At 35.2% G+C, this 72,089-nt stretch overlaps 1 protein-coding gene and 1 pseudogene across 1 annotated transcript; both read left to right on the forward strand.

Moving 5' to 3' along the window:
• The first annotated feature begins 19,550 nt into the window (after window positions 1-19,550).
• LOC149215464 (pectin acetylesterase 8-like) lies at window positions 19,551-41,020 on the forward strand (annotated as a pseudogene).
• A 3,276-nt stretch (window positions 41,021-44,296) lies between these two features.
• Window positions 44,297-45,842, forward strand: LOC149215465 (pectin acetylesterase 5-like). Its single transcript, XM_089389725.1, has 4 exons — window positions 44,297-44,426; window positions 45,184-45,329; window positions 45,614-45,695; window positions 45,838-45,842. The coding sequence occupies exons 1-4, from the start codon at window positions 44,297-44,299 to the stop codon at window positions 45,840-45,842; spliced, it is 363 nt and encodes a 120-aa protein (XP_089245851.1).
• The last annotated feature ends 26,247 nt before the right edge of the window (window positions 45,843-72,089 follow it).

Genomic DNA, 72,089 nt, shown 5'->3' on the forward strand with positions numbered 1-72,089 from the left:
CTGAATAAACTCTTATTGTCGGTCATGTGGAATGAGGCTCCACTGTCCAGGTACCAAACACAACCCACCATCGATGAAACCAAGCATGCGATGAGAGTAAAATCCAATTCAAATTGTGAGGCCAGTGCCTCACCATCTGATCCTTTTGAGGATCCCTTCTTGGATTTCTTCTGTGGACAATTTGTTGCATAATGGCCCACCTCATGACAATTAAAGCATCGCACTTTAGATTTGTCAATCTTCTTCCCACCATGGAAAGAACTCGATTTGGAATGGGAAACCTTCCCTTTCCCTTTCCTCGCCTTACTTGCTAAGGCTAGATTTTCTTCATCATCATGCTTTGATGAAGAACCATCTTTGGTGCTTCTCCTGATCTCCTCCTGCATTAGACCGACCACAGTCGTTCCCAATCTAGCAGTTTCTCTCTTCCATTCACTGAGACTTGGTAGCTATGCCAACTCTTAGGAAGACCGAGGAGAGCAAGACTCACCATGTCATCATCGACTATTGTGATTCCTACACTTCCAAGCTCATCTCTGCAGGTGGTGAGCTTGTTCAAATATGTAGAGATAGTGTCGCCCTTTTCACACTTGATTTTCCGAAGCTTTTCTTTCAGCACCAGCTTCCTCTGATCGTTGATGTTCTAATATAGATCCTTCAATGTCTTCCACATTGAAAATGGTGTCTCCTTCCCATGGAGACTCGAGACATATGGTCTTGAACTCCCTCCAGAAGAATCCTCCTTGCTCTCGCCACACATTTATTCCATTCCGCCAATTCTTGGGCATTAGTTGCTACTGGCTTGGGGACTTCTTGATCAATGAAGTCCTTCAACCCGTTGTCCTCTAATATCGCTTCCATGCGATCCTTCCAGGCTATGTAATTCGAGCTTCCATCGAGGGCATATTCGAGTCTCAAGCCATTGAATGCCATTGGTGAATTTTGAGATGTGATAAGAAATCGATTCTGTACCTACAATCAAGAACTTCAAAACTTCGAACTTCTCCCTTCTTTGTATACTATTCTCCGCTTTGATTACCTTTGCTCTGATACCATGTAGAAATTATCACTGTAGATCACCTGATAATGCAATGTAACTAAAGCAAAATACTTGATCTACTTCTACAAACAAACTTGCGGAAGCTTAATCGATTTTGAGCAAGAGAAAATAGAACACATATAACAAATGAAGAAGAAATCAATCACACATGAACACAGAAGAATACTTTGGGGAAAGCCTCAGCGAAAAACCCCACTATCTGTATTATCATACAAGTGGAAATATCTCAGGATTACACAAAGCTTTAGCTCACAAGCTATCCAGCTCTCAGTACAATCCCCCACTGCTGCTCATAGACAGAATAGACAAGGAATTCCTAGGTGGAGTCCTGATGCAAGAAGGACATGTAATTTTCTATGAATAAAGGAGACTAAATGAGAATTAGAAGATCTACGTCACTTATGACTTGGATATAGTAGCAATTGTGCATGCAATACTTGCTTGGGAGAAGGTTTGTGTTGATGTCAGATCATGGAGGACAAAGATACTTCTATGAATAACCAAGGTTAAACACTAGACAAGAGAGATGGTTGGATTTGATTAGCGAATCTGATTTTGAAATCAAGCATATTAAGGGCAAGAAAAACTAGATAGTATATGCACTTCGTATAAGTCTACAAGTAGCTCACTTGGAATCAATGAGCACTTGTGAAATTGACATCAAAGAAAATATCAAAGAGGCATTGCTACATGATGAACATTTCAAGTATGTGAAGGAATGCTAAAAGAAAGAAACAAAGGAAAAAATAAGAAAAAATTAAAAGCTAACTGATGATGGTATGTTGTTATTCAAATCTAGACGACATGTACCTTATGCGACTGACTTGATGAAAGTAATAATGGATGAGTTCCACAAATACCTTATATAGGCCATCCTAGTTACTAGGAAATTATAATAGCCATAATGAAATTATATTATTGGTGAGGAATGAAGAAGGAAATAATTGAATATACTGACATTTCCTAGAATTCCAACAAGTCAAAGTAGAATGTAGACATCCAGTGTGATTACTATAGCCAATTCCAATACCTGAGTGGAAAGGTGAAGCCATATCCATGGAATTCATCATGGGATTGTTGAAGACATCAAACAAAATGATGTCATTATGGTGGTAGTTGAAAAATTGAGCAAGGAAGTTGGCTTTATAGCTACCACCCACAAAGCTATTGAAATGGATCAAGTTTTTATGAAATAAATATTCAGATTACATGGCATGCCCAATAATCTCATTTTAGATTGGGATGCCCAGTTCACTTGGGGTTTTTGTTTCAAGGATCCATTTTCCTACCTGCACTAACACTTCATCATTGATCATGAGCCTACTTTCAATTTTGGTCTCCTTGTTTGATTTCTCAATCTCTTGCTGAGAAGATAAAGGAGTGGAACTATAATATATGTAGGCTGAGTTTTGTGTAGCTCATTTAGCTTGGGATGTAGAGGCCCCTAGACCCTCCCATCGACCACGCCAACATCAATCTCGTCATCCTCTCTCCATGACGAGGTTGAGGAACCTAAAAATGAAAGGCCAATCAAGAGATATCTACAAGGACTATCTTGGAGACCCAACTAACACAAAAACACTTGAATGCCCAGGAGTGAGAACTAGTGAAAGTAAAGGGGTGGTACTCCTTTGCAGATACCCTGAAGAACATAACTAATAGAGGGCTTATATTTAGCCATTGATATCCTTCTAGGAAGAGAATATCCAACTAGAGAGGATTTTGAAAATAAACTAATGTTTGGACAATGCAAGTTAAAGCAAAGGAAAGAGCCCTCCTAGGATTAGGGGGAGCCCAAAAATATTAGCGAGAATGGGGGACGAGTTTGGACTAGTGTCTACCCCCAGAAGGATGGTGAAAAGGAACCTATAAGGAGCTGAGACAAAAGAGGGTGTGCCCAGTTTCCGTATATGCACACATCTTCTGTATATGCCCAGTTTCCGTATATGCACACATCTTCCGTATATGCCCAGTTTCCGTATATGCGCACATCTTCCGTATATGCCCAGTTTCCGTATATGCACAGTTTCCGTATATGCGCACATCTTCCGTATATGCCCAGTTTCCGTATATGCGCACATCTTCCGTATATGCCCAGTTTCCGTGAAGGAAAATTTTAAGGATGGAAAATTTTCATGAAGTTTCAAACATTGGCGAATCTCACTAATCCCTAATATGCAAATTATAAATGTTTATTGATATATTTGTAAAATTAATCAAATTTATAATTATTTTATATATAGTCTCTCTATAATGTTGGCGATTTTTAAGGTAAAATAATTTTATATTCTAAAATTTGGGCGAATCGTCTTTTATAAAATTGGAAATTGGTGAATCTTTTTTTTGGAAAAATCATGGAAAATTAGCCCACTGGGCGAACATTAGCCCCTAAAATTTTCCATGGTTTCCGTATATGCGCACATCTTCCGTATATGCCAACTTTCGGTATATGCACAGTTTCCGTATATGCGCACATCTTCCATATATGCGCACATCTTCTGTATATGCACACATCTTGCGTATATGCACAGTTTCTGTATATGCGCACATCTTCCGTATATGCCCAGTTTCCGTATATGCACACATCCTCCGTATATGCCCAGTTTCCGTATATGCACACATCTTCCGTATATGCCCAGTTTCCGTATATGCCCAGTTTCCGTATATGCACACATCTTCCGTATATGCCCAGTTTCCGTATATGCGCACATCTTCCGTATATGCTCAGTTTCCGTATATGCGCACATCTTCCGTATATGCACACATCTTCCGTATATGCCCAGTTTCCGTATATGCACAGTTTCCGTATATACGCACATCTTCCATATATGCCCAGTTTCCGTATATACGCACATCTTCCATATATGCCCAGTTTCCGTATATGCGCACATCTTCCGTATATGCCCAGTTTCCGTATATGCGCAGTTTTTGTATATGCACACATCTTCCGTATATGCCCAGTTTCCGTATATGCACAGTTTCTGTATATGCGCACATCCTCCGTATTTTCCCAGTTTTCGTATATGTGCACATCTTCCGTATATGCCCAGTTTCCGTATATGCACAGTTTTCGTATATGCGCACATCTTCCGTATATGCACACATCTTCCGTATATGCCCAGTTTCCGTATATGCGCACATCTTCCGTATATGCCCAGTTTCCGTATATGCACACATCTTCCGTATATGCCCAGTTTCCGTATATGCACACATCTTCCGTATATGCCCAATTTCCGTATATGCGCACATATTCCGTATATGCCCAATTTCCGTATATGCGCACAACTTCCGTATATGCCCAGTTTCCGTATATGCGCACATCTTCCGTATATGCACACATCTTCCGTATATGCACATCTTCCGTATATGCCCAGTTTCCGTATATGCGCACATCTTCCGTATATCCCCAGTTTCCGTATATGCGCACATCTTCCGTATATGCCCAGTTTCCATATATGTGCACATCTTCCGTAGATGCCCAGTTTCCGTATATGCACACATCTTCCGTATATGCCCAGTTTCCATATATGCGCAGTTTTTGTATATGCACACATCTTCCGTATATGCCCAGTTTCCGTATATGCACAGTTTCCGTATATGCGCACATCTTCCATATTTGCCCAGTTAGTATATGCGCACATCTTCCGTATATGCCCAGTTTCCGTATATGCGCAGTTTTTGTATATGCGCACAGTTTCCGTATATACCCAGTTTCCGTATATGCCCAGTTTCCGTATATGCACACATCTTCCGTATATGCCCAGTTTCCGTATATGCGCACATCTTCCGTATATGCCCAGTTTCCATATACGCACACATCTTCCGTATATGCCCAGTTTCCGTATATGCACACATCTTCCGTATATGCCCAGTTTCCGTATATGCCCAGTTTCCGTATATGCACACATCTTCCGTATATGCCCAGTTTCCGTATATGCGCACATCTTCCGTATATGCCCAGTTTCCGTATATGCGCACATCTTCCGTATATGCACACATCTTCCGTATATGCACATCTTCCGTATATGCCCAGTTTCCGTATATGCGCACATCTTCCGTATATGCCCAGTTTCCGTATATGCGCACATCTTCCGTATATGCCCAGTTTCCGTATATGCGCACATCTTCCGTAGATGCCCAGTTTCCGTATATGCACACATCTTCCGTATATGCCCAGTTTCCGTATATGCGCAGTTTTTGTATATGCACACATCTTCCGTATATGCCCAGTTTCCGTATATGCATAGTTTCCGTATATGCGCACATCTTCCGTATTTGCCCAGTTTCCGTATATGCGCACATCTTCCGTATATGCCCAGTTTCCGTATATGCGCAGTTTTTGTATATGCGCACAGTTTCCGTATATGCCCAGTTTCCGTATATGCACACATCTTCCGTATATGCCCAGTTTCCGTATATGCGCACATCTTCCGTATATGCCCAGTTTCCGTATCTGCACACATCTTCCGTATATGCCCAGTTTCCGTATATGCGCACATCTTCCGTATATGCCCAGTTTCCGTATATGCGCACATCTTCCGTATATGCATAGTTTCCGTCTATGCCCAGTTTCCGTACATGCGCACATCTTCCGTATATGCCCAGTTTCCGTATATGCACACATCTTCCGTATATGCACAGTTTCCGTATATGCGCAGTTTTTGTATATGCACAGTTTCCGTATATGCGTACATCTTCCGTATATGCCCAGTTTCCGTATATGCCCAGTTTCCGTATATGCGCACATCTTCCGTATATGCCCAGTTTCCGTATATGCGCACATCTTCCGTATATGCCCAGTTTCCGTATATGCGTACATCTTCCGTATATGCCCAGTTTCCGTATATGCGCAGTTTTTGTATATGCACACATCTTCCGTATATGCCCAGTTTCCGTATATGCACAGTTTCCGTATATGCGCACATCTTCCGTATTTGCCCAGTTTCCGTATATGCGCACATCTTCCGTATATGCCCAGTTTCCGTATATGCGCAGTTTTTGTATATGCGCACATCTTCCGTATATACACAGTTTCCGTATATGCCCAGTTTCTGTATATACGCACATCTTCCATATATGCCCAGTTTCCGTATATGCACACATCTTCCGTATATGCCCAGTTTCTGTATATGCGCACATCTTCCATATATGCCCAGTTTCCGTATATGCACACATCTTCCGTATATGCCCAGTTTCCGTATATGCACACATCTTCCGTATATGCCCAGTTTCCGTATATGCGCACATCTTCCGTATATGCACACATCTTGCGTATATGCACAGTTTCCGTATATGCGCACATCTTCCGTATATGCCCAGTTTCCGTATATGCACACATCTTCCGTATATGCCCAGTTTCTGTATATGCACAGTTTCCTTATATGCGCACATCTTCCGTATATGCCCAGTTTCCGTATATGCGCACATCTTCCGTATATGCCCAGTTTCCGTATATGCGCACATCTTCCGTATATGCCCAGTTTCCGTATATGCACAGTTTCCGTATATGCGCACATCTTCCGTATATGCGCACATCTTCCGTATATGCACACATCTTGCGTATATGCGTATAAATGGGACAATAAGTTGGAGTTGAGAAAACAAAGTAGTATCCTAAAATTTCTTTGTAGCGAATTTTAAGAGGATGTGCTGAGAAGTCATCATGGAACTATACTCTGATACCTACACTGATAGGCTTATTGGTGATCGATGAAATGAATTGTGTCACACATTATGCTACCCATCAAATTTCGTTCAACACTGATAGGCCAGTTGGAGTTCAATGAAATATTTTGGGTGACATATTTTGCTAGTCATCAAATTTCTCCAGTTATTGATAGAGGTGTCAAAAATCGATGAAATATGTTATGTTGCACATTATGTTTCTCATTTATTTTTTCCTAATGTTGATAGGCTTGTCAGTGGTTGGTGAAATATTTCGGTTAGCACATTATTCTACTCATCAAATTTCATTCATTATCGGTAGGTTTGTTGGTGATTAGATAAATATGTTGGTCACTTGCTATGTTATGCATCAAATTTTGCTAATAGCCAATGAACTTGGGTGATTTTAAGAAATCATTAAAGGGATATTTCTAGAGTCGATGAAGAGGGGATATAGGGATGACTGAGCAAAGAAAATCACAAGCAGTGTATCTTCTAAAAAGGACTAGATCAAGGGGTGGCTTGCATGACTGAGGATATCAGGATCCACTAAAACATGATTTTCAAAGAAAAGTGTGCCATCGATGAATCCATTATTTCCTAGCCACTAGGGGGGTTATTTCTTACCTCGAGGACTGGTTGTTGGTGAGGTGAAAATGGTTTTACCCTCTAGAGGGTCCTCCAAGTAATCGCCTAGTGTTTCTTCCATAGTAAAATATTTACCATAAAATGCATGTAGCATTGACTCTTGTATTGTGTGGTCATTACGAGGGAGCTTAAACTTTGTCTGTTAATCATACTATGTGGTTAGATTTGGTTAATTATTCATTGATTGGGAGGGTTATACTTAACCCATGCTTCCCTCGAAATGAGAACCAAAACATGGATGTATGTTAGGTAGGGGCTTGCGTTGAAACATGGAAGAAAGTGGCAGTACTGAGACCTATAAGATCAAGTTAGTGGGTGCCATCAGAGGCCATTGTTGGAGCAGAAGCCACCTACTATCCCTCCTCTCCTATCATTCTTCATTTATATAATAAAATCTTTATTGAATAAAAACATAACTCAATTATTTATTAAATGAAGTTAGTGTTCCTCGTCAAAATCCTATGAGATAGTTCACTAGCTAAAATTATTAACATGGTAAATATTAAAAAATTGCAAAACTCATCAATTATATCAGTAAAAAGAGCTCCTAAAATCTCAACTATTACTTGAAACACTTAAGTTTTAGTTTTCTAAGACTTCATTTTCTACATTTAACCTCCATGCTTCAAATTATTTTGGAATAGGTATTCCATAATTTCATTTTAATTATCAGTAATTGTTAGGTAAATGATAATTATTTAACCCCCATGAAACATTCTAGAATATTCTTAGCAGTGTTCACAAATCAAAATTTGAAATTGATCTTCAAAGAAATTATTGCATTTTTGTCATTTTAATCGAATTGATTAATTAAATAAAAATGTCACGTGAACAAGTGTCATGAAATGAGTTATGGTTTTTGGGATATGATATTGATGAACCATGGTATTGGTCCATAGTATTCTAACAAAATCTATTTACAAATTAAAAATCTTCATGATAAAGTGAGGTTTAATCCTTAAAAGTTTTTGTTACCTGTTTATTTAAATGCATATATATTTAAGTTATATGTTAATTCCTTTAATAATAATAATAATAATAATAGAATCATTTTTATGATTTTTGTGCCAAGATGAACAATTGTATAATTCCCTTAGTGCTCAATCTAGAGTTGGCACATGTTCCTTTTAAAATAAAAATAAAATATTCTCCAAATGAAAAAACAAAAATTAAAATAGATTTGATTAGTTTTAATTAAAAGTATTATAAAACATCAATGCTAGGTTGATATTACAATGAAGTGTGAATTCCAAGAAAGATTTATTGGCATTTCATGTTTAAATTGGGTGCTCTAAAAGAGGTTTGGGCCTCATGAGATTTGATCCTTCTAGCCTACTTACTAGATGTTTAGTTAAAATGAATTTACACCATGATATGTATTATAAAATCTTTAAATACTTATTATGGATTGATGTTCAAATACAATAAGAGTGTTGTGTGACCCCAAACTTCAAATCTAAATTATATACATTTCATTTATATCTTCTTGTCTTGATATATAAATATATTTTCACATTCTTATTTATATTATTAAAATATGAGAATTTAATCTAAAATCACTAAGTAAAATAATAAATCTCAAAATTATGAAAGAATTTAATTAATGATATTTATTTTTACTTTTAATTATAAATATATTTCTCTCTTTCTTTTTCCGCATTTTTATTTACATTATTAAAAAATTAAAATTTAATCTAAAATTACTAAGTAAAATAATAAATTTGAAAAGTAGAAAAGAATCCCATCAATAATATTTATAAGATAATAATTCATTTTGCAAGATGACCCAGGAATATGAATATGAAGTGAAGTTAAAGGCCGAAAAGCTCAAATTACTTATTAATTGTAAGATATAGAAAGTCGAGATTGAGAGTTATCTTGAATATTTGAATATAGACCATGTTGTTTGTGGGTGTACTTCGATGGTGTTTGTTAAGGATATACCATTTTTAAAGCAAAATTTGTTTAATCCAGATGAGAGATCTTCATGCGAGAGGAACTAACAACTAACAGTAAGTGGAAATTTCGGGTCTTTGGTCATTATTAGATGTAGTGAAAGAAAAAAGAAAAGATATTAGGTAAGTCTAGATTTTTGGTGACTTTCAACTAATAACGAAATGGACTATCTTTCAAATCAATATTGAGAGCATTTGACTTAGACTTCTTTTACAAATCTTTCAGATACTCTGTTTTTTGGAGCTCCCTATTGGAACATTCAGTTATTGAGAAATTTGTGATGGCTCTATAATGGAAGTTTTTGACATCAAGATATAGATTTTGGTTATGTCTATGTTGTTTGATGTCTATTAATATTTATCAATCATTTAATTTATAAGACTATATTAATATATGTTTTTAACAAAATATGATAGTTTTTCCAAATACACAGGTGAAAACTACAATTTCATTTGGACTAAATATCATTTCCAATCTTTCAATTTTAAATGGAATTGTCAAATACAATAATAGAGTCCTGTGGGAGGCCAAACTTCAAATCTAAATTATATACATTTCATTTTTATTTCTTTCACTCTTAAATATAAATATATTTCTTTCTTGATATATAAATATATTTGCATATTCATACTTACATTAGTCATTACAAAAAATAATAAATCTGAAAAATAAGAAAGAATTTGATTAATGGTATTTTTTTGACTCTTATTTATAAATACCAATATTTTCTTATTTACATTATTAAACTATTAAAATTTAATCTAAAATTGGCACGTGAAATAATAAATTTGCAAAATAGAAAAAAATTCCATCAATAATATTTATAACTACAAGATAATAATTGGTTTTGAAAAATTCTAAGGAATGTGAAGTGAACTTAAAGGCCAAAAACTTGAAATTGCTTATTAACTCTAAGATAATAGTAAGGTGAAAATTTTGGGTCTTTGGTCATTACTGGAGGCAGGGAGTGAAAAAAATATTAGGGAAGTCCACCTTTTTTGTGACTCTAAACTAATAACCAAATAGACTATCTTTCAAATTAGTATTGAGAGCATTTGACTTAAACTATTACAAATCATTTAGAATCTATGCATTGTTTTGATTTACTGTCTTTTAAATCCATTGTCAAAGAACTCAACCCACGATAGTTAAACTATCCAAAGAAGTTTCAGAGTTATCTGTTGGAACATTCGGAAATTTATGATGGCTCCATAACCCAAGCTTTGACATGAAGATGTAGATTTTGGTTATATCTATGCTGTTTGTATTGGAGGATTGTCTATCTTAATTTCTTGATCTTGGTGTAATTTCTCACTGTAATTTTCATGAAGGCACAGTCATATCTAATTTTTTATGTTATTTTTTTTATCATCAAATAATATCGGATATATTTAACTTAATTTTCTGATCTTGGTGTAATTTATCAACATAAGTTTTATGAAGGCACAATCATATCTAATTTTTTCTGTGATCTTTTTTTTTTTATCATCAAATAATATCGGATATGTCTATCTTAATTTTCTGATCTTGATGTAATTTCTCAAAGTAATTTTTATGAATGCGCAGTTATATCTAATTTTTTTTATTATCTTTTTTATCATCGAATAATATCTCTGTCTTAAAAAAATAATAATAATAAATAAATAAATAAAATAAATGACTCTAGTTGAACCTAACCAAACATGTATATTAAAAAAAAAAAAACTTTTTCATTCCTTGAAAAAAAACTCTACAATAACCATTTAAATTTAAAAATTATCCCCTCATTGCAAAATATATATATATATATATAACGTAGTGAGTTTGAAAGCTAGATATGTTAAAGAAATCGAGAAGATTTGAATGTATTGATTGGCGAGCGAGTTTGCACTACAAACACACCGAATGAAATTTGTCATTAATCAATATAAGTCGATGCTTCAATACCAAAAAATTCCAATATAAAATCAGGCATCAATGATGAACACGTCTAAGACCATTCTAGCTGTATTCAAAACTACTTCTGGACCCCAGTTTTTTCATGCGATTGAGCTTTCATATTCCGGCCAACAAAAGCACTTTGTTCACCTTTCTCAAATACTAACTAGCATATCTTTATAGTTTAACTAAAATTAATTCGAATACAAAAAACAAAATCTGCCTCTGTAGTACGTCTTGCACATGGAAAATGATCTTGCAGTGGCAAGCCAATGGCGGGTATACTATTACTAAAACATAAAACACGAGTCAGTTTGAATGCATGCGGATGAGCGCACTGAGAACATCTTCACTCTGTCTGCGAAACACAATAATGCATGCCTCCCTTGCCTGGTCTGATGCAATTCGTGCATTAATTGCTTCATTTTCATCCGCCATCCAACGCCAAAAATTCTTTAACTTCCCTGCTGCCATGGCCATATTTAGTACGATGCTATGAATAGCCTCCATAAGTTTCTCACTGGAAGGAAATAAACCTCTCAACATTGTGGATAGGAGTTATGCAGACGAAAATGATGCAAGAATCCAGAGCTTCTCTTCTTCCATTTTCAACACATGGGAATTCTGGATGATCTCTTCTATTTTTGGGGAAAGATTTGCAAATTCTGCGTGTTCCCATGTGGTTCAAAAGTTGATGAGACCTTCCAACAATCAATTCATTTTCTTTTTCATGCAATTGCTCAAACCTTACAGTAATTATAGGGTCCAAAGGTTTCCTTAAAGAGTGCTCCTGAATGCATCTCCTACACTTACACTTAAAACCCCAGTTCTTGCACTTGGCTTGGCACTACAACAGGGGAAGAAGGTACAAAAGTAAGGAACAGTGGTCTTTTGTCCTTGGAAGCATGTATAAACATGGCATTTCCATTTTCGACTACCAGCCGGCTCAAGTTCGGCAGGCAGGAATCGTTAACGAGGGATGGCGACAACCAGAGTCTAGTATATTTTCGTTCTCGCAGGCCAAGTCTGACTTCTTTTATTTTCAATTTTGAAACAAATGTCTCTACGCCTTCATCGAATGAGTTCAGTCTTACAATTTCCTGAATACGGTTAACATCCACCTGCAAAATTTCATTTTTTACTTTTTGGCCAGCAAGAATTTGATCGTCCGTCTTAAACAGATCTATCGCAGGAACTTGAAGCTTGCTAGGCATAGCGGAATCGAATAAAATATAAATTTGACAGAGCAATCTCTGCGATTTCCTCACATCATAGACTACGACGACCACAAGATCTTCTTGAGACACGGTGTTCATTTTATGCCTATTGTCCACATGAAACATGGCGATAGAGACGCTCTTATAAGACGTTGCTTACCAGCAAGAGCTGTCCGGTTCTTATTTCTTGGGTGGGGTAGAGTCCTCAGCCGCTGTTGTCTTTGGTCATCTTGATCTCCACATAACCCACGAAATCAGCAACTCTCGGAGTAGAAGCTGTGCGTCCGAGCAGGTAGTGCAAGATGTTATAGTCGCCATTCAGGCTCTGGGCGTACAGAGTCTTGGCCTGGTGAAGGGCGTTGCGTATCGATTGATTACGTTTCTCCACCAAATTACGACTATCCCAAACAAAAATAAAATGACGAGAATCAGAGAGAAAATGAACAGAAGTTAATCCACCAACCAGTTGATGCAGACTATCTCAGCAAGAGGCAGAAAATTCTGCCGGGGAAGTGGCTGATGAAACCTCTGTGTATCGACAGGCTCCACTCCTCGGCCAGGATGCTATGAGAGCAGATACCAGAACAGAGATAACAAAACATTTGCGTGCCAGATTGAAATCGTTTAGGATTTCAATTAATTTCAAAAAATTGGGCGCCATTGCCAATTTGAAATCGTAAACGATTAGGTGGCATTGAGATTCAAACTGTAATAACACCTGATGTGATAGAAGTACGAATTATGGAGCTGTGTGGGTCAGATACATTAAATCGAACCGCTGAATTTGAAACTGTGAACCGTACCGGAAAGATGATCGCATGCATATCACCCGGAGGGGGGCAGTGACATCGGCGCAGGACGCGGGTAGGAACGGGCATTATCGCAGCTGAGTGATGAGATGTGCATTCATGCATCCATGCATGCGATGGGCTCTCCGGGTGACGACAATCTGGTGCATTAATGATGCTATAGTCCATGAAATAGCACTTGCCCTGTTTTCTTATATCTATTCAGCATGATGTGATGTGCCGCCTTATATTTATTGAGCAGGATCTGATGCGGTATTATTATTAATAAAAAATACTTTGTTTTGTTAATTATGTGTTTCATTATTTTGTTGGTATTGAGGGTTGCAATTTAACGGGTAAAAGAAAATATGTATTATAAATTGGATGTTTAGATTAATTGTTGCAAATTTTAATAGTTAGTTGTGAGTAGGTAGGTTCAATTGAATCGATGGATTAAGCATTTAGGACTTTACATAAATTATTTTTCTTTCCCACCTTCACCGCCAGTCACTTTTTTTTTTTTTGAAGTTTCAGTTCTTACAATTTAGACATCCACTATTTTATATCATCATTTCAATGACTTAATGGATTCACCGTGTCAAAGAAAAGAAAAACAAGCTCAGGATGAATAGAGGAAGCCAGAGTTAGCTTTTTAACATTGACCAAGTAAAAATAGTCTTGACATTGTTTTCTAAGGGGGCTTTTCTTAATAGGTTTGGTATCAGGTTTGAGTTGAATTTGCCTTGTTAAGGAAGGTTAAGGTTTGAAAAAAAGTCTAATTGTATGTCTAATAAAAAAAATGACCAAACAAGTCTCTTTTTCTCATCCTAGTTAACCATTTTTTCTAGTTATGACAATGAGTCGTCTTTGAAGATGGCCTATTATCTTCTTGGTGACTTCTTCTATTCTTACGCTTTGTTCATCAACTGCAACAAAAAAACTGAGGAAAATCTCTTGAATAGTAATGAAAAATCCTTTTTTGTTAATAACAAAACAATAAATGAGAAAAATAAATTTAAAAATAAATAAAGAGTAAACATAAAATTTACCACAATACACATTCACATGGAAAACCTAGCAATGGGAAAATCCATGGGGTAGAAATGGGAAAACCCACAAGGAAAGGATTAGAGCTTTATTTAATGTACAAATGAAAGTCTCCTCTCCTCACCCTAGGTAACCATTTTTTCTAGTTATGACAATGAGTTGTCCATGGAGATGGCCTATTATCTTCTTGGTGACTTCTTCTACTCTTAGGCTTTGTTCATCAACTACAACAAAAAAAGTGAGGAAAATCTCTTGAATAGTAATGAAAAATCTTTTTTTTGTTAATAACAAAAAAATAAATGAGAGAAATAAATTTAAAAATAAATAAAGAGTAAACATAAAATTTACCACAATACACATTCACATGGAAAACCTAGCAATGGGAAAATCCATGGGCTAGCAATGGGAAAAACCACAAGGAAAGGATTAGAGCTTTATTTATTGTACAAATGAAAACACATATATCCACTCACTTATGACGTGCACACACCCATTTTACCTTAGATGATTCCTAGCCTATAAATAGGTTTTGTTACAATACCATGAGCTAATACCATGGGTCAATACCATGGATTATCAACACCATGTGCCCAAAATAATGGTAATTCATTTTACTTGTTCTATGAGATTCTAGAAGCATGATGAACTTAAAATATATATACTTCAATTTGATTTCATTTGGTCTCATATCTAACAATTATATATTTCAATTTGATTTGTTTTGGTCTCATATCTAATAATCTCCCACTTGATATCAAACAAAAGCTTGATCGAATATTTTTACTAGTATTTATATTTCATTGCTACTAATCCTTTCTCAAGATGCATTTCATCAAATTTACATTCCCGAGCCAAGGTTTTGCAAAACTCCTCCTTATCCCTTAGTAAAATCTTTTTTAACATATCACCTTGATTATCTTCAGTGTATATTTTCTCAAACTATAGAAGTTCATCATCTAGGACTTCACGAATCCAATGTCATCCCACATCAATATTCTTTTCTTAAAATGATATGATCGGTTTTTTCGACAAATGAATAGGGCTCTGGCTATCATTCTGCAACACATATTTTTCTTGTTTTATTCTCAACTCTCTTAAGATTTTTGCATCCGCAACATCTCTTTAAAGACTTCCACATCAACTATGTATTTTTCCTCTGTTGTGGAGAGGGTTACTACTTTCTACTGTTTAGACACTTTTGACACTGAAACCTCCAAAATTATGTAAATAGCCAATGGTAATTTTTATGGTGTTCACATCACCAACCATATTTGTATCTATATAACCTTCAGAGCATTATTATTATTACCAATACATAAAAATAATGGCTAGTACCCTTATGATATCTTAAAATCCACTTTATGTCTTCCCAATGTTATTTGTCTAGATTTTCAAGGAATCTACTTACTAATCTCATTGCATGAGCAATATCTATATGGGCACATACCATGGCATACATCAAACTACCAATTGTTAAAGCATGAGCAATTTTACTCATATCCTCTTTCTTCTTGTCACCACAAGTGCTTAAATCAACACAAAGTCTGAAGTGGGATGGTTATTTGGCATCCTTCATGTTGAACCTATTTAATACTTTCTCAATATATTTTTCTTGTGATAGCCACAAAATTTTCTTCTTTTTGTCACACATGATCCTCATTCCAATATTACTTGTGTTGGACCCAAATCCATCATTGCAAATTGACTTCCCAAATCCTTCTTCATCCTATTGATCATGTTTTTATCATGCCCAACAATTAACATGGCATCCCACATACAAAAATAGTATAATATACTTTTCTTGGTCATACCTCCTAATGTAGACATAGTTATTAGCCCCTAGTCTTTTAAAATCACGCTCCAACATAAATGTATCGAATTCATTGTACCATGGGTGAGGTGTCTATTTCAACCCATGGAGGCTATTCTTCAAAATGAAAACTAGGTTCTCTTTACCTTTTACTTTGAATCCTTCCCTTTGCTCCATATGAATCTCTTCCTTTAATTCTCCATGAAGAAAGGTTGTCTTTACATCTAATTGTTGAGATTCCAAATCTATAGCAACACCAAGACCAAGAATAACTCTTATGGATGACAACTTAACAACATGTAAAAAAATCAATAACACCAACACCTTATTTTTGGACAAATCCATTCACTACCAACCTTTCCTTTTATCTGTCCTTCTTTCTTTCACCTTTGCGTTTAATCAAATATACCCATTTGTTTTGTATGAAATTTCTTATTTTTTGGAAGCATTACTAACTCCCGAGTTTTGTTTTCCAACATGGAGTCCATTTCTTCCTTCATTGCCTTCTTCCACTCTTTGCTAGTCTCCATATTACAAGCTTCCTAAAAACAGTGTTTTTCACCATCACCAGTTAACAAAATATAAATATAATTTGAGGGTGGATACCTTTGTGAGGGCTAGTGAGGCCTAATAGACCGATGAACCAAATGTGGTGGTTTGTTTTCTAGTTGGATCTCTTGTAATATTTGATGCAATGTTTCTTCTTATTTTTGTCCACGATGTTCTTGAATTTGTGTGCCAATTTCTCGCAATCATGGGATATTTTCTTGTTATTTTGCAAACCTATCAAAAAATTTCGTGACCTCCATATCACTTGTATACCTTTTATACATCTATGACTCATTGAATATAACTTACTTACTTCTAACAATTTTGTGTTTAATTGGTTCCCATAGATGACAACCAAACTAACCATCTACACAATCCCATAAAAACACATTCCATTGATTTTTCATCTAACTTGGTTCTTTGTTATTTGGAAATATGCATAAATGCTTCGGATCCAAAATTTTTTTGATGATAATTGTTTACCTTCTTACCATTCCAAAATTCTTTGGGAATGCCACCATCTAGGGTTATATTAGGTGATAGATTCATGAAGGAACAAGTTTTCCTCATTGCTTCTATCTAAAAGTGTTTTTCCAATCTAGAGTTTGACAACATACTCGCCACCTTCTTTATGATAGTGTGGTTCATCCTTTCTACATTACTATTATACTGAGGAGTATTGGGGATAGCCTTCTCATGTTCTATGTCAAACACATTAGAAAAATCCCTGAATGCATTAAAGAAATGCTCTCCACCTTTATCTGTCCTAAAAGACTTAAGCAATTTGTTAGCCTCTCTTTCAATAACAATGCGAAATTTTTGAAAGCTCTCAAACACACCTTTTTCTTTTTATGGGGTAGGCCCAAGCCTTCTTAGATGCATCATCTATACATGTGACAATATATGAGGCTCCTCCTAAGGGCTTCACATTGAGTATCCCAAACACATAAAAGTGTATCAATTCTAATATAATTATTTGCCTTTGATGGTCACCTCTCATAAATGACACTCTTCATTGCATACCATATAATAAATGTTCACAAAGGTCAAGTTCATAGGATTTGAGATCTCAAAGCAAAATTTTGCCAACAAGAATTTTTAGGCCCTTTTCGCTCATGTTATCGAGGCACCTATGCGATAAATCCACTGAGTTATCCTCTTTTGCAATAACAACCATATTTGATATTTCTATTATTTCTCTCAATGAGTACAATGTTCCTATCTTGATCCTCTACCCCATAACCAATTACCCTTTACTGATTTTCCAGCCAATTTTACCAATACTTGGAGAAAATATTCATCATCTAATTGTCCCATAAAGATTAAGTTCATACGGATCTCTCTAATATGTCTAACTTGTTTTAGAGATATATTATGTCCGTCCTTCATCTTGATGCAGACATCTCCCACTACAACAATATTACATAAGTGATTGTTTCCCAAATGTACTATACCATAATCATTGATCTCATAGGCAGCAAAATTATTTTTGCATGGAGTTACACAGTGAGATGCCACAAAGTCAATCAACCGACCAATCCTATTGTTAGAAGTATATGAACATTCTTCTTCTACTAAAATAGTAAGTTAACCATCACTTTATGAAGTCATGATAGTGGTCTTCATACTGCTTAATAAACTTAGGTTACACCAATAACAACAAGAACATCTGATAATGTTGTTAATAACAAAACAACAAAGGACATAAATAAACTTAAATATAAAATGTACCACAATACAATAGAGTTACATGAAAAACCAACAATGGGAAAAAAACAAGGAGAAAAAAACTTAAAAATAGAAAAAAAAGTAAAAATGAAATTTATGGCAATACACCATCTTTAATGAACAAATGAAAATACATACATCCACTTACTTCTAACACACCGAGACCCACTTTTTTTTTTAACAAAATCTCTAACTCGTAAATAAGATTTGTTACAATTTACCATGAATAAACTAATATAATAAGCCAATACCATATATGATATTAATGCCATATACCCAAAATAATAATAACTCATTTAACTCCTTCTGAAACATTCAAAAACCATGAAACATTCAAAATATTATTTATTTTTATTTAATTTAATTTTATCTCACATCTAAAATTTTGCTTATCAATTTAGATTTCTTGAACACAGATTTTGAATTATATTTAATTAACCTTTTATGCTCCATTTTTTTTGGTATGAATCTACATTTCTCATACACGAATTTCAAAGTATATTTCATTCATTCCTTATGTTCCATTTTCCATCGGAGTTTCTTAATGTTATTGCATAATTTGAATATGGAAATTTTTTAACATGGCAAATCCCAAGCAAAATGAAATGAACATCTTTCATTTAATCATAAGGATATCACTGAATATGAGATGTTGTTGGTGGGAAGAAAAAATTTAACGGTCATGAATGTGAATGATGGACATGGAAAACAAATAACCTTCATGGAAGGCCAACTCGGCAGCTGGAGCAAATTTAAAATTTCAAACATGTGGTAATATTATTATGATGGGACAAGAATACGTTGATATAAAAAAACAAAAAAATCCAAGATAGCGATGGGGAACCAATAACATATTCTTAACGGCCTTCGTGGAAAATATTTATGATTGTGCATATCCAAGATGAAATGATCCTATAATATGCTTGTCTCAAAATTTAAGCTATGCATGTCTAATATTAAAAAATAAAAAACAACTAAACTGGTGTTGGTTTAAGCTTTTAATAAGAATCGACTGAACTTTCCCGCAGCCCGATATGATCATATTTGGCTTACTGTAACGTAATTCGCTATCCAAGATGGTTAACAGATGGCCTGCAAATGAGGGATTCATGACAATGGCACCAAGAATGGATGCAATTTTTTTCCTTGCTGTATTTCTCATGACAATGGCACCAAGAATGGATGCAGAAAAACTCGATAGTGGGGGATTTGTGACAACAGAAAAGTTGTCAGTTGCTGATTCATCCAATTTGACGCTCTATGTAAACATCACTGTGTTGAAGAATGCTGTCGCCAAAGGAGCTGGTAAGTGTATTTGTTTGTTTCTCAAAATTTTAAGTTGATTTTTGAAAAGAACTAATAAGGTGGTCATTGCTTATTGCAGTTTGTTTAGATGGAAGCCCCCAGCTTACCATTTAGATCGAGGATATGGATCTGGAGCAAACAACTGGCTTGTTTTCATGGAGGTTAGTTAATTTTATTTTTTTATATTTATTTATTGACCAAAATTGTTTTTGTTAATTTAATATTGATATTTTATTTGGTTTTATGGTTTTATATAGATGGTTTGTTGTCTTCCTCCTCACTCAATTTAAAATTTGATAAATTTGATACTATAATACATGTATCTATTATATCTGTAACTTGATTAATAAAGTGATTATATACCTTGAATCCTCATTTATAACCCATCTGCTTATTGGAACTGAAGTCTTATTCAGTGCAAATTATTATGCAGCGTGGAGGATGGTGTTTCGACATACCATCCTGCTCGAATCGCTCTCACTCTGTATTGGGTTCATCTCTGTACATGGGGAAATCAATAGCATTTACAGGAATTTTAAGTGATGTTCAAACACAAAATCCAGGTAGCTCAACTCTAGACTCTAAAGTAATGTGATGATAATTTGGCTTATTAAAGGATTTATTGAAACTATAGAAAACTGCTGAACAGATTTCTATGGATGGAACCGCGTTATGGTTAGATACTGTGATGGGTCTTCATTCACTGGAGATGTGGAAGTACTAGAGCCGGTATGTTATTTTCAATACATAGGTAATAGGAATTTTAATTCTCATAATCCTATACCAATGGAAACTTCTATATCTAATGAACAATATTTCAGAGTAGCAAACTTTATTCGAGAGGACAAAGGATATGAGAAGCTGTAATGGAAGATCTTTTGGCTCAGGGAATGGATAAAGCAGAACAGGTACGTTTTCAAAAGAATATTTCTGGCTTAAAATGAGTAATTTGAATACAGAGGATATCTATTATTTTAAAAATATTATAAATAATATATTTTAAGGATTATTTATTTACAAATAAAATTATATATCAATTTTATAATTTAATTAAAATATTTAAATTTATTTAAAATAGTTGAAATGACTTTGATTTAATCTTTGTTATTTTGCTAATTAAATTTATGATTTTTTACTTGAGTATGAGAAAAGAAGAGGGAGAGAAAATTTTGATGGAGTGTTTCCATATATACATATACATAGGTATATGTACTTATTCCTATACCCATATCTATTTAGCTAGAATAGATTTAGATAGAATAGATAGATAAATATGGAGACATGTATATGACATTTTTATAGGAACCACATATGAAATGGTGGGGCCAATCCTATTCTCTGCCAACTTACCTAACTCAGATCTTCCTTGTGGATAATCCTGGTATAGGGTTTTAAATTGTGTTAACTAAAAATAAAGAAAAAAAATGGATTTTTCCTAGTTTTGAAAATGATCTTTATTATTTTCGATCCCAAAGTCACTAATTGAGAAAAAATTGACTACAATTGAATAATTTCCAAATTATCTAATCTTTGTAGATCATGCATCACAAAATGAATTCATCAATTGATCAACTAGTCGATTCAACTTGCCATAGGATGGATCAAAAGATCCATATCCTAATTTCTTCTCTTCATGAACAAATAGCGAGGTAGAGGTAAAAGGAACTGAGAATGGATTAGAACTAATATAATTGGAGAAAATAAATTGGTCCATTTGGGAGTAATCCTATGTGAGGATAGAGGAACTTAACCCTCACAATCTATAAAGCCAATAATTTTTCCCACTACTGCAATTTACAATGTTGTTGACATTAACACGTAGAACTGTGCTCTATCTTTATCCACGTCCAACCATTTATTCCAAAATTGATTTAATTCTTTATCTATAGTGGATACACTTATGATTGGATTACTTAATGTCAAATCAATATTTCAGCTCATTGGCATCTATCCTATGAATAAAATTCTTGGAACAATTCAAGTTCTAATCACTAGTTTCATCTAACGTTATATAAAATTCCAACTTTTGAGGTGTAAATAGAGTGTTCTATCAATATAGTATTGGACCAAATGAGATCCATTCCTTAGAATAACTTCCATTGATTCCTTTCACCTATCCCCTTTCTATCTTAGGAGAAAAAACATCCTCCCCATGAACTGTATTTGGCTCAAGAATACCCATTGAAAATATCCTAGGGTTTCCTTGCTTTCTAAGTTATCACTTGGTACGTTTCCATCCCAATGCTCACTTTGACCAGCTTGTAGCATCTACCAATTCCGCCATATACCGTTCTCAAAGACCGATACCATACCTTGATGTAATCATATTATGTCATGTCCATTCATTTTTTGCAATGCATATTTGTTCAATATTGGTTTGGAGAAATATCCACCTCTACTTCCCTTCTCTCGTTATCTTTACATCTATCCCAATTGAATATGAATAGGAATCATTATATTATTTATCCCTTTGAAATGCAATGTTATTATCCTCCCCTAGTTGATTTGGAAGAGTGAGTAAAATAATCCATGTCAATTCACCCTTGCTTCCCTTTTCTTTCCCTTGAAGGAATCTGCATCTAGGCAATGTGTTGTTGTAATTGTAAACTAGATTATGTCATTAAATTTTATTCACACTATACTAGTTACGACTCCGAAAGAACCTATGGATCTCACACCAATGAAATGAGGAGTTATATTCCATTGAGCCTAATTGCCTTAGAGGTTAGGGCATCACACTTGTAATGTGATAGTCATTGATTTCATCTTGATAGCCTACTCTTTTTCGTTCCTCTTATTCCCATAATCCATAAGGTGAATATGGAATGGATAATACTCTTACAATCATTTGACGGTTTTGTCATGCCATGATCACTTACTCCTAACTAGGAATGGAATGAATGAAACGATTGGAGCTATTAGGATCTATTAGGATCTATAAAAAATTGAAGAAAGATATTTGTTTTCCATATAAAATAATTATGATCTTCTCATCACTATTTTTTAATTAAATAAGGAGTTTCTATGTCCCATTATTAGGGATCTCATTTAAAAATAATATGTCATTTGAAAATATTAACAGAGCTCAATAGTAAAATGTCAGGCCATGAGTAACTCCACGAATTTGAATTGATTTTCATGAAGAGAGAATATGAATATATACAAGGAGAGAGAGACTATTGGGTTTCATCTCCCAATGTCTCTTCGTCTTCCAACTTCCTTTATTTGTACTATTTACAATATTTACATCAATTTATCTAATCCCAAATATTAGGTGTCAACATTACCCCTTAATTTGAAGGGATGTTGATGAGTCCAAGCATCACTATGAATCTTTCAAACTTTTCCATTCCAAGCGCTTTGGTGAAGATGTCTGTAATCCACTCATTTGTGGAACAATTTCATAGGTGGATTGTTTTGGCCTCAACATGATGCTGAATTAGATGGTATTTTGTATTGATGTGGTTCGTTCAATCATGGAACTTTGGGTTCTTGGCCAACTTTATTGTATAAGTGCTTTCAATCAAAAGAGAAGTTGAGTGCATTTGTTTCTCGTGCAATTCTTCTAGAATTTTCTTGAGCCACACAATTTACTTTATTGCTTCAACTACTGCCACATATTCTTCTTAAGTTGTGGAATCTACTGAAACTGATTGTTTGCATGACTTCAAGGAGACAACTCCTGATCCAAGACTCATAACATAACCTGAGCTAGATACTCCAATTTATTTATCTCCATCGAAATCTGAATCAGAGTATCCAATCAAGTTGAAGTCATCCACCTGAGTATAATTGAGTCCAAAGTCTTGAATTCCCTTCAAGTACTTTAGAACTCTTTTTGCAGCAGACAAGTGACCCTCACAAGGCTTTTGCATAAATTTAGAGAGGATTCCAACAACGAATGAAATGTATGGTTTGGTAGGATTCAAGTAGTTGAGACTTCCTACAAGTTGTCTTTACTTTGTTGCATCCTCAAATTCTTTTCCTTCAGTGGATGTGAGCTTTATTTTTTGTTCCATTGGAGTAGTCAAAGGATTGCACTCATCCATGCCAAACAGGTTCAGCAGATCTCCAATGTACTTCTTATGAAAGAGGATTATAAACTTTGTAATTTTAGTTCATTCAATACCAAGATAGTAGTGAACATAGCCCAAATATGTCATTTCAAAATCTTTCCTCAGTTCTTTCTTTAAGGATGCAATGTGGCTCTCATTATTCCCTGTCGTCATAAGATCATCTACATACAACACAAGATATACAATTATTTTTCCTACTTTCTTGAAAAACAAATTTGCATCATCAAGATCATAATGTTTGAAATTGATTTTCAAAATATGCTCAATTAACTTCTTGTACTGCACTTGTGATGCTTGGGTCATATGAGGATTTTACAAGATTTCATATTTTGTGTTCCTGACCCTTTGTAACAAATCCTTATGGTTGAGACGTAAAAAAATTGTCTTTTAGATCTCCATTCAAGAAAACAGTTTTTACATCCATTTGATGGACTTTCTAACCGTTCTGAGATACCAAGGAAAATAGTGTCTATATGGTAGCTCATTTTTTTGTGGGGGAAAAATTCTCCTCATAGTCGACCCTTTCTTTCTGTGCAAAACATTTTGCCACGGGCTTGGCTTTATGCTTGTCGAATGAGTCATCTTCTTTATACTTCTTCTTGAAGAACCACTTGTAACATATTGGTCCCAATGGAGGATCAACCATCTTCCAGGTGCCATTCTTTATCAAAGCGTCATGTTCTTCATGCATCACTTCTTTCCATTCACCATGAGAAGTGACTTCTTTGAAGGAAGTTGACTCAAAATATGTAGACAAATTCAATTCACAATCATAAGAAACATCTATATCAAAAGGTGAATCAAGACCGCCAACATCACCTCCATTCTATCTAGCAGAGCTTCTTGTTCCTGTTTTTCGAACTTCATAAGGAAAAAAACTTTCAAATGTTTTTGTCAACCATTTTGGAGGGCCTTTCTGAGAAAGCTCAAGTTTCTCAGTTGACTAAGATGGGGTTGAATCAAGATTTAGTCTCCCAATTTTTTCAATCACACCACTCAATGTGTCATCAATGGATGGATCCCCCCTTCAAGATGTGGAATCTCATTATGAAAATCTTGAAAATAATTTTCATGCTAGAATCTGTCCAGGCGATCAAGCTGCTACTCAACAACATTGTAAGTCTTGGAAGATTCAAGAAAGATCACATCTCTAGATATTATAAACTTCTTATTCACTTCATCATAGAAATGGTATGCTTTGGAGGTTGTTGAGTGCCCCAAGAAGAAATATTTTCAACTCCTTGAACTGAGTTTGTTTCTTTGTTCTTTAGGTATCAAGGCATAATAGGTGGAACCAAAAACCTTGAGATGCCTCATCGAAGGAATATTGTCATACCACATTTGATAGGGAGTCTTGTTTCTGATAGCATGAGATGGACACCTATTATTTATATGCACAACACATAAATATACATCATCCCAAAACATCAACTTAACATTCTTGAAAAGCATTATCGAACGTACCATATTTAAGATTGTCTTGTTCATTCTTTCAACTACTCCATTCTGTTGGGGGCTATAAAGCACGATTGTTTGATGTTTGATCCCATGCTGGTGAAGGTAGTTTTCAAATTAATTTTAAGTGTATCATTTTCCATTATCAGTATGAATAGAGCTAATATGAGATTGTGCATAATTTTAAATCCATGCATGAAAGCTCTTGAATGTTTCAAACACTTCAAATTTGGTCTTCAATAAATAAACCTAACACATTATGTTGTAGTGACCAATAAATGTCATCATATATTTATTACCATTTTCAAAAGGAACGGGCATTGAACAACATAAATCAGAATGAATGAGTTCAAGTTTTCTATGTGCTCTCGAACGAAAATCATGAAAATACTATTTTTTGTGCTTTCCTAAGATACAAGCATCACATTTCTTAAGCTACCTAGGAATTGTAGGTAAACCAATAACACCATTTTTCTTCAATAAAAGAATATTGTCATAGTTCATATGTCCAAATTTAGCATGTCATGAAATAATTAATGGAAATGTACCTTCATCATAGTGAGAAATGTATGAAATGTTTTGTGCATGAGCAGAGGTTCATTATAGCTTTAGAAGTATTTATTCGTCTCTCCCAATCATGACAAGTGAGTGATATAATGTTTTTTTGACCTCAACCTTTCCATCAAATATGTGAATGGAGTGTCCTTGCTAGTAAATGTGGACCAAACCCAACAAGTTTCTCCTCAACTCCGAGAGGTATAAAACATCATGTAGAAGAAAGTCTGGAAGTCCAGTTTGATCTTGATGGTGCAAAGCTCCGATGGCTTGAGTTTTGACTTATCTGCAAAGTATATTGCTCCATCAACATTGTCAATGAATTCTTCAAAGAAATTTCTTCTGAAAGTCATGTGGAAATTTTCTTCTCAATCAAACAATCAATCATATTTCCATGAAGCAAGTGAAGAATTGAATAAGTCTTTAGTTACTCCAATGTTTCAATATGCCAAAACATAATGAGCGGACTCGGGTGCTTTTCCTTTCCCTTTACTAAGTGTTTTACCCTTCTCTTCATTTATTTCCTACTTGATTCTGTCCCAAAGAATCTTACAGGTGGAAGCATCATGTCCATCTTCATTGCATCATATGAAATGAAGACCGAACCTTTCTCCTTGGAAATGTTTGCCCCCCCTTCCTTGAAAATTCTTCCTTCCTCTTCCTCTTCGGGCACCTCTTCCTCCAAAATAATCTTGTGCATGATTCTTCTCTTTTTGTGCAAGGCACATAACTTCTTTAAAAGACTGAGGAGTTGTCTTCTTCCCAAAATCCTTCTCTCTTTCAACAAGCTTCTTCTCAAGGAAGTTAGGGGAAATCTCCTTAAGCTTTCCACTTGCTTTCAATGACTCAAGATAATGTGAATAGGTGGGATATAGTGCATTGACATAATATATGAAAGGAATATCTATTTCAACATGAGTGGATTTTATGTCATGCATAATGGATCTTTATTTCTGATGCTAAGACAAAAGGGTCATCATTTTTCAATTCAAGATTGAACAACTTAATCATCAATTGAATAACTTCCTGTTTAGAGTGTGAGTCATACAATTCCTTTAACTTCTTTAAGGCTTCAAATGCCTTTGAAAATGGAAAAATATGTTGAATTGTCTCTTCATTTATGGAGGCTGCAACATCAAATTAAACCCTCTTCAAAAAATTAAAGTAAGGAATCATGGCCATTGCAACATAAAAGGCGAATGCACATGTATATACTTCATCGAGGTCAAAAGTTTCTTGCAACATAGGATTTAACTCAGTCATGACAGAGCCACCACACATGGAATTCAATACACCATTCGACTAGCTTTTGTACAACGCCCAAAGTAAACATTCATGCACAGCATTCAATCAATACAACAGAGCATACGTACTTGTTCAACGATTCGATCATTGTATATAATGAAAATTGTTCCACGTTCACTGAACCATATGTATCACAAGACCAATATGGCCTTCGAGATTTTATGCAACATTATTCAACCAATTTAATCTTTAATCTTTTCAACATAGTAGGTTGCAATACAACGCCTCAATGCAACATAAATACGACCCCTTCAACACACAAAAAAATAATTGCTCGAGAAATCGACGTTGTCTTTCCTAGCACAATGTTTTGGTATCCAATACAACGCACTGCAAAATTTAACTTTTCAACGGAGTTTTGCGTCTACTCAAAGAATGCACGGACTCGCTACTACAAATAGAACCCACAGCTTCTCAAAGAATGCACGGACAGAGAGCACAAGAATATGGCCAAGAATATAGGAGTTATATATGGGGCAAACAAATTCTAAAAATGGTTGTTGGCTCTAATACCATCACACCCCAAGGATATCTCCATGAATTTGAATTATATATCAGGAGAGGAGAGAGAATATTGGGTTTAATTTCCCAATATCTCTTCTTTACCAACTTCATTTTATTTTTACTATTTACAATATTTAAATCAGTTTACTTAATCCCAAAGATTAGGTGCCAACATGAAAAATCCAAAAACCAAAAATATTTTATGAACTGATATTCTTCCACAAAAATTTCTCAATATTATATCCAGCCATAATGAAAATATTTTTTTTTTGTTTCATTAAAGACTAACGGAAAGATAATTGCTAAAATATGTTCATATTTCTAGAAAAGATAAAAGATCAAAGGGTGGAGTCCTATTGAAATTATTTGAAATGTATTTGAATAACATTATTTTTCAATTAGGGGGTTGTCACCATTCATAGAGCTAGACAATTATTTAATCATGGACATATATAGGCCAATGACCATAGGGTAGATATACCAAGTTACCTTTGAAAACCTCAAAATGTGATTACTACAAGAGATCAATCATTAATACGAATATATATCTATTCCATAGAGATAAATTTCCAAATCATTTTACTTTTCATTATTTACATTGTAAAATATAAATAATTCATCAATCATGTAAATGGATCACTTTGAATATTAATAAATTGTTGATCACAGAGTATCATTCTCTTCAATCTTGATTCGTTGCTGGGCATCCAGAAATTATGTTCTTCTCCCTTCCTTTCCTCCTCCTCCTTGATATTATGTTATCCATGATACTTTTCTTTTATTGCTTATTAAAATAGTATTTATCCTTCCCATATTATGAACTAATGTTCATTTCTTTTTTCTCTACTATGAAGAGAGAGATTGACATCGAAATTACAAAATTGCCTTATTGGGATTAAATAGATTAAAAAAAGAATGGATGAGAAGAAAATAGTAATGGCAAGATGCAAAAAGAGAGGGATTCGAACCCTTGGTAAGTAGAATTCTACGTAGTGATTTTAATGCTATGCCTTGAATTTCTCGTTCATCATTCGTATGAGACTTCTTGGTTTTAATTAACAAAATTAGGGAATATAAATTTCGTAATGATTTTTTAGTTTGGGTATAAACATTTCAATATTTCATAAATAAGTAGATAATAAATAAAGTAATCATTCTAAGTAGATAATAAATAAAGTAATCATTCAATCCCCTCGGAAAAAAGGGACGGTTTCTTCAATTCCTTTCATTTTAGGAAATCCTCAATCATCTATGTTAATTTAATGTATTTGCATTTCCTAATTAATAATTTATGATAAATTAATTTATCCATTCCATATTATGATTATTCTTAGTAATCATTTTATCATTGGTATAAAAATTAATTCTTTGTCAGTGATATTATTTCACGATAACTATTTTTTTCTTGATATCTCTTTATTTATTTAGATAAAGCACATAATCGTTCGTTGGGCATTTCATTCTCATTAAGCAATACTCGATCATTTAACTTTTTCATTGTTCATATCATGATCGAAGGACTTCCCAAGTTTATGAATATAGTATTATTTTGGTACAAATCCTTTTTCCATTATTATTCATATTACTAATGAAAATTTATTCTAAATATTCCCTATATATTCCCATTTTAAAGAATAAACTGGAATGATAGAATGTCAGAACATGTTTACGATTTTTAGGAAATTTATTTTGTGTTATTGTGCTTCTAGATGGGGACTAAGCAATCCCACAAAACTCCATTCTTTCCAGCATATAATTTAAAAGGCACGCTTACTGGATTCATTATGGGATGGGATGATGGGAGGCGGTGGCCCTCCTCTTTAAAACTCCTTGTAACCCTACTCCTACATTGGCTTGGGTATCAGCCAAGGAGATTTGTCTCCTTAAAATTCCTTCACCTTATTAATGCATGTAAGACATAACTTGATTCATGACCATAGATCGTGAGAAAAAAGGTGTAGATTATACTTTAAATAGTTTATTGATAACTAGACATGAATACCCAATTACCTTAACCTCGTTAATACTTTTATAAATTTCTAGCTTCATCCACATCCACAGTTTCGATTGTTCCACTCTATTCTTAGTGGAAGTTCCTAATCCCGAAGAAAACTTGATTTTTTCTTTTTAACTGGGGAAATGATGACCCCTTCTTCTCTTTCCACCCCTACTTATTTTGGTATTCATCAAACCATATCGTCCAATTTTGAATGAGTATATTTGTAGTTATGTTACAAAAGAATTCATAAGAAATATTCCTACACTTGAATAGAATTATTGAACTTCAAGTAGATTTGGATAGTATAGATAAATAAATAAATAAAATAGTAAAGATAAAATTAAGTCTAACTGTGAAAACTAGGACACACACTTGCACAGTTAAACAAGGAATTTGTTTGAAAACCAGGTTACTCATTGGAAATGTTCTCAATAATCTCTATTTCATGTTGTTGGTCCTATAAAATAACTCAACAATAGTGCAACCATTTGTTTTTGAAAATAAAAAGGGCATATCGATGGATGGATAACTAGGGAAGAAACAAGTTTAGTCTTCATGAATTCATGAATTCTAATTGTGTGTTGTATTGTTCTTCTGGAGTCTTGTGTGCCTTGCAAAGAAGAATTGGAGACCATGACTCTGCATGATGGTTGAGTAAGTTCCACCCATACTCAAAATGTTGATGAAGATAAGTTGTGTGCCTTGAAAGTAATGATCCATAGCGAAGTACACTGAGATTGTGTGATGAGCTGACAAACTGCATTGTTCTTTGTGTTATAAAGGAACAAAGCATGGATGGAATTTGTGAATGGTGGGGGAAGGAAACATTGTTGGAGAGTTGTGTAGAGAGCTTTTTGTGTATGAGATCTATTGACGGAGGCTAAGAGATTATGTGTAACAACAAAGGCCGGGAGATGCTAGTTATGCATACCGAATGAATAAGGCTAAAAGCTCATGTGTGGTGCTACAAGGTGAGAAAAGTGAGCATGAGAAAAAGGGTTGCATGGGATGAGTAAAGTGAAGGTTGATGAGGAGAAAAGAGACCTAAAATCAAGCCAAGTGGGTGCCATAACAACAAGTAGATATTTATGTATTGAGTGTGGGTTGTAGCCTACAAAACAGGGAGTTGGAGCTTCTATCTAGTGGGTGTCTATGGAGAGCTTGGAGGTCAGTGCCTCCTCCAAGTGGGTGCCTGGGTAAATCCATGAAGTTGGTGTTTCATGATAAGTTGCTTAGGGTGTCTGCAGAAGAACGAAGTTGGTGCTTTCTACTAGTAGGTGCTAGAAAACAATCTAAGGGAGTTGGTTCTTCCTATGAGTGGGTTCTCAAAAAATATAAATGTAAATAGAGTAGGAGATCATATTTTACATCATAATACAAACAAATCTTTGGTGGTTTTTCTCCGACAAGGGTTTCTATGTTAAACTTGTGTGTCTTATGTGTATGTTTTGATAAAATATGAGAAACCAGATTAATTTATTAATAAAATGCAATTACATATATACAAGAAGTGTTGTCTCAAGATAGGTACGCTTTCTTGAACACACAATCTATTGGTTGAGAGATTATTTCAACCACACACCAATTTAAGAAATAGATCCTAACTACTATGAACTGACTCCTTTACTTAGTAAGAATCACAATTGAGACAAGTAGGAATTAGATATTCCAACACTCCCCCTTAATGAGTACTTGTTTCCATATCAATCTGTAAAATCTAGTTGTGGTAAAATATACCAAAAAAAATTATGTTGATGCCCATATAAAGGAGCAACCATCAATTGGAATGCATGGGTACTAACTGCTGCAACTGCCAGTCTTGTAGGATTTCCTTCGCATACATGGTTCTTCCAACCATTATAACTGCACACTTGTACCTGTACATGTAAATCCCCCTCCAATATCATCATGGGTTTTATTGGATTACCCATAACCATGCTATGGGTTTTATTGGATTACCCATAACCATGCTATGGGTTTTATTGGATCACCCTCAACCATGCCACCAAGGCTAACCACAGCCACGAAGGCTCAACAATGCCACCAAGGCACTCAATTCAGCCACAAAGGCTCTTCATGTTAAAATGATACCATGCTAAAATGAGATACTACTAGGGCACTCTAGCCACCATGGGCCAAGGGTTTTGTCGGCAAACCCTAAACCATGTTTACAGGAATCTCTGTCCCACTTCACTCTTACATGTGGTTTTTGGCTTACCACAAACTGACACTGCAAATATAAAGTGGTTTTTAGATTACAACGAACTGTATATGGATACCCATTCCTGATCAGGCTTACATTACACACTCCAACTTTTGGAGTTATGAGGTACATACATTACAAAAGACCACCACAAAACATCCTAGAATGGCTTAAAATTAAAATGTGTGATATACTATAATCATCACGACTCTCTTCCACAACACACTATATTTTACTTTGGTGTCCATCTATTGCCGCATCAACCAACTTTTTCTAGAATCGTACTTAGTGCCTTACTTGAATCTTTCCAACTTCAATTTGCAATTACTAGAGTGATCAATTCTAACCAATTGCATTTACATGCTGAGTTGATCAGGCTCAACATGTTTCACTTGCAAAACTCAAAAAATAATTTAAGAACACACTAGTATGCAACATGTGGAATAAGTTGGTTTCTCCATCTTCACCCATGTAGAATGAGTTTTCCTCGTTAATTTACCAACTCTCATAAATTAATTCTGAAACTATGGGTTGTCCTGTAACAGCAGCGACCCATCCATAGGGCGGAACAGAAAGAAGAGGGCAGTAGACCTCCGGTTGCATGAGTGTTGGGAATTTTTTTGGTAAAATTCCAAAAACAAAAAAAATACAAAACAACACACAGAGAACAATGCTCTGTTTCCTCCACAAGATCTTTAACACAGCGGAAACTTAAAAAAAATTATTTGCAGCTGACAGAGTTTTCACACACACCACAAATTTCTATTCATTAATAAAAGCAATTGCTGTTACAAAAGAGTCTTCCTCTCTCACAGAGGGATTCACTAGAAACATTTGAGTTCCACACAAAAACTACTCTGTCTCTCCTGAGAAATACTCTGTCTCAGTTTTTTAAATTAACACACTGCTGTGAATTACATACGCTACTGCGTGCTCGCCTTTTTTTACTTTGCACTGCTGTGCATTACAATTCCTCTACACTTACCCAAAAAAAACATTACATATATATATCAACAATAAGAAGTTACTTCACGTTTTCACTTCCCATGCTTCCGTAAAAGAAATAATAAAAATTAAATGCTTTTACCAACTATGACTTGAGGCCATACTCCCGCTGAAATAAAATTAAAAACTTCACCAAGACTTACCAACCCACAGTAAATTGCATTTACTGTTTTACTGACATTTACTGGAGGTAAAGAGACTTTTACTTCACGTCAAATTTATTTGGTGCAGGCCTGTAATTCAACCATTTACTTCAATTGGATCACATCGCAGAAATCCATTTGGTCGGAACACAAAATTGGAGCACACACATATGGTGCAATCTGCGATCTGATCGCATCGCGCCATCGAAATCGCCAGAAAACAAAGCACATAACGGAGGGTGACAAGGTGAGTTTGCAATTTGCGATATGCGATAGATCGCATCGCAAATAAAAATAAAGCTGCAGTTGAAATTATATTTCAACACTCCCCTTTAATTTCAACTGCTGGGTTATCAATCATACCCAAACATTTCCTTAAAAATTCAAAGCTCTTCTGATCCAGTGGCTTTGTCAAGATGTCTGCTACCTGTTCCTGAGTCCTGCAATGATGTAGAACAATTTCTCCATTGTTCACCAATTCTCTGATGTAATGGAACCTTGTATCAATGTGTTTCGTCCGTTTGTGAAACACAGAATTCTTGGACAGGGCAATAGCTGAACTATTGTCGCATAAAATCATCGTTGTTGTAGCCTGATTTTGGCATAGACTTCTTAACAGTCTCCTCATCCAAACCGCTTGACATGCTGCTGCTGTAATTGCCACGTACTCTGCTTCTACTGTAGACAATGCCACAATGGGCTGTTTCTTGGAAGCCCATGAAATTGCTCCTGAACCCATGTGAAAAAAGTAACCGGATGTGCTTTTCCGATCATCCACACTTCCAGCCCAATCGCTATCGGTGTAGCCAACTAAATCTGAATTTTCTGAAAAAGTATATAAAATGCCAAATCTTTTTGTGCCTTTGATATACCTTAGTATTCTTTTTGCTGCCTGCCAATGAGCCTCCTTTGGCCTCTCCATAAATCTGGAAATCAAACTAACAACAAACATTATATCAGGCCTAGTTGCAGTTAAATACATAAGGCTGTCAACTATGCTCTTGTACAAACTAGGATCAAAATCCTTGCTGCTATCCTCTTTGCTGAGTTTTAATCCCATTACCGTGGGAGTGATTGCAGCTTTGCACTCTTGCATATTAAACCTCCTCAACACTTCATTTACATATCTTGCTTGAGAGATAAAAATCCCATTTTCATTTTGATCTACTTCTATTCCTAAGAAGTATCTCAGCAAACCCATGTCAGTCATCTCAAATTCCTCTTTCATGACTGATTTGAAGTTTTCAATGAGGTAGTCATCATTACTTGTAAAAATAACATCATCAACATACAAGACAACAATTAAAATCTTGCCATCATTTTCTTTGATGTAGATTGTGGGTTCTCCCTCACATTTGTCAAATTCATTTTCCAGTAGATAGGAATCTATTCTACTGTACCACGCTCTTGGTGCTTGTTTCAGCCCATAAAGAGCTTTCTTCAATCTGCAAACTTTGTGTTCTTGGCCTTTCTTCTCATAGCCTAGAGGTTGTTCAATGTAAACCTCCTCCTTTAACACTCCATTTAGGAATGCCGACTTCACATCCATTTGGTAGACTTTCCATTTGTTTTGTGCTGCTATGGACAGCACTGCTCTCACGGTCTCCATTCTTGCAACCGGTGCGAAAGTCTCCTCATAATGTCTCCCATATTGTTGCTTGTATCCCTTGACAACGAGCCTTGCCTTGTGTCTTTCAATTTTTCCTTCAGCATTGCACTTGGTCTTATAGACCCATTTAACTCAAATAACTTCTTTACCTTTTGGTAACTCAACCAAATCCCATGTCTTGTTTCTTTCTATGGCATTCATCTCCTCATCCATAGCTTCTATCCATTTTCTTATCTTTAATAGCATCTTCGAAATGAATAGGATCATCAACATGACAATACAAGGCAAATAAGGAATTCATTCCTTCATTATAAATGTCACTTAAGTTTCTGAATTTCTTACCTCTTTCGCTTGGTGTGCAAGTGCTTGAAGATGCACTTGAATTTCCTCCTTGTGGTGTGCTTGGAGAAGCACTCTCATTTCTCCTCAAGGGTGTTCCTTGCTGTCCGTGTGTTGGCGCTGCTGTTTGAGGATGTATTTCTACCATCTCCTCATCATCTTCATCATGAGACAAACAGTTTTTAACATTAACTGTTATCTCTATGCTTCCATCCCAAGCTTCCTCCTCAATAAACTGAACATCTCTGCTCACAAAGAATTTCTTGGTGGATGGGATATACAACCTGTAAGCTTTGGATTCCTCACTGTATCCAATGAAGATACATTTCTCCCCTTTGCTGTCCAACTTCCTCCTTAGCTGATCAGGAATGTGTGCATAGGCCACACATCCAAAAACTTTCATGTGGGTGACTCCTTGCTTTCTCCCACTCCATGCCTCTTCTGGCACTTTGTTCATCACAGCTTTTGTAGGACACCTATTCAAGATATATACAGCACAGTTTATAGCTTCAGCCCAATAATCATTTGGCAAATGCTTTGCCTTCAACATGCTCCTCGCCATATGCATAATGGTCCTGTTCTTCCTTTCAGCAACTCCATTTTGCTGTGGGGTGTACCTTGATATAAACTGCTTGTGTATTCCATTTTCTCTGCAAAAACATAAAAATTCTTTGGAGATATACTCACCTCCTCTGTCTGTTCTCAAAACTTTAATGCGCAGCCCACTTTGATTTTCCACAAGTGCTTTGAAATTTTGGAATTTTTCAAACACTTCCGATTTTTTCTTCAAGAAATAAACCCAAGTTTTTCTTGTAAAATCATCAATGAATGTTAGAAAATATTGGCTGCCTGCTAAAGATGGGGTTTGCATTGGTCCACATAAATCTGAGTGGACAATTTCTAAGGGTGCTTTTGCCCTTATGCTTTTCCCGCTTGGAAAACTTTCTCTGTGTTGTTTTCCCAATATATAGCCTTCACAAAGGCTGTCCGGTTTCTCTATCAATGGTAATCCCCTTACCATTCCTTTTCTGCTCAACAGGTTAAGGCCTCCAAAGTTGAGATGTCCAAATCTCAAGTACCACAACCAATTTTCATCTTTTGGCACACTTTGGAGAGCCTCTTGGGTAATTGCTGCCATTGCAACTTTGTTTTTCAAATCTGCCCTTATTCTGAGAGGGAACATTCTATTCCTCGTCATCCTCACTTCAACAATGCATCTTTTGCTGGGTGGAATATCCATGATTGTGCATACATCATTCTCAAAGAAAACATTATAACCTTTTTGGACAAGTTGTCCAATACTCAAAAGATTACATCTCATTCCAGGAACATAATAGACATCTGCTATGGTTTTCTTTTCACCTTGCTTTGTAAATATTTTAACTTCACCTTTACCCATAACAGAAATTTTGCTATCAGTCCCAAGTGTGACTTGTGACTTCACACTTTGATCTAAAGCAGAAAACAAAGCTATGTTTCCTGTCATATGGTTGCTGCAACCGGAGTCTAGAAACCATATATCTTCACTATTTGTTTCAGCCATGTTACAAGCTAACAATACATTATCTTGGCTGACATTTTCTCTAGTAATATTTGCACTAGAGCTATTATTCACATCATGCTGCTTCTTCCTACATTCACTGGCATAATGCCCATATTTTTTACAATAATAACATTGGACGTTGGATTTTTCATACCTTTGTCCTTGAGCATGATGTTTTCCACTTTGTTGGCTGCTGCCTTGGCCTTGGTTTTGATTTGGATTGTTGCCTCTTCCTTGAGCATTCGCTGGACTGTTCCTTCCGCCTCTGTTCTGGCTTTTGCCTCTTCCTCTCTTGTTTCCTCTGCCTTGACCTCTTCCTCTTCCAAAGGACATCTGGGTCTTGAAGGCTTGCTCTAGAGATGAGTTTTCATTTCTACTCAACCTCTGCTCATGTGTGATCAGTGATGCATGAAGCTCATCAAATGAAAAGTTTGAGAGATCCTTTGTCTCTTCTATGGTGGTGACAATCACATGGAACCTTGAGGGTAGGCACCTCAATAGTTTCTCCACAATCCTCCTTTCTTCAAGTATCTCTCCATGAGATCTTATTTGTGTGACCAGGCCAATTACTTGAGTGAAGAATGAGTCAATATTGTCTGACTCCTTCATGCACACGTTCTCAAAATCTTTCCTCAGCAACTGTAGCTTTGCTGTCTTCACTTTCTCCATGCCTTGATAGGCTGTTTTAAGAGTTTGCCATGCATCTTTGGATGTCTTAGCTGCTGCTAACCTTGGAAACACGCTTCCATGCACTGCCTGATACAAGAAGAAGAGGGCTTTTGAGTCCTTCTTCTTGTGGCTCTTTAACAAATCCTTCTCTCCCTGAGTTAATGCATTAAACTCATTTTCATCTGCTGGTTGTTCAAAACCATCCTCAACTATTTCCCATAAGTCTTGGGAAGCAAACAAGGCTTTCATTGTTATTGCCCAATAGTCATAGTTTTTACCATCAAATAATGGGAGTTGCATACCCATGCTATTGCTGGTGCTGGTGCCAGCCATTTTTGCACTCTTAACTATGCTTCAAATACTTCACTGTGTATTTAAAATAACAGACTGTCTTCAACAGCAACACAAAAAAACTTGAGAAATACCTTGGATACTTTTGCCTGAGTCTTCACACTGCTGGAGAAGTTGCTGCAATAAGAATCCTTCCTTCAGCTTCTTTGAACCCTTCAAAGAGCCTGAACTAGCTCCGATACCACTGTTGGAAATTTTTCTGGTAAAATTCCAAAAACAAAAAAAATACAAAACAACACACAGAGAACAATGCTCTGTTTCATCCACAAGATCTTTAACACAGCAGAAACTTAAAAAAAATTATTTGCAGCTGACAGAGTTTTCACACACACCACAAATTTCTATTCATTAATAAAAGCAACTGCTGTTACAAAAGAGTCTTCCTCTCTCACAGAGGGATTCACTAGGAACATTTGAGTTCCACACAAAAACTACTCTGTCTCTCCTGAGAAATACTCTGTCTCAGTTTTTTAAATTAACGCACTGCTGTGAATTACATACGCTGCTGCGTGCTCCCCTTTTTTTACTTTGCACCGTTGTGCATTACAATTCCTCTACACTTATCCAAAAAAAACATTACATATATATATCAACAATAAGAAGTTACTTCACGTTTTCACTTCCCATGCTTCCGTAAAAGAAATAATAAAAATTAAATGCTTTTACCAACTATTACTTGAGGCCATACTCCCGCTGAAATAAAATTAAAAACTTCACCAAGACTTACCAACCCACAGTAAATTGCATTTACTGTTTTAATGACATTTACTGGCGGTAAAGAGACTTTTACTTCACGTCAAATTTATTTGGTGCAGGCCTATACTTCAACCATTTACTTCAATTGGATCACATCGCAGAAATCCATTTGGTCGGAACACAAAATTGGAGCACACACATATGGTGCAATCTGCGATCTGATCACATCGCACCATCGCAATCGCCAGAAAACACAGCACATAACGGAGGGTGACAAGGTGAGTTTGCGATTTGCGATATGCGATAGATTGCATCGCAAATAAAAATAAAGCTGCAGTTGAAATTATATTTCAACAATGAGCAGGACATTGTCCAGATCTCTCTGATCTTTGCAGCAAATCGCCCCCATGGCCTTTTCGTGCATACCCATCGGCAGCGTTGCCAGCGTTCAGTTCGTTGCAGCAACCGATGAGATTGAGGCCCGAATCTGCCAGCAGATGGTCCAGCAAGGTGAGATTGAAGTCCCCGGGAACAGAGAAAACGTCACTGACCCCAACCTCAACGAGCCTCCGTGCCAGGTGACGCCCTAGTGTCGAGGAGGGAGCCATCGGAGCTACTCCCGCATGTTCGCTCGGCAATGGGCAAGCCACTGATTTGTTGCAGGTGATGGTCACGTGGAGTCCCACGGCCTGCAAGCAGCATCATAACTCACCATCCATCGACAACAGATACCCATCATGATGAAAGTTACAACCAGCAGAATGTCGAATTAAATGGAAAATTAGAGGGACGAAGAAGAATGGTTTAGAAGCCCAGCGCCCTGTCCGCTGGCTCCACTACACGGCTTCTCTACACTTCCACGATTCCATTTCTTCAAATAAACGAAGATAAATTTGTAATGTGATTATGTGGTATTTTTTCTTATATTTCTCCTCGATTGCTACATATACTCCGATTCATTTTCCGTGCAGGTTTAAACAAATTGTGAAATTTCTACAATGAAACCTTTCTTTCGTAAAGTACTATTCTCAAAACCTCCGCTTTCACTGTACCATCGATTGCCGGAGGCTGCAAAATTTTAACTGATCACACCTTCACTCGGCTAAAATATCCTACGCATTTGGTTACCATAAATGGCACCAATAGGTCTTGGCTCTACTTGTGTGGAGGAACCAATCGTCAAAAACTCGGCTCTGCAAAAGACGCCCGCAGGTCTTCATTGGCAACAGAGTTTACAACGTCCTTTATATGTCGGACCAGAGCAGCAGTGTGCTTAACACGATTTCAATCAACCGCTCAAGCACTTAAACAAACCAAAAAAACCTGATGGATAAACAACATACACTAAACTCTTTATTTTCTCAGCCCAAGAGGGGCCAAACCCATGCCAGGCCCTCAGGGCTCTGATACCGTGATAAAATATGAGAATCCAGACTAATTTATTAATAAAATGCAATTACATATATACAGGAAGTGTTGTCTCAAGATAGGTACGCTATCTTGGACACACAATCTGTTGGTTGAGAGATTATTTCAACCACACACCAATCTAGGAAATAGATCTTAACTACTAGGAACTGACTCTTTTACCTAGTAAGAATGACAACTGAGACAAGTAGGAATTAGATATTCCAACATGTTCCTTATGGTGTGTGTGTTCATGTGTTTATTTGTATTGTTTTTATATGATATAACGATAATGACTCACATGAATGATTTCATTGCCAACCCTAAAATGAAAATATAAATTGGCATAAAAGTAAAAATTATCCTTAATATTGAGTCACTGTCCCCACCCCCAACCTCTAGTCTCAGTGTTAAACATTGTTTCCAACATACTATAAATAAAATAAAAATAGAAATAAACATTGTTTCCAACATACTATAAATAAAATAAAAATAGAAATGAATGTACACATTTCATTTTACTAGCTAAGCTATAAATAAAATATTGCCATGTATATTTGAGATAACATACTTTTATATTAATTTTGAAATATAAAATAATTAAATGTAAAAAACATATTTTATATTTAAGTTATAAATATTTCAATAGAGGATTTAAATAAATTATATAAATTATTTGAGTATACATATTAACTAATATATTTCAATATGAACTTCCTATATGTATGTGTGTTTTGAGATAGTAAAATATTTCAATTTTTAAAACAAGTAATTAAAAGTAAAATAATTATGCTATCTCATTAGAACAAGAAGATGTGTAATTCATTTAATTCTTAATATAAAATTGATATGTGGCATTTGAAAAATATTAATAATAATAATAAAATCAATAGAATTTATAAATAAAATATTTCACTAGACAAAATTAAGTAAAATTGATAAGTATTTAAAAATAACTCAGTGATAGAAAAACATTTTAATATAAACAATTTCGTTAATAAATAAAATATTTGAATATCTGTAGTAAGTAAGATATTTCATTCAGCTATGTATAAATTATATAAAATAATTTAAAAAAATATTATGGTTAAAATATTTTAAATAATTTTAAATTTATCAAAATTTCACGCTATTATCTCTTTAAACTATAATAAGTATTCGCGAAAACTCATTAAATTTATTATTTGGGGCCATAACAAATTGAAGATTGCTCTTTTACATTAACTTAACCTTAGTGAAATGGTAAAATGTCATATTGCAGGTCCTACTCACTGGCTGCTCAGCAGGTGGCCTGGCAACAAATATTCACTGCAATGAATTTGGCGATCTTCTTCCAAAGAGTGTTGATGTGAAATGCATGGCCGATGTTGGATTTTTCATGGATTTGTATGTTTTCCTTGACATTTATTTCGAATATGTTAATATATTTATTTTTATTATTCGTTTATAATATGTTTTTTTTTGTAAGCTAGTGCGGTACTCTATTTGCCATTACTATAAAACCATTTGAAAATTACAAAACATGGACAGTCATCGCCCGCCTTTAAGGGAAACCAGGCTTACCATCTGAAATGTTTGACAAGCCATCCAAAAACAAAATGTAACCAGTCTTTCTATCCATGCAATATAAACATCTAGTTTTACTAACAATTTAGAGTCTTTGCCCATGCATATATATAAACAAAACATAGAAAACCACCCATACTGAAAAAGCCGCTACACTGCTGCTGTAACATATGACTGCTGCGCTACTGTAAGCTACTGCTTTGGATCCTCTGGCCCCTCCTTCTCCAGCTTGACCCCCAAACCTCCCGCCTGTAACAGCTGCACAATATCGTCCATCTTCTTTTCTTGCATCATGAGAATGATTTGAATGTTTTTCAGCTCCTTTTTCATAGTGGGAATTCCCTGAATCAACTCTGCCATCTCTAGAGCAACCTGTTCCATGGCTTTAGCTAGTAAACGTTTCATCCCCCAATACACATGCAGCGACTGTTTGTATAGTGACATTCGACCGCGGGTGTGTCCAGGATCAGGTAAGTATTGTTCCCAATCATCCAGCTCTGGCTCCGAATACCCCTGCAAAGCTTCGTCTTCCATCTGTTCTATCATCTTTCGGATATTCGGATGAGTATCCACCACATACGCAGCTTCTGCCTCTTGCAGACGCCTCCTTAGATCCTTCTTCCCTCGCTTGTGACCTCGTCCCTCGCTGGCTGCTCCCTCCCCTGTATCCACATACTGGTTTGCGGTTCGATGGCCGCAACCACCTCGGCCCGCTGGGCGCCCTCTCCTTCGTTGTGGCCCTCGTCCCCGCATATCCCCACCCCGACCTCGTTCAACATCACTCCAGTCTTCACTGTCGTCCTCACTATTCTCCACTGTCCGCATCGGGGGCTTCCCCATACCCACTTTACCTTTCCCTCCTCTGCGAGGTGCTTCCTCTGCAAAACACTTCGTCACATCCCATTCCTCGTCCGAATCCCCCTGAATGTCAATGAAAGCCTTCCTCATGGTTTCCCCCACTGGGCTCTTACCTTTCTCCATTGGGTTCGCCGTTTGACTCCGCGTAATCCTACCTCCACTCCTCTCCTGATACTCCATCATCCTACAGACACTCAGCTTATAGAATTGAGCTGCGAAATTCCTTACTCTAATGCAATGCATATGGAGGTTAAGGGAATTGCATGCAATACTTAAGGACCCAAGAGCCTGCCACCTTGCTATCAAAACCCAGCACGATCTGGCTATATCATTAATATCCCTGCCGGTAACACCGCCATTATGCGAGGGTAGTAGGGGTACTCCGCCGTCATAGTGTGAACGTCGCCTCGGTACCTTAGCCCAATTACATCTTGGGATTCTCAATCTCCCCCTGGGTGGCATGCTACCCTCCTTGAGGTCATTAACCTCATAAAATCGAATTGCTGTATAGTATGATCGCCGCTTAAATGCGCTATCCTTCCGCCTGCAGAGTATCATTCCCGGATATGTAATGAATCCGCTGCAAAACCGTTGTAACATCATATCCTAGGTATAAATAAATCATTGCGCCGAGCTCCTCTGCTGAGCAACCGCATCAACGTAATCTTGATGTAAGATTATATCTAATGCATGCCAGCTGGGATCATTTTGTACCGATGCCCAACTGCAATCCACTCTCCTGTTCGGCCCTCCACCCCCCAATTAGCCAATAGATCGGCAGCCCGGTTGCCGTTACGTAGCACATGAGTAATCATAATGTATTCAATCCTACGCAAGCGTTGTTCAATGTCCTGCAGGATCGCAGCTGTCCGCCAACTCTTGGACACAGAGACCCAACTCTTTCCGTTTCTTAACTTCTTCAACATGTCCACAGTAATAAGTGAATTGCCCTCTATCTCTAAACCCAGATAACCATTTCGAATTGCTATCCTGAGGCCATGATAAACTGCCCAGAGCTCCGCTTCATTGTTTGTCATCTCTCCGCCATCTTCAGCAAAAATCCATCTTGTATGACCACTATTATCCATGAAAAGACCCCCAAAGCCTGCTTGCCCCATCTTGTATGGCCACTATTATCCATGAAAAGACCCCCAAAGCCTGCTTGCCCCGGGTTACCCTTGGAAGCACCATCGAAATTAAGCTTCAATCTTCACTCCCAGGCATTCGATAATGGTTAGGGCTTGGTACTTCTTTCTTTAGTTGCCGGTCGGGATTGGGGTAAAGCATTTGGAATGCCAAGTTTAGTTGGAGTATGATCCTCTGTTCCTCCGGGTTGCCAATCCTCTTCATCCCAAGCTTCTGCTAAAACCGTTTCTTTCAAAGATTGACATATTTCCTCCCAAAGCTGCTGCCTTTGCCAATAGGTATCCCTAAAGATTCGTCTATTCCTCTCTTTCCAGATCGTCCAGATAATATGTTAAAATATCGAACGAAATTATTTATATTTTTATAGAGAAAACTATGAGATTTAGAATCGAAAATTACAAAAGTTTAATATTCCAAAATGGATCTCTACTTTAATCTACAGCCTACATGCATATTTTAATATTTTAAAATATCTATTATGTACATGGATATTTAATACACAGTTTATTGAAAATTTTGATAATTCGATTACATATTGTCGCATGATTACAGAGACAACGTAGCTGGTCGAAATCTATTTAGACTTTTCTATAATGAAATTTCATTTATATACCTCGACTCTTTTCTACTTACGTATCCTAATCTAATTAACATGTTGTATTTGTTTTCTTCATCTCTATTTTTTATCCTTGCAATTCCATGAAACCTATTTTCCATTCACATGGTTTTATTGAATATGATATTGTATTTCAGGGTTCTTTAAAAAACTTACCTGCTGCTTGCACATCAAAAATGGATCCCGGAAGTCTGATACTACATTAAGAAGTTATTTTCATTTTAAATTATGTTTGACTAACTTTTTTATTTTATTTTTTAAATATTCCAGAAAATCCACCGTAAGAGATTACTTCCCTGACTTATTAGTAAAACCTAACTGACGACGTCCATTGGGAAACCTCTACCTATGATGGCAATTATCTTATCTATAAGAGTTGTTTCTAACATTGATTTTACATAATGGCAGTGTCTCTTTCCCCAGTATCTCTTAGAGTTGATCAAAACACCACTTTTTGTTGTAAACTCTGCATATGATACAACACAGGTAGATAAAATCTCTGGAGACTTTTTCACTGTTTATTCTACGTCATAGAATAATTGAATGCGATGTCGTATCTTCCATGGCTGTCAATTTGTTTTCTACAGGTTGCAAATATTTGGGTGCCTACTTCAGCAGATCCAACGGTATTTGGGACGAGTGCAAGGCGAATATCACGACCTGCGCTCTGTGGCAATTGAAAATGATGAAAGGTTGCTTTCAGCATGAATACTCGAAGGTTTTCTTTCTAGTAACACAATGAATTTTTGTTTTTTTCGAATTCAAGTTTCTGTTTCTCTAATTAGAAAGTAATGGCTTGCGTCTTTGAGTAAATAATAAGTAAATTCTAAGTAAATTTTAGAATAGCTAGATTTTGATTGCACCCCCAAGTCCTAGATTAGGTCTTACCCACAGCCCGGCTTACAAGCAAGAGATAGTAAGCAATATGAATGTGTAAAAAATAAGCCAAGAAATAATAGGAGGAGACTGATTAAGAATGCACACTCACGTCAATCAGCTATTATAGGAATGCACACCCTCACATTAAGAAGCTACTATGCACTGGATTCTGTCAATACAGACTTATTTGATAACTATGCTTCAAAATTAGTAAGGATCACAATACAATCAGAGTTTAAATAACAATAATATTATAAAACCACAACAATAACAATAATAAGCTTTTACTAAACATAATAATAATATCAAGATTAAATAACAATAATATTATAAAAGCACAACAATAACAATAATAAGCTTTTACTAAACATAATAATAATATGAAGAGTACACAATGATACAATAAAAAAAATCACATTAATAACAATAAAATGTTACACTAATAATATAAAAACCTAACGAACCTAAATTTGTAAAGAGATGATTCATATATATTTTTAGATATTGTTATCAATCCCAAGATTAAATAATGTTATGTTCAGTCCAATAACATACTGTTACCAATCACAGGATACGCGGACAAAACGATCAATGCATTAACACCTGTGTTTGACTCATGCGACGGAGGGTTGTTTATCGATTCATGCTATTCACACTGTCAAACAAACGTACAAGCTCTGTGGCACTCACCGAGTTCTCCAAAATTGAATTCGAAGGTAAATGAGTTATGTTCAAACTTTCAAAGTTCAAGTTGATGTACAGATATATTTGTTTAGGGTAGTCTAAACGAGGTACAATTTAGTCATAAAATGATAAGAATTTTGATATATTTTGAAAATATTTAACTAAAACTTTTGAAAAATTTTAATTACAATTATCAAATTTAACTCAAAATTTATTTTTTTAATAATGCTCGACCCATTTCTACTATTAAAAAAAATTTTAAACACTCACAATCTCTAAACCATTTAAACCCCTTTACGTTTTTGTTTTATAACAGACCATTGCAGAAGCGGTTGGTGATTGGTATTTCGATCGCAGTGTTGTCAAGTATATTGCTTCCGACGGTCTCCAGCCTTGTGGTTCTACTTTGTGGAGAAAGGAAAAAATCTTAATTTGAAATATGCATTTTGATCTTATTCTTTTAAATTAATATAAAATAAAATTCATATTTAAGATATTTTATTATCGAGTATTTGATTAATTATTAATTGTGTTTTGCAGTATAGTTTTTTTATAATTCAATATTATAAATTGAGTTTTATTATTTTTTGATAATATTTAAAATTATTTATTTTAAATACGATTAGTTGATATTTTATTATTGAGTATTTGATTAATTATTAATTGTGTTTTGCAGTATAGTTTTTTTATAATTCAATATTATAAATTGAGTTTTATTATTTTTTCATAATATTTAAAATTACTTATTTTAAATATGATTAGTTGAATTTTATTATAATTGTTTGACATATTCAGTGTTTCATTGACTTGCTATTAGTTTTTCTTTGATTAAAAAAATTTAAAATCTATCCAAAATTTAGCATTCAAAAATTAAATGTATTATTTTCGAATTAAATTTGTTTCTATTTATCTTAAATATGATTGGTTGAACTGCCTCCCCTCTTATTGTGTAATGATGGGAAGAGTTCACTATTGTGTACTCAATTATTAATTACTATGTACTATATCACTAATTACTATGTACAATAGATATAAATAATTTGAAAAATAACATTATATATTAATTACTATGTACCATAAACACAAATGGTTTGTAATTAAATTAAAAAATTCCATTTTCTCTTTAGTTTAAAGTATTGAATAGACAATTTTTATGGGTTTTATTTTTTAATTTAAAAAATATGAAATTGAAAAAAAAAATATTTGTACAATTTGTACAACTCTCATTACATCAATCTATACTCTAATGACATGACATGTGTACTATAATATGAGCATTATATAAAAAAAAAATCATCATTCAATATTAAATAATTAACTATTAACTTGTTATCATTCTGTTCAATGTCAATTATATATACATATGTAATATAACTTTTATCTGCCAAAAATATGTTTAATTAAATTAAAAAAATTAATAATAAAAAAATAAACAAATATTCATATAATTCATTTTATAATTTAATTATTATTTATAATACATATATGTTTAATTAAATTAAAAAAATTAATAATAAAAAAATAAACAAATATTTATATAATTCATTTTATAATTTAATTATTATTTATAATACATACAACACATCATGACATTAAAATATTTTATTAAACTAAGTAACAGAAACATACAAAATACTTAATCCTATTTTAATTTTAATCATTTGTTTATTCTTTTCACTTTTAAAATTTAATGATTAATGCACATCATCTGTCATTTCTCCCGTTGTCACGTCCTTCAACAGCTTACATTTCGACCTTATTGTCGGCTAGAGAACCCGCAAGCTCACCCGAAATCTTATTATAAATGTCCATTGAACAATGGGGAACAATTCGGTTAAAAAAAGCTATGGGTTAAAGAATAGACGTGTCCCACCGCCGTGCAGCGCACGTTCCCGGCTTAACCCTAGCCTTAACCAAACAGCAAATCTAACACCCTTTAACTTAATTTGCCGTATAATTAAATACTCTTGTGACAGGCTTTAATACCAAAAAATATGACCCCATTCACATTTGTTAAAAAATATGGTGCAACTCTGACCTGTCCTCCCCCCATGGTTTATGGGGATCCCATGTACTTGAAGAATTGTTGGACGGATTTCTCACATTCAGTACTCTGCAGCTTTTGTTATTTTGAGTGGCTTCAACTATCCACCAATTATCTTTGCTCTCTTAGTGACCGAGTGCCATGATTTCGTGTTGCGAAAGCAAAATGTTCTCCTTACAAAACGCACCTTTAATTTCACTGGTTTCAACTATTCACCACTAACTCTGGTCGTCTCGTCTCAACTAGTGAGTGCCATGAATTCATGCTCTAAAAGCAAAGCGTTAAAATATATAATTACTTATATATTTCTTATAATTATCTATACAAATGGTCATGTTTGCTCTAAAGTAAGTATTGTTTAAACATTTTTATTTAAAATTATTTTTAATAAAAAGTATACTTGAAATGATCAATTTAATTTAAAATGTGATATTTCATTATTTTAATTTTTAAATATATTTAAATTAAATTTAATATTTAATTTATTTTTTTCGCTTTATAATTAACATATTATTTTTAATGTTTATTTATAGTCTCTAAATTTTTTTGTGAATAATCCAAAAATTCAAAGAGTACTCTTTTCCTTTTCTAGTTCTGTCATGCTTGTGAATGTGATTTAAAGCCCAACCTACTATAATCCTTATGTCATGTGCTTCGATGCATTGATATATTATTTTCCGTGATACAAAATTCAAATATCTAACCAAAAAAGACATATGATAATTAAACTAATAATAATAATTAAAAAATTGAAATAGGTTAGTGATTAAAAACATATATTAGTATTAAGAGTACTAAACTCATATATATATATATATATATATATATATAAATAATTGTTTTTAGATGGTACCATCTTTCAATATAAGTTGATAAAAAATAAAAATAAAAATGTGAATTTTTATTTTTACAATTTTTGAATGGTTTATATTTCTTTTTTATGTTTAAGAAATATGATTTCTTAGCCAATTAAAAGTTAGTTTTTCTTGGAGCTATCACTATAACTACTTTTAATTCACTATTTATATTTCTTTTAGTGACATTTAACACTTTATCTATAAAAGTCAATGTTATCTTAATAACAATTTAATTTTTAAACCTAACAAATTTCTTAATACCATGTAATAATAAAAAAATACTTTATTTTTCCCCTTTTTTAAAAATTATTTTTTATCCTTTGCTGAGTGTCATACCCATGTCTAATCTAAACTCTCAAATTCACATGGTTAGTGGTATAAAATTCACATGGTTAGTGGTATAGAGTCTAATGGAAATTCTTGGGTAGGATGAATACCAACTATTAGTGATGTGCTTCATAAAGATTCCATAAATGCAATTAGAGAGCAAGATGTATCACCTCCTAGTCCACTTAATGATCTTTTTGATCATAAATTTGATCTTCGTTACTAATAGATAGAGTTCAATACCCATATCCAATAAGAACAATATAAGTATACCACATTGCTACTAGCATCACCAATAACATCATGAGAAGATATGTTTCATTGTATAGTGGTTGTAGTAAGAAAAGCACATGTAACAATGTTCATCATAATGATCCAATTTTTTATGAAATTCCTACTAAAGCATAATAAACTAAAGATAGAGACCTATAAGCAAAAGCAAGCACAAGGGAAATAGTAAGATTCTAGATCCAAATGGAAAATTTATGAATTTGTTAATTCAATTGAAGAGAGAGTCTAAGAGATAACATTATTAGAAAAACAAGCATACAATGATATGCATGACAATAACAATTAAGTTCATAAACATTATTTTTTTAGTATGTTTCTTCTCTTCATATCTTATTATGTAATGGTTTGATTTAGTTAATTCAGTGTACCATCAAATCTTTATGTCTTCTGTGATTAAGATTTGTTTATTAAAATATTTTTGACATTTTAAAGTAATATATTATAAAATTTGGAAGTATTTGTTAATATATTCATTTATGTATTTATGATAAAACATATATCATATATATAATTTTATTTTAGTGGAGCCTATTTATTTATGTGGGTAAATTCATGTTATTTAACCCTCCAAGATTTGTCTTTCTCATGGACCATATGGTACTTTTCTTATTTTGGTATCTTGGTTTCATAAAAATAAATATTCCATGCCTTTAACATGAAACGAATTAAAAAAACATTCTTAATATAAGAGCATCACTCTAAATATAACATTTGAAGTTAATTTGCAAGGAGATTTTCTAATTAATATTTCATGCCTTTATAACATGAAACGAATTAAAAAAACATTCTTAATATAAGAGCATCACTCTAAATATAACATTTAAAGTTAATTTGCAAGGAGATTTTCTAATTAATATGTAAATTGAAAAGTCTCCTAATTTTCTAAAAAAAAATATTAAATTATTTTTTTATAATATTTATTAATTTAATATATTTATAATGATTTTTTAATTCAAAATAATAAAATAAAATATTAATTAATATATTTTTCAATTAACATTATTATTATTTTGATTTTTTTAAGTGACAGTAATTAGAATTATTTTAAAAGTTTACGAAAATTAGTTTAAGTTTTCTTGATGTTTTAAATTTTCATATATCATTATTTTGTTTAAATTTTATTCACTTATGAAATTTATATCATTATAATGTTTTTGAACAATTTCAATAATAAAAATATTAATATCTTAATTATATTTCAATTTAGTCGCAGATATTCATTACCATGTAACTTATTTAAAGGTATTCGTTACTATGTAACTTGTTTAAATGAAAAAATTTCGCAGGGGAAATCCAGATTGCGGTGAGAGAACAATACCCACTTCAAAACTTGAATTCCAAAGCTTTTATTTTGTAAGTGGTTGATTTAAATCCCAATTGGAACTTATAATAGTAGTTGATTTAAGTAATCTGAAGAAAGTTTGATAGTGATGTTGTTAATTAGAATTATATAGATGTGAATAGAAATGTTGAAGTAATTTGAATTCCAGACGCTTTTATTTTGTAAGTGGTTGATTTAAATCCCAATCAGAACTTATAATAGTGGTTGATTTAAGTAATTTGAAGAAAGTTTCATGGTGATGTTGTTAATTAGAATTATACAGACGTGAATAGAAATGCTAAAGTAATTTGTTTCATAGTGATGTAATAAATTATAATTATGTGGATATTATAATTAAAATGTTTTTATTTATAATTTTTTTTTATTGTTTTGATGATGTGGTTTCAAAATAATTTTAAAATAGATGAAAATATATATGGCAAAGAAAAAGGAAAAAATGAAAAAAAATTGTAAATTATTGTAAATTTAAAAATTTGATATATAAGAGAGTAATTTCTATGACTAAATATATAATTTAGGTTGTGATTATATATATATATATATATATATATATATATATATATATATATATGGGAGCCAACTAATTTATTGGGATGAAAAAACTTTTATAATTAAAAAGTGAAAAAAAAAAATTGCATTTCAAAAGATTTGATCCCTCTTATCATTTAATATATTATTGGCTCAAATAATTTACATTGGTTATATATTAATAAAATTATTGTTTAAATTGAGTTTTGAATGTATAAATGGATTTAACCCCTTGAAAATGGCCTACAACACTTGAATTGTGTGATTTCAAACAAAAATATATATATATATATATATATATATATATATATATATATATGGGAGCCAACTAATTTATTGGGATGAAAAAACTTTTATAATTAAAAAGTGAAAAAAAAAAATTGCATTTCAAAAGATTTGATCCCTCTTATCATTTAATATATTATTGGCTCAAATAATTTACATTGGTTATATATTAATAAAATTATTGTTTAAATTGAGTTTTGAATGTATAAATGGATTTAACCCCTTGAAAATGGCCTACAACACTTGAATTGTGTGATTTCAAACAAAAATAATTAAAATTTATACATAGGAAATGGCCAAAATATATAATGTTGAAAATATTTGAAATCTTTTAACCATAAACATTTGTTTTTTCAATAGCTTTGCATAATATATACATAGTTTTATTTTTCTTCTTTTTCAAAAAAATCATTATATGGTTTACTTGATATGGCATCCAAATATTTTATTTATACACGACATTTTCAAAATAATTTTTTTTATTATTAACATATTTTAAATGTATGTCAATATTATTTATTGTTGTATATTGAAATATTTTATTTATAACCCGAATTGAATATTATTATTTTTAAATTCTATATATTAATTTTATATCAAGTATTAAATAAATGAATTGCACACCTTTCTCTTATTACCTTTATTAGGAAGTGACTAAATTTTTTTTTTTCATTTTACTATGCTCAACATTAAATTATGATTTTTTTTATGTGAAGTTGATATTAAGTGGTGTATTGAACTATTCTTAAACAGTATAAGTATTACACAAGTTTCTCACAATCAAAATTGAAAATATAAGATTTTTTAATTCTTAATTACTTTATTTTTCTAGTATAAAATTATGTTATTTTACATTATATAAAAATACTTTATTATATTATTGAGAGTAAGAGTGAAATATTTTTACCACACCTCCTTTATACTAGTGTAATATTAAGAAAGAACTAGTAGAATTATTCATATTTATGCATCTAGGCATGACTATTTTGAATGTGACTTTGAATTTTAATTTAATTATCAATAATTAAATCTCGCTGAAATATTCAAGAATACTCTTATAGTTTTCTACAAATAAAAGGTTGACCTTTATTTCAAAAGTAGTTATGCCGTTTCCACGAATTAAATAAAATGTCATATGTACATGTGTTATGGATTTTTGGGAATGTAGTATTAGTAAGGCATGATATTGTAAAGAAGTAAATTTATAGCCTAAAAATCATATTACATGTTTTCTAAAATGTATATGTTTTCAAGTCATATATTAATTTTTTTACTAATAAAAAATAATAATAATTTAAAGTAAAATTATATTTTAGGTAGCTTTTATGATTTTTTTAAGTGTTGGTAACATCACATGCATTATGAGTTGAGTTTTTCTTTATTCTTGTGCTCCCTCAATGGTTGCAATATTGTTGCTAATTGTTCATCATGCTCCTTGGTTATGGAATAAACCAATATATCATCCACAAAGGCCAACATGAAATTGTCCAAATATGGACTTAAAACATTGTTAATCAAACACATAAATGTTGTTAGGTAATTTATGAGCCGAAATGACATAAATACAAATTTATAGTGCCCATGCCTAGTTCTAAATGTCATTTTATGAATATCTTCATCTTTGATACATACCTGATGGTACCGAGACCTCAAACCAATATTCAAGTAGATTGCAGCTCTCCCCGGCTAGTCAAACATATCACCAATACTTGACAAATGATATATTATTTTTATTGTGGCTCTATTGAGATATCTATAATCAATACACAACCTCAATGTTTCGTCCTTATTCCTTACAAATAATATAGGGGCTCCCCAATTTGACACATTAGGTTTGATGTATCCTTTGTCCTACATTTCTTTTAACTGCAATTTCATCTCTATCATCTCTAGTGTACTCATCCAATATGGAGCTTTTGACATTAGCATTGATCCCGACAGTAATTCAATAACGAAATCAATTTCCCTCCTTAGCGACAATCCTAGGATCTCATCAGGGAACACATTGTTGAATCGCGTTATTACTGGGTGCTCTTCAATTTCACTCCTTTCCACATCTAACTTGCTGGGCACTTGGATAATTTGTAGCTTTCACTCCATTCCGCGGTACCTCTTCAATTGCAACATGGTGATTTTCCAAATGATCACCGAATTCATTTTTCATTGTAGTGTCACTATTTACCCTTTTCCGTTGGGACATTCAATTGATTTTCTAAAGAAATCAATTTTGGTTTTATGGATGGCTAGCCAATCCATACCCACAAATATGTTTTATGAACCCGTGGTAATAAGTTTAGTTTTATAGTCTTGGGCATGTCGCCTATCATGACTAGGCATGACTTTAACACATGTTCAACATGATTCCTAGTCTTCATGGCCAATTGGATTGTCCATGACCTATCATTAGTGATGCTCTACAATGCACATATATTTGAAATGTTGGGGTTTACATAACTAAAATTAGAACCTGAGTCTATCAAAATTGAAACTAGTTGGTTATAAATCATACCTTACATCTCGATCACAGATGCTTGGTGATTATCCTATCTATTATCCAATCTAGCATGGATCTGTGACACACTATGAGCCATATTTTTCATGGTATCTTCCTCTTGCACATTGTATTCACTTAGATGTTCCCTTCGATATTGAGGGCAATCTCTTTGTTGATGGTTCTCTCCACATGTCCAACATCGCATAGGTCCTCCTCTAAACTGCTTTGATTTGACTCAAGTGGGCTTAGTGAATCGACCCTTGTTATTAGTTTTATTATTTTGTTGATGTCCATCCTTAGTAGAAGTTGAAAAACTCACATTTCTCTCATATATACTTTGATTGTTTCCCTTTAAAACTAGGTTTTTCCATCATTTTCTAGTCAGTTTTGAACTCAATTTTTTGATTTGATTGCTCATACTAATAATTCAATTTCCTTATTACATACTCCAATATTTTAGGCTCATTAAATTATATTTTTTCCTTGAATTCTTGAGCCAATCGATTGATATATCTCTGAATATTTTTTCTCATCTTTAATGTAAAGTACATATCTCAGCGACTCCAAAAATATGGTTGTATATTCCTCAGTTGATAGCTACTTGAGTTTATTCTCATACAATTCCCTAGCCTTTCTATCATAAAATCCTTCAAATAAATACCTCTTCTTGAACTACCTTTCAAATATTCTCATCCTCAAGTCTTCTCACCAAATATCAACATTTCCCTTTAGGCTAAAGATAGATACTCATGCCTTCATGTTCTGAGAGTAATCATGTACGCTAAAATACTTATTCATCCCTAACAACCATGCCTCTACTCCCTCTCCCTTCTTCACTTCTCCATCACATGTCAGATCTTTTTCCTTTTCGAATTATTTGAGCATGAAGTCCTTTCCTTTCCTTTTATGGTGGTAATATATTTTAGTGCTACAACTAGACAACTGTGCTACTACTTAACATCCTTTATAGGGTACTCAGTGAATTTCCACTTCTCATTCTATCCTTTCTTGCATGCCTATGCCTCTTCCTTGATTTGTTTCCTTCTATACCGTCGAACCCCAATTCATGCTTTCAAAGTTCTGATGGAATTTGTCTTCCTTTATCCTTTCCTAGGTCGTTGGCACCTAGATCATGTTGTATCTACCTTTGCAGGTCTAGCATAGTCTGCAATATGATGGAATTTACTTCTAATTTCTTTTGTTGAGCCACCATGAGCCTCTTGTCACCAACCTTGTAACTTCTCAAATAAACTCTTATGCTTCTAAGGGTGTCGATCAAGTCAGGGGAGTCTTCCATGATTCTCTTTCCAACTAACTCTTCTTCTTGACACTGATGACATTTATTAGGGTTGTACAATACCATTTTACTGCTCATTCACCGTGTCTTTTTATGTTTTCTCATACACACATAATAGTTAGTCAATCCATAATACAAATAAAACATGTCCATCATATCCTTGGCAAACCTACCATAAGCATATGGTTGTGAGGTTATCATAAAAACCATATTTCAAGTTAGTATGCAATTTATAATCAAAATGATACAAGAAGCACACAATGCACACTGCAAAAAACACTAGAAATCATGATACTATATAGTAAATCTCCAAATTTGTTCACATTTGAGCCCATATAGGTCCAATGTTGAACCATGCTCTGATACAACTGTGTAAATCTCCTTCCCACCCCCTTGGAATAATCTTAATTGAAAGATAGGTGTTACTTTCAATTAAACCAACCTCCATTGTCTCATCATGGAAATGGAGTTACAAAATTTCTAATCCTTCTCTAAAATTAGCATAATTAACCTTGGCCTACACCATAACATTAAGCTCATTGATGGATTTCTTGTGATATAAAATTTTCCTCCATCTGACGTCTGAATTGATAGTTATTCTTGTTTTAAGTTCAAGCCCTTAAACATTGCCACATTAGTAAGGTATGCCACATGACAACCAAGTTCCTACGTGGGCCTGCCACATCTCTTGTGGCCTATGTGGTCCCATCACATCCTCATGCCATAGTTCCTTAATTATCTACCTCACAAGCATGCTTTATTTCTATCCTTCATGGTGCGACACCAATATCTGTGTTAAGTGATGGGGTCACTCCCCATCCTGCACCCTCTGTTAGTATGCGACTATAGCGCTTTGGTGTACACAAAGTTTACCTATGTGACATGTAGTGAATGTTTTTTTTTACGTAATGGAGGGAGTATTTTCTAAGCACCCCCTATTTATTTCACAAGATCCATTATCTTTGTAGCCTGCTACAAAATGTCACTACTATTTCTCCTCCATGTTCTCGCGGTCCTCGGTGATGTGGTCACTACCCACATGATTCACCACATGGAAATCTAATGCCAAGTGTCACCACAATTTGTAACCATGACTACTCTTGATTACATATCAAATATCCTCCGCATCACCCACTCCTACAACCTTTTTTTGATGTTGTGCCAATGCTATGGTGATGTCATTTGATCACTTGGCATTCCGAGAAGGTTCGACTTCATCTTAGCTCTTAGGTCCCACCAATTTCCCAAACCTTTGTGAAAATAATTATTTCCCATTTATAGACAAAGAGGTATCTCTGTTGTGCCCTCTGTCTATAACACCAACATTCCTAATGCAGAATATCTATTTATCACACCTCCATGGCCTGACAAAAATATTGGTGATAGAAGACATAAATTTCCCCTCTTACAAGCTCTATCAAATGCACTTCCTTCCACAAGAAATCTCCTAGCTTATTTGACATGGTGCAACATAAATATTTTATTATGGCTATCAAGGATTTCATTGTCCTATGCTTCGTTAACTCAACACCTTCATTTATCACAGTTATTCCTTAGAGTATTGTCAAAGATCATATCTCCACGATCAAGCCTACTCAATGCGATCCCAAAGTCAAAGTATTAAAAATTTCTGTGGTTTTACTTAGCCATCCTGACCCTTACAATGCAATATCACAACTTTAGACTATGTCCACAAAGAAAAATCCAACCATCACACATGTAACAAAGACTCACAAGGTCCTTTAACATGTTGTAGGAAATATTTTAATGGTAGAGCTCGTTGGCCTTGAGACATGGAGACTCCATCTCCATCATATCATACAACCCATAGATTTTAAGCACACCAAACAATTCAATGAAATTCATTAACCATTACCCACACATTACATAAAATGGAAAAACTACACAAAGTCATAGTGAACTAGTTATGTCATCAATTAAAATGAGCATATATAAATAACTCCACCATTCAAGAGCATATTAGCATGAAAAGGATCTACAAGTCCCTCACAACCATTATAACCATTCACAAATCATCACATTGTAGAAACCAATAATACATGTTCCTCATTAATAGTGTTTATATACCCATTACGATAGAATAGCATTGATCATCATTGATATTGCATAAGAATTCACAAGTTATAGGTAAACAATTTATCTTAATAGTTGGATGAGTAGTAACTAAGAAAGGGACTTGAACTCTCCTCCTTGCCATATTTCCACTACATTGCAATCCTTTCTTGCAGTTAACCACCCCTGATCTAGATTTAGATACTAAGGAGTAAGTGCTCAAGGGAAATTCACACTAGTCATTCACAACACATGGGAATCAAAAGCACACAATGCCTCCACCTATAACGTTTTTCCTCAAGCACCCATATACCGATCTAAATTCTCTGTACAATGAAATAGAGACATGGGGTTATTTTCATTCATTTAAAACTCGTCTACTTCCCCAATCCATTCCCAAGCAGCTTCATCCTAGAGCTACACATCCATATCATTTGTCTCCTTCCAATAATTTTTATATTATCACAATTAATTACAATCAAACTTGAAAATATTTACATGAGGGGAGAACCAAAAAAGTTTTTCACACTTCCATTAATTTTAGTTGGCTTAGCAACATTTTTTCTCTTTTCTTTGCCTCTTATAAATGTAGCTTCATGAGGGAGTATGTTGATTCAACAAGATAATATTTATTTTCATTATTATGTTTCTACAACAACTCCTCCTACATTTTATTGACTCTTTATATTTCTTCTAATTCAAGATAAGTTCTCCATTAAGATATACCTCTCCATTATCATCTTATTCCTTTGAATCTACTTTCTCTTTATCAGTGTATTGAGCCTCCATGGAAATAAGTAGGAAATTGTTTTTTCATTATTAGATGCATATCCATTACTTCCTTCTCATGAGCCAAATCCTTCCCTTTTATACTCACAACATTTTATCTCATATTCATGCTCTTCTTTATCATTACAATTTTCCTAAAATTGCATGTACATCTAAAAACAAGATGACCTATTCTAGTACAATTATGATGGAATATTATCATAACTTTTCCTTTGTTAGTTCCTCTTGAAATAGATTGCACATATTCTACATCTAATACATCGTTTGAATAATCATAGGATTTGATATTTTCTTCCTTCTTTGAATCTTAGAGAATTTATTCCTCTGAATCTGATATCTCCTAATCAATGTATTGAGACTTCATGGCCATTAATAGGAATTCTCATTTTTTCTTCATTGGATCCATATTTATCACTTATTTCTAATGAGACACCATCTTCCTTGGAATAGATACTTTTCTTATTGAGAGATATTCCTTTCCTATTTTCATGAATTTTTCCTCTATTTCTATATTTATGAGATTTTCTTATATCTTTATATTCTTGTTCAACATAGTTATCTTCTAGTTTTTCATATGGATATTTAAAATCATAATGACCTATTCTACCACAAACGATTTGAATGCTAGCTTACCTTTATATTTTGTAGATCCTATTTTCAACTTCCTCACCATTGAACTTCTTATTCATCTAATTTAGAACTAGAATAGTCATGGTCCTTGTGTCCTGATCTGATATTCACCCTATGAGTGCCATCAGTTAAAGATTTATTAAACTAAAGGTATTACAAACTCATGTGCTGGTGTGCGTTCTGTGTTATTGAAACAACTGATCGATCAGATTGCCAATACACAGACAATAAAATGGAGAGACAGCAGAGAAATACGGTAAGAAACACAAAGACACAAAAATTTTTAATAAGGAGTTCACGCTATTCTCCAGGGCTACGTCTCTGGTCCAGCTTCAGTGGTGGCCTTGTTTTATTGTGTCTTTCAGTAGAGAAATTACAATACAGGGACTCAATATGAGTTCTCCTGAAGAAGATTTTGCTTGCCAGGGTGGTTCTTGGATTCCCCAAGCCACTTGGAGTACACAGACTCTTCTTCTTCCTACCATCTCTGTGACCTCTTGGTCTACAGTGGAAATAGCCAAATGTGATGCTTAGTCCGGATAGATTCCTCTATGGGAAGGCTTGAATCTTAGAGCTCTCTGGTGCTCGATGCTGCCTGTGGTCAGCTTAGCCCTCTGTCTCTTCTGCTTGGCTTTACTGTTCTCTGTGTTTATTCCTCCTCTCAGGGTTCACTGTTCACTGTCTCTCTTGGTCGCTTGAACTCTTTTTCAACTCTGACTCCAAATAAACTGTAATTTATTTAACTGTCTCTGTTCATGGCTTTATCCATTCGATCCCTATGCATGTTCGGTTCCTCTTTCGCCTGTGTTGATCCACCTTCTGCAGCTGCGCTTGGAGTTCCCTATGTTCGGCGTCATCATGAATGCTCAGGGAGTGGCCACTTGTCATCATCTAAATGGCACTAGCATGCTTCGTTGGTCCATTTCTTCAATTATTCCATGGATGCATTCTTCCTCCACTGTGGTGGTCAAACGGATTCCAAATCCCTTTAGAATGCAGCTTAATTCCTTGTCGATTATGCTTCTTTCCATCAGGTGTAGTCTCAACCATCCGATCTGGGCCCTCCAGATCCGATGCCAAACGCACGTTTCGCATGGTTGATTTGCTCGACTGATAGCGCACGATCAACGGCGGTTTTCCCTCACCTCCGCCTGCCATGCATTGATCGGTGTATGGAATCGTTCCACTCCTGTCCAAAACCTCTTACCGTTTAAGGGCACCCCGATCAATGCTGTCGTTTTCCAGTGCGCAGGTCCCGCTTTCGTACGTTAGCATTTTTCACTTTTTTTGCCCACGATTTCCTGGCTCCTGATGTGACCGAGTGCTCGGGCTCCCCCTTTAGGGCCTTGTTGGCCTAGTTGCACATCAAAACCCTCTTCCTTTTCACATTCCGCGGCTCCGAGGGGCTACTTTGGCCTCCTACGCCGTCTCCATGGGCCTCAGTTAGCGCACTTTGACCGAGGTCCCTGTCATTCCACGTCAGCTGCCATTGCCACTGGTTCAGGGTGTTTTTGATACTGTTTTGGATTTCCTTAGAGATCTCTTCGACCTAATTCAGTAATGGTTCTTGACAGTCTTTCTATGGATCCAATTCGAATCGTGGCCTCCCTACTGAAAAATATTTTGGACCACCAAAAGTTGGTTTTCAAGCATCAACTAAGTGAGGATATTGTTTCTTCACTTGTCCAATCTCAATCCACTTTGCGCTGCTCGGCATTGAACCTTTGAGCCCAATCCTGAGGTACTCAACTTCTCCCCTGTGCGTTGTCCTCACCTTCTTGTCCAACACGGTGTCTTCCTGCAACTCATTGAGGTATTCAGGTAGCAGGTCATTGATAGAAGGAAATTGATATTTCTCTTCAGGGTCCTCAATAATTGTAGGTTCAAACAATCTCAAACAATCTGCATTTATGACTGAGTAGATGTACATGTAAGATGGTAGATCAAGGCGAAAAGCATTTTCACCAATTTTCTCAAATATTCTAGAAGGTCCATACCTGATAGGCTTTAGCTTGTTACCTTCACCTTGCATCCTGTCCTTGTTGATATACAACCAGACTTGGTCTCCAACTTGAAAACTATGCTCCATCCAATGCTTATCATGCCCAGCCTTGTACTTGGCCTGGCTCTTTTCTAGTTGTTCTTGTACTGCCTGATGGATTTCCTGGATCTGTTCAATGAACCTGGTTTCCTTGTCCACATCACTGTGTCTATCAACCATGGTGTCTTTACCAAAGACAAAATCCAAAGGAGATCTTGGTGTGAACCAAAGCAGGTCTCAAAAGAAGATCTCTGTGTAGAAGAATGTTTGGCTCTGTTGCAAGCATGATGAACATAACACATGTGTTCATCCCAAAGCTTAGGATGTTTACTACAATAACCTCTCAGTAACTGGATCATAGTCCTGTTTACTACTTCTATCTGGCCATTTGTTTGTGGATGAAAAGGTGTGCTTTTCTTTGAATTGGTGTCCATCAGTTCCCACAGACTAGACCAAAACTTCCCCAAAAATTGGGTGTCTCCATTAGATACAATGGAAGTGGGTAATCCAAAATGAACCCATACATGTTCAAAGAACAATTTTGCAGTCTGTTCAGTTGTGATCTGTTTACTACAAGGTATCAAAATACACATTTTGCTGAACCTATCCACAACAACATATAGATAGCCATGACCTTTCCTAGATTTAGGCAGTCCTCCAACAAAATCCATGGAACACTTTCCCAAGGGTGAGAAGGAACTAGCAATGGAGTGTACAAGCCTAGTTTTCTATTGTTGGGCTTGCTTTTAGCACACATGGCACACCCTCTTACATATCTAGAAACTGTCTCATTCATTTTCGGCCAATAGCAGAATCTTTGCAGCTATGCAACTGTTTTGCTTACCCCAAAGTGACCTAATATTAGAGAAGTGTGTGCTTCCCTAATTATCTTTACTCTCTCAGTTTGTGGAATGCAGAGTTTCCCACAATGGTATAAGAGTTGGTCCCTTATATGATAATCCAATTCTTCTACTCTTTTGCTTTGACTCAAAGTTGCATATACATCTTTAAAATCCATATCCTAAGCACATTGTTCTATGTAGCTTTCAGTAGCACAGAATTATGCTTAAGTATGGTAGATGCATTTATAATGGGTCCAGATAACATGTCTGCAACCTTGTTATGTATGCCCTTTTTATATCTGATGACTAAGTGAAACTGTTGTAGAAAACCCATCCATCTGTAATGTCTTGATTGTTGCAACTTAGTTTGGGAGTGTAGATATTGAAGTGGTTGATGATCAGCATGTATTACTGTCTCTTTGCCCATTAAATAATGTTTCCACTTTTTTGCACTTTGAACTAATGCATACAATTCTTTATCATATGTAGGATAGTTAACCACTGCAGGATTAAAAGTCTCAGAATGATAACATATGGGTTTGTCATGCTATGTCAACACTGCGCCCATGGCATAGTCACTGGCATCAGTTTGGGTCTCAAATGGTCTTTGTAAATCTGGCAATGCTAGTACAGGTGTTGTACTTATTTTCTCTTTCAAGGTGTTGAAGATTTTCTGATGTTTTCCTCCACACTGAAACACCTTATTCAATCATGTTAAAGCATGTAAGGGAGCTGCAATCAAGGAGAAGTTAGAGATGAACTTCCTCCAATATTGTGCTGCTCCTAGGAAGCTTCTCACTTCTGTAGCAGACCTGGGTTTAGGAAAGTTCACAGTGACTGCCGCTGTAGAGGGATCTATTTTCAATTCACCTCACCCTACTATATAACCCAAGTAGTTTAGAGATGTTTTGCCAAATTGACATTTTGAGAGTTTAACATAAAGTTTTTATCTTTTCAAAACATCTAATGTCTGCTTAACATGCTTTAAATGTTCTTCCCATGCTTTACTAAAAGTCATAATGTCATCCATATACACAATAACAAAATCATCAAGAAAAGGTCTGAGCACATCATTCATTAATCTCATGAAAGTAGCAGGAGCATTAGTTAAGCCAAAAGGCATTACCAGCCATTCATACAATCCCTGCTTTGTTTTGAATGTAGTCTTCCATGCATATTGCTCTACAACTCTGACTTGATGGTATCCACTGTGCAAATCCAGCTTGGTGAAATAAAAAACTTCTTTTAGTTGATCTAAAAGATCATCTATGTGAGGAAGGGGATAACAATTTTTTATTGTTATCTTATTCAGTGCTCGGTAATCAATGCACATTCTCCATGAGCCATCTTTCTTTCTCACCAAAACAATTGGTGACCCACATGGTGATGTGCTAGGCCTGATGAAGCCCTTCTCGAGCAACTCCTACAACTGCTTCTTGATTTCAACATTCTGTAAAGCAGACAACCTGTACATCCCATTGTTAGGCAATGGAACATCTTGCTGCAAAATAATATCATGTACTATTCCCTTTTTGGGTGGCAGACCTTTAGGTTCTTGAAACAAGACATCATACTCTGAAACAACCTTTTCTATATCAACTTGATGTTTAGCATTACAGCCCTCAAATGCATTGGTTTTATCAGGTTTCTTTTCCTTTACAACCATCAGTAAGAATTGTTTGCATGAATTAATCATTCTTTTCATCTGTCCTGAGTTTATGAGAGTATAATTATTCTTGAGCTTATGAGTTCTTACAAAGTATTCGATTCCATCTTTAACCAGTAGATACTTTTTCTCAGCTCTATAGAAAATATCCTTTCTATCATACAAGTAAGGACTTCCTAAAACAATTCCACATATATCCAAATTATGTCTAACTCAACCTCATCTACAAATGCTGACCCAAAGGAAAACTTGAGTTTGCACTGTCTAGTCACTTGTGGTTGTGATTTATCATTCAACCATCCTAATGGGTATGGTTTTTTGTGAGGTGTAGTTGCTAATCCCAATTTCTTTACAATTTCTTCAGAAATCAAATTTACTTGAGAGCCACTATCAAACAAAGTATCAATCTTTTGATTTTTGGAAATAACTCGAATATGGAAAAGCTCATGTCTTTTTCTCTCATTTTCTTCATCAATAACAGATTGAGTAGAATTACTAGTAGGTTCTTCAGAATTCTTACCTCTTATACCTGTGGTTGCTATAGTTGTTTCATCTCCCGAGTCTGACCCCAACTCTCCCTAAATAGTTTCAATTGTCTTCCTCTTCTTGCCCTCGGACTTCTTAGGTCTCAGCTCTGGATGCAGAATCCAACAATTCTCATCATCATGCCCCTCCTTCTCACAGTAAGTGCATGAAGCTTTGGCTTTTTGTGCAGTGTTAGCCTTCCTTGCTTTCCACTTCTGTTTTCTTTTCTCCTTGCTCTTGCTTACAGTGGGTTGGGATAGTCCCCCAACTTCTAGATTGCCATTCTTTCCTCTAGCCTCTAGATGAGTAGCTTGTACAAATACCTCATCTATACTAGTGGGATTAAACATGAGGATGGTATGCCACATGTAGTTGTGTAGACCACCAATGTACTTCAAAAGAGTCTCTGGTGAGTCTAGTGAGATACCAAATGTCAACGCTCTCTTTCTGAACTCTTGAGTATACCCTTGTACACTTTGCCCCTTCAACTATCGAAGAGTTTGCCAACTCATCATGGCCTGCTGCATGTAGGCCAATGGATAGAACTGTTTTTTGATTGCAGAAACAAAGTCACTCCAGATAGAGATGGTCTTACCATGGATTTTCATATCAGCTTGGGTTCTAACTTCCCACAAAACCAAGGCAGTGCCTCCTAGGCATAGGCTTGCCAGCTGAATCTTACACTTGTCTGAGTTTATGTTCTGTACCCTGCAATACACATCAATTTGTCTAATCCAATTGTCCGGCTTTTCAGCATTTAGCTCTCCATCACATATAGGCAAATCAAATTTAACATCTAACTTAATCAATGATGCTTTATTATTATGTAAAGGGCTATTAGGAGGTGTGAGAAAGTTTTCCTCTTTCCCCTTTCCTTTGGAGTTGTCATGGAAGTGAGACTCATCGTCTTCTTTCTCTTTCTTAGAGCCTGATGCATCTTACACGTTTCGCTTTCTAAAGTATATATACTTTTCTTCAACCATAGATTTTATAGCTAGGAAACTCTCTATGAATTGAGGGTCTGGACCCATAGAACTTTCTTCTGACATTGTCCTTCGAGGATAGACTCTTCCTATTTCAGGATTAGATTCCAACAACTCTCCTTCTCCTAATTTGAGCTTTGATATTGTGAGCATTCACAGCTATACCAACACAAGCTTGTCTAACCTTATAGCCTTGAGCTTTGATACCACTTGATCTGATATTCACCCTATGAGTGCCATCAGTAAAAGATTTATTAAACTAAAGGTATTACAAACTCATGTGCTGGTGTGTGTTATGTGTTACTGAAACAACGGATCGATCAGATTGCCAATACACAGACAATAAAATGGAGAGACAACATAGAAATACAGTAAGCAACACAAAGACACAAACAATTTCAATAAGGAGTTCACCCTATTCTCCAGGGCTACGTCTTCGGTCCAGCTTCAGTGGTGGCCTTGTTTTATTGTGTCTTTCAACAGAGAAATTACAATACAAGGACTCAATATGAGTTCTCCTGAAGCAGATTTTTCATGGGAGGGTGGTTCTTGGATTCCCCAAGCCACTTGGAGTACACAGACTCTTCTTCTCCCTACCAGCTCTGTGACCTCTTGGTCTACAGTGGAAAGAGCCAAATGTGATGCTCAGTCTGGACAGATTCTTCTATGGGAAGGCTTGAATCTTCAAACTCGTTGGTTCTCGACGCTGCCTGTGGTCAGCTCGAACATCTGTCTCTTCTGCTTGGCTTTACTGTTCTCTGTGTTTAGTCCTCCTCTTAGGGTTCACTGTTCACTACCTCTCTTTGTCGCTTGGAATCTTTTCAATTCTGACTCTAAATCAACTCTAACTGATTCGACTGTCTATGTTCATGGCTTTAGCCATTCAATCCCTATGCCTGTTTGGTTCCTCATCCACCTGTGTTGATTCACCTTCTGCAGCTACGCTTGGAGTTCCCTGCATTTGGCGTCATCATGAATGCTCAGGGAGTGGCCACTTGTCCTCCTCTAAATGGTGCTAGCATGCTTCGTCGATTCATTTCTTAAGTTATGTCATGGATGTGTTCTTCCTCCACCATGGTGGTCAAACGGATTCCAAATCCCTTTAGAATGCAGCTTAATTCCCTATCGATTCCACTTCTTTCGATTGGGTGCAATCTCAGTTGTCTGATCTGGGCCCTCCAGATCTGGCGCCATACACACGTTTTGTACAGTTGACTTGCTCGACCGATAGCGTGCGATCAACAATGGTTTTCTCTCACCTCCACCTACCACGCATCTATCGGTGTATGGAATCACTCTGCTCCTGTCCAAAACCTCTTGCTATTTAAGGGCATTAGCGTTTTTCCTTACGTTAGCGTTTTTCGCATTTTCTGCCCATGGTTTCCTGGCTCCTAATGTGACCGAGTGCTTGGGCTCCCCCTTCAGGGCCCTATTCACCTAGCGATGCACAATTAGCTCTAAGCGCTAATCGTGCATCAAAAACCTCTTCCTTTTCCCATTCTGGGGCACCCAGGGGCTACTTTGGCCTCCTGCGTGGTCTCCATGGGCCTCGGTCAGCGTGCCTTGACCGAGGTCCTCATCATTCCACGTCGGATGCCATTGCCACTGGTTCAAGGTGTTTTTGATAACTTTTTTGATTTCCTTAGAGATCTGTTCGACCTAATTCAGTCATGGTTCTTGACAGTCTTTCTATGGATCCAATTAGGATCATGTCCTTTCATTTTCTTTGATGCTTTGAACGCTAGTTATATTAATCCTAACTTATCCTTTCTTGTTCTCATCTCATATGTAGTGTGGAATTTTTTTAATTAATCCATATTATTATCTTTCATATATTTCATTTCTTCAATGGTAGATGCCTTTGCATTAAATTTCAATGGAAGAGATATCAACACTTTCTAAATGCGTCGACCAAAAATTTCTCTTATGTGATTTCTATGGAAAGTCTTTGCTTAATTACTACTTCGTTAATTATTCCACCAAGTCCTCAAATAATATTCACAACCTCATCTACATAAAAAAAAGAACATCAATGTCTTATTCTTCATTCATCTTTAAACTTTCAAATTGCATTCTATGTGTTTTAATCTTAGCCAACTTTACCTTTTCACCTCCTAAATAGATTCCTTCAATCTTGTTAAAAAATTCTTTAACCAAGTCACATTGCATTACCTTGATAATTTCTGAATCTACAAAACCACTTAGAATGGAACTCATTTCTCTTGCATTATTTACAATTTTTTTTTCTCATTTGGGTCTATTGAAAAATTGTTGTAACTTTATAACCATCTACCAGAAAAAGTGTAACATCATCATGAAGATACATAAAATATTCCCTTATCATTATCTTCTAGAATACATAATTTTCTCCATCAAAGAGTGGGGCTCTATTTGAGAAAGAATTATCCTTACTAGCCATTTGTCCCTCTAGTATTTACCTTCCAATGGTTAGAATTATTCTAAAGGAACTCACACTAATACCAATTGATGGATTCACAATTATACGAAGAGGGGAAGAATGAATAAATATAATCATTTTTTGACATATTTAAACATTAAAACATCATAAAACATTAATCTCATACACTAAACAAGTAACACAAAATATATGTGGAAACCGTAATGGTAGAAAACTGCAAAACTTCTTTATATGAATGATCTTGTAGGAACCAACCTACTATTATATCAATTCCTAAGCACCAACCTAGAGGAGACACCAATCCCATCTACTTGTTTTCAGGAACCAACCCATAGGAGACATCGAACCCCTTCACTTCCTTGTAGGAACCAACCTACAAGAGACACTAATCCGCTTTCTTTTTTTGTAGGAACCAAACTATAGGAGTCATCAATCCCCTTTACTATTTAGGCACCAACCTATAGGAGACATCAATTCCATACATTTCTTTGTAGGAACTATTTTAAAGGTGATACTAATTCCCTCTATTATAATATTTAAAGGTGATACTAATTCCCTCTATTACATTATTTATAGGCACCAACTTACAGGAGACACCAATCCCCACTGCTAAAAATATTCATAGGCACCAACCTACTTTACAGAGTATTCTTGATTCTTCACAATGTTTGTTTGTTGCTTATACTTTCACCAAGTATTCTTGTTGCTTATACCTTCACCAAATTTCCTAGTTACTTCTAACTTCACTGAGTCTACTTGTTACATCTTCCTTCACCTATTCTACTTCTTCTTAAACTTTTTTCTTTTGGCTTCTTCCCAAGAAAAACTTGCACAATATTGTACATATCCAAGTTTGAAAAATTGGACCTAAAATTTTTCAAAAGTACTTAAATATATCTTCTATGTTTCCTCCATATTTCATAGTCTGAAACATCTCAACAAGAAGGTTATAACAAAAATTCCAAGTTCATTTGTTTGAAGCATGTTTCAGGAGCATTTAAGAACAGTAAACTCCTCCAATCATATCTTAGAAATTATAGAGAAAAAATGTTTAAAATTTCTACTAAAGGTATCTTGACATATCTTCCTCTTCTCCTCCATATTTCCCAATCTAAAACATCTCAAAAATAAATTTATAGAAAATTTTCCAAGATGACTTGTTTGAAGCATATTTCAGGAGCATTTAAGAATCCTAACATCCTCAAATAATATCTATGAAATTATATAAAAACAAGGTATTTAAATTATACCATGTGTACCTTGACATATCTTCTCTTTATTCTCTATATTTCATAGTTTGAAACATCTTAAAAATAAATTAATGACAAAATTCCAATCTGACCTATTTGAAGCATGTTTCAGTAGCATTCGGGAAGAGTAACTTCTTAGATGATATCTTCACGGTAGTAGTTAAAAAAGGTCTAAAATATATAGCATATGTACCTTGATATCTCTTCTACGTCTCATTCATATTTCACATTACATAATATTACAGAAAGAAAGTTATAGATCAAATACCAAGCTTGCCTATTTGAAGCTTATTTCAGCACCATTTAGAAAGCCTAACTTCCTTAGGGCATATTTATAACATTATAGCAAACCAAGTTCTAAAATTTCAACCACTGGTACATGAAAATATTATATATGTATCCTCCAAGTTTCATTGAATGAAACATCCCAGAAGAAAAGTCATAGTTAAAATGGCAATATGACTTGGTTAAAGTAGATTTTAGGAGAATTCAAGAAGATTAACTTCCTCAAAGCATATCCTGAAAAATTATAATGGACCTATTGTAGAGGATACAACCACCCTCAAAAATTACGCCTTAGCCTCGTTTTGGAGCCTCCCTACCACCTTTTCACAGCACCTTGCCTTGCTTCGTCAAGTTCACAAGCTCTAGTGTTCTGCTTGCACAAAGGCAGCCTGTTGATCACAACTTGATGCATTCCCCTCGCAAGTTGTTCACACAGACTTGGTCCAACTGTAGGCTAAGCTCTCCCCCAAGATATTGTGCATTTCTAGAGGGAAACCAACCTTCCCTTCAGAAATTACACAATCCTATTGGGTAGCCTGCTAGGCTCCAAAATTGTGCAATTCTGTCAGTCAGCAATCCCAATGAAAATTGCTCAATTTTCCCTAGTAGGGCTCCTTAGCCTAGAATTTGCGCAAATATGGGAAGAAGTTAGTTTCTTTGCCCAGAAATTGCACAAATCTCTTGGGCAGCCAACCCATCTCCCAATCAGAAATGCACATTTTTCTCAAGCAGTTGAGCAGCTTCATGCATGAGTAGTCCAGTTGAATAGTTCCACCTAGGACCAAGCAAACTTGACTTGCATGAATGGCTTGCTTTTTATTGGAATAGCAAAAGGCAACATGCAAAATGAATCCCATGATTAAGGGAGCTATTTTTAGCAGATGGAGGTTACATGCAAAGTTGTTTTAGAAACTTTCCTACAAGTGGCACTTTTTCCTAGATCTGTGGCATGCATGTCATGAGCCCAAACTTATTTATTCGATGCATCAAAGCTCATTCTTTCACATCGATCTTGGAGCTCTAACGTCCCACGGCACATTCAAGACTCTTCAACACATCTGGCTCAACTATTCATGGGTAAGTTGCCTCAACTTGTCTTTTTTAGCATTTCTATTGCTTTTTGTGTATTCGCTTGTGTGAGTGTTGTTTTCTTGATTCCTTTGAATGCTTGTTGTCATTTACATGTATACTAGATTTTCCTAGCTTTGTTTTGGTTTTTTTTGTTATCTCACTATTGTTGCATGCATGAAACCATTTTGCACGAATGTTCATCGATTCGGCGAATCGCTTCACCCACATGCATTTTTATCTATTTGCCGAATATTTAATTCATGTTTGCATGCATTGTCAATCACTACTACCATCACTCAGTGTCACCATGCATTCATTGTCTTATTTTCTTTCATTTGCCCGTCGGCGAGTCGGGCCAACCTTGGCCCAGACTCTGCCTTCACTAAGACAACATTAAGCAATCTGGGGAAGGAAGGCTCTATCTTCCTCTCCATAAATGTACCTTTCTGCCTAGCACTATCCTTTAGGACTGTTTTGTGCATTTCTAAGGGGTAGTGACTGTTGGCCCAAAAATTTGCACAATGCAGTCCCTAAGTCTGTAATCACTCCCAGTTGGAATTACGCGTTGCGCAATCCCAACAACCAGCATCTAGTCTGGATTGTGCATTATGCAAGTCCAGAAGCTAGTCTTGCCTCCTAGACAACCCAGACTACCTTTTTCACAGTTCTAGCAGCCAGTCATCAAGCCTCCTAGAAGAAATTGCACAATATTGCCCATCAGTTTCCCAAGTATGTGTTGTGTCATTCCCTAAATTTTCTTTGGTTTTCGCTAACATATTTCTTGCCATGCATGTTACTTGTCTCCAGATATTTCAGGTGTTCATTCGTCTCCATGGCTTCCAAGAGAATGGGATCAGAGGACACTAATGGATATGTAGCTAGAGTAGTAGTTGAGCTAGTGTCCTATGGCCTATCAATCTATGAGGATACAAAGTTTTATCTAGACAAGGACATCAAACTGAAGTGGCAAAACATCAATGAAACATTTTCAAGCACTTTTGAGAAGATCTAAAATTCCATCAGGTGTACGTGAACATTCACAACTCCAGCTTGTACCAGATTGCATGTAGATATCCCACGTTCCCATGCACAGACATGATACACTAGATCATCTCTCACACTGATCCTAAGACGATGACCTTGAGCAATGTCAGTGGGATGAAGATTGTGACCTTATGGGCACAAGATTATGATGAGATGTATTACTTTGATTGCCATGAAGACTCCATTCAGCTTACCTAACAACAGTGCTAACTCCAGAGACATTATGAAGAACTGGGCAAAGGAGCCAGCTCGATTCAGGTTAAAACCTAACCAGATCTACAAGACAAAGATACTAAGGAAGGTGTACCAATACTTGGTGATATTTCCTTGTTGACTATATGGCCAAGCAAGCACGGAAACCTTCCAACAGAGTTGGGTGATCACAATGGACCAAGTGGATAGAGAAGTAAAATAATGTAACTGGTCTGGCATATTGGCTCAACAACTAAAGCAACACGTAAAGAAGGCTCGATCGTCACCTAGAGGTATGCATGCAGAGGTCTACGTGTCCACCTACATATTAGATGTAGTCTTGTGCGTGATAGGAGTTCTCGGGTTTAAAGTGGGCATGGTCACCAACAGATACTATTGTGAACACATATTTCAAGTTGTTGTCTGAATGCAGCTTCAGTGGAAAAATCACACGGTTGTCCGATCATTGTTTCACCCCTGTGTACAAGATGATATTTGAACAGGATCCACCCTGCATGTCAAAGGAAGAAATGGAGGCGTTATTAGGCATTTTTGATTGGTATGCCTCACCATCTGACACCTTCCTCCAAATGTTTAGCGAGGAGAAGCCTCCACATGTTCTACCAAAGTTTTCCTTGGATGTACTTGGCATGCAGGAAGTAAAAGATCACATCTCGGCAGGATTGATAGCTAGACTGCATTGGAAGAAGAAGGCACCTTGGCTTGCTCTTCCGTTGTGGATTGGGTTATATGAGATCCGTATTATCAAGCAAGTGGATGTTGAAGGACAACAAATGAAGAAGTATCCACTCGACCTCCAAAGCTACAATCCATATGACCCACATTACATTGTGAAAGACCAATGCACGAGAGTTCAATTCAATTGGATCCTCGGTTTGTTTCACTGGGTTGAGGAGGACTTATGGAGATATTGCTACAGTTTCTCCAGACCCAATGGATAGGTTAGCTTTTTCGTGGGGTGGTTAGAAAAGAAACATGAAGGAGCATCATGGAGAGCACTGGTAGCACTAGTAATAGCAGTAGCAGCAGTGGCAACTGAGGCAAGCATACCAATGTACAACAAAGGTAAAAGGAAGATTGTCGATCACATGGAGGAGGAGCAAAGCTGCAAGTTTCAAGCAGATTCACTTGTAGAGAAAACATCTATGGCTATAGAGGCAAAGAGGTACCAGCACAACAAGTGAATCACGCGAAGGTAGACGGATAAGAAAAGAATGGATGAAGCAAAGAAGGAGTTGCATGACTTGAGGGAGAAACTCTTAAAGGAAAAAGAGTTGCGCACACATGAGAGGGAAGTGCAGCAACAACAGATACAACAAGGGGCGAAACATGTGCAAATAGATGAAGCAATGCTTGTACAAGTAGTTGATAATAGTGGGCATCAGGTGAACAGGGTGAACCATCACAGGGGCAAGACTTTGCTAATGAGATAGAACAAGCACCCCAACAGTTGGATGCGAACGTGGAGCAGCAAGAGTTGGAAGAGGACACCGACC

Source organism: Pinus tabuliformis, chromosome 1_1, assembly GCF_031772625.1.
Source record: "Pinus tabuliformis cultivar Carrire ecotype Pingquan chromosome 1_1, CPIR1, whole genome shotgun sequence".
NCBI lineage: Eukaryota > Viridiplantae > Streptophyta > Pinopsida > Pinales > Pinaceae > Pinus > Pinus tabuliformis.

Coding starts and splice junctions, on each gene's coding strand:
- LOC149215465 (XM_089389725.1), top strand. CDS start 44,297: ATGGCTGTCAATTTGTTTTCTACAGGTTGCAAATATTTGGGTGCCTAC. Junction 44,427..45,183: donor GCAATTGAAAATGATGAAAG/GTTGCTTTCAGC, acceptor TACCAATCACAG/GATACGCGGACAAAACGATC. Junction 45,330..45,613: donor CTCCAAAATTGAATTCGAAG/GTAAATGAGTTA, acceptor GTTTTATAACAG/ACCATTGCAGAAGCGGTTGG.